The sequence below is a fragment of the Acipenser ruthenus genome, chromosome 4 (genome assembly GCF_902713425.1).
Source record: "Acipenser ruthenus chromosome 4, fAciRut3.2 maternal haplotype, whole genome shotgun sequence".
NCBI classification, from domain to species: Eukaryota; Metazoa; Chordata; class Actinopteri; order Acipenseriformes; family Acipenseridae; genus Acipenser; species Acipenser ruthenus.
In genome coordinates, this window is record NC_081192.1 from 36,905,050 (window position 1) to 36,977,138 (window position 72,089).

Sequence of the window (72,089 nt, forward strand, 5' to 3'; positions counted from 1 at the left end):
GAATGACAAAGTTATAGCAGTGTTATCACTGTGTCCCTGTGGCACTATTTCTGGGTCACTATATCCCAAACACAACATTGCTGAAAATGATCCTGTGGTAGCACTCTGAGTGGTATAAACATTTTCTGTGGTCTATGCAAACAGAATCCAAAACTTGGAGATTGAAAAGGCAAAATCTGTAACATACAAATTCAGATTCGGACTCAATCCTGCCACCCAATTCACCATAAGAACAAAATATAAATGACATATATTAGAAATCCTACCACATTTGAGAAATACTAGAATTATTTAATCCCTGTGTTGGGTTGCTTCAGCACAACACTATGCAGTTAATATCATTTTCAGATTCTGGAGCTTGGTCAAGCCAGAACGTCAAATAACTTGGTATTTTGATGCCAGAATATTCAGTATTGCTAGGTCTGGTGCTATGGTGTTGGTTTCATATACAGCCAGTTTATGACTGTATATGTCAGCACTGATAGATGGAAAAAATATATTCTCATATGCAGGGCTGGATTAAAGGACGTGGGGGCTCTATGCTAACCCATATTTTGGGGGCCCTATGCATATTATGGCAAATGGTGTTATTGGCATATTGGGGACAGAGCGTGTGAGCGGAGCGAGCCAATTGTATATGGAGCGGGGGAACGGAGCGGGGTAGTTGCTGGAGTGGAGCGCAGAGCGGACATTTCTAGCCCGCTGTTTTGCAGCACTGAGAAGAACTGAGCACAGTTTTATTTTTCTTAAATACATGTTCAGCCATGGAGTTTGTATAAAAAATTAAAAAGAATAAGGTGACAAATACATATGCAGTCACTGTACAGTATTTTCTATCATGCGTGTGCATGGTAACCATTAATTTTCCAGTTTCAAACCAAAATTAGGCACTTTTATGTTTTGCAGACTTGAGAATTGCATTTAAAAAAAAAAGCTTTTATATTCAATGTGATTGGAGTTGCAATTTATAATTCATTATGGAGGAAAAGATATATATTCTCTGGATTGTGGAGCTGCCATATAAAAATGTGAGAAACGTCATCAGTGTGTCCATCTGTCTGCGGTTATTACATAGCCTATATTGTTTTTATACAGTTCTATGGTTGTGCACTAATACAGCGCTGTGAACACAGTTTATATTTTCTGCACTCTTAAGGACAGTTCATACACCACAGGGTGATCCATCAGCCCTGTTGAGACTCTCTCATATGTGTTCGTGGGTTGCTTTGAGTTCCCTATGAGATATTTGGATACAAATAAGCCCAGCACAGTTAATTTTATACGAATCACATGCAAAGTTTGATATATGTGAGTGCATCGTACACGACATCGTAGGAACCTGTTAATTGCAAGATGATATTTCCTAACTTTTACTTTATTTTCAATTTATGCATTTTTTCAATCAATATTTATGAGGAAGCGTCTTTGAATTGAATTAGATAACTTATCTGAACACTTTATGTAGGCTTTTATCTTTGCTGATCATAGCTGGGCATGAGGCTTGTTAAACTGTATGTCTTTATTGCCTTGTAGCATACGACAGAAATCACATGCGTGTGATACTAAATAAATCTCACTGTTGTTAATGATCATTTTAATTAACATTCAAACATCTCTGGGAAAACAGAACACAAAATGATGCAATGTGGATCACAGAAAAAAAGCTTAAATCCCAGGCATATTGGAATTTTGGCAAATACTGCACTGTGATTGGTTGACTTCTGATACCGGTATGTGATCTATAATGGAAAGTAATTAATGCCTGGTTAACACAAAGCATTACCTTTCATAGTGATGGGATATAGAAATTATTCATGTTTTACTTTTTACAGCCCTAATGGGAGTCTACAACATAAACAATAGAATGTTTGAGAAAATATAGAAAAGTACCATTTCCCACCATTATAAAAATACTTTATTTAAACTAAAGTAATATTGAAAAAACTTTATATCTGAAAACAAATCACACAGAGAGAGTTGTGAAACCAATATCCTTTGCTAATCTGCAAATTTGCATTATATGTTTGTAAAGTTAATTTGGGGGACTAGAACTGTACTTGTGAAGCAGTTTTCTTCAGATAGGGAAGTGTCCCCTCTGCTGGACAATCTGTAAATTAAATGTTCCATTGGGTATGGATGGAACACAAGTGTAAATTAAATATATATTAAGACTATTTCAGAATATATTTAACCAATTTAATGTGGGAATTTTGAAAATGGCAACTTATTTTATATTTATTAAATATAATTTTAAATGTATTTTTTTTTCATTAGAATTACAGTACAATTAAGAGCAAGATACAAAATACAATGACTCCAGTCCTAATAAGAGCAAATACAAAACACAGTATGATTTGATATCGGTGCAGTTCAAGAGCAGATAACAGTGTTGATAGTTACATCAGGGTTAGATACGAGTGCAAGTGAAATACAAAATACTACAGATTGGGTTAAGTGCAGGATTAAATACTGTAAAATAGGGAGCAGATAAGTGCAAGATAGATTCCAGAGGAATGGAGATAGAGAGATCAGAGGAGGGGGAAGATGAGGAGGGGAAGAAAAGGAGGTCAGATTTAGAGAGGTTGAGTTTGAGGTGATGTGAGTGCATCCAGGAGGAGATAGCAGACAGACAGGTAGAATACGGGAGGGGATGGTGGGGTCAGAGGGGGGAAGGAGAGGAAGATCTGAGCATCCTCATTATAGAAATGGTATGAGAAACCATAGGATGCAATGAGGGGGCCCAGGGAGCAGGTGTAGAGAGAGAACAGGAGAGGACCCAAGACTGATCCTTGGGGGACTCCTGTTGAGAGAGGGTGAGGTGTGGAGGTTGAGCCGCGCCAGGTTACCTGGTAGGTGCGATCGGAGAGATAGGAGGAGAACCAGGAGAGCAGTGCCAGAAATTCCCAGGTCAGCGAGAGAGGATAGGAGAATAGAGTGATCGACAGTGTCAAAGACAGCAGAGAGATCGAGGAGAATTAGGACAGAGGAAAGAGAGGTAGCACGGGCAGAGTTTAGCGAGTTAGTGACAGACAGGAGAGCAGTTTCAGTGGAGTGAGCAGAGTGGAAACCAGATTGGAGAGGGTCAAGCAAAGAGTGGTTAGACAAGAAAGCAGAGACCTGGCGGTGTACTGCCCGCTCAATGGTTTTAGAGAGGAAGGGTAAGAGGGAGACAGGACGGTAGTTCTGGAGGGAGGTGGGGTCGAGGGTTTTTTGAGGAGGGGGGTGATAGAGGCTTGTTTGAAGGCAGAGTGAAAGAGGCCAGAGAGGAGAGAGGTGTTGAGAAGAGAGGAGATGAAGGGAAGTAGAGCAGGAACAGCAGCTTGAAAGAGGTAAGTGGGGAGGGAGTCCAGGGCGCACGTGATGGGTTTTTTTGCGCTGGAAGAGGGAGGAGAGGTTAGAGTCTGAGAGGGGAGACAGAGTGTTGGGGTTGGAGTGGGAGGGAGTGGGGGGGAAGGAGAGGTGTTAAAGAGTTTGCGGATAGCAGAGATTTTATAGGAGAAGAAAGTGGCAAAGTCGTCAGAGGAGGTAGAGGAGGGAGGAGGAGGGGGAGGGTTGAGGAGGGAGGAGAAGGTAGAGAATAGTTTCCGGGGGTTGTTAGTGGAGGATTGGATAATAGATTGGAAATTGGAGCGTTTAGCAGAGGAGAGAGTAGAGGAGAAGGAGGAGAGGAAGGAGCAGTAGAGGTCTAGGGCAGCAGGGAGTTCGGTTCTCTTCCATTTCTTTTTAGCAGAGCGCAGTTTGGTTCTTGCTGAGCAGAGCACAGAGGAGAGTCAGGATTGGGGATGGGAGGGGAGGGGACAGAGGGAGTCAAGGGAGGAGGTGAGGGAGGAGAAGAGGGTGGAGGTAGAAGAGTCTACAGAGAGCTGGGAGAAGGAGTCGATAGGAGGGAGGTGAGAGAGAGCGGTGGAGGCAAGGACGGAGGGGAACAGAGAGCGGCGGTTATGGCGGAAGATGACAGTGGGGGTAGATGGAGTAGGGAGAGAGGGTAGAGAGAGAAAAAGAGATGAAATAGTGATCAGAGAGGTCCAGAGGAGTGACAGAGGGTGGAGGAGCAACAGGCCCTGGAGAAGGTGAGGTCCAGTTGACGGCCAGCTTTGTGGGTACAAGGGGATGGAGAGAGAGAGAAGTTGAAGGAGTGAAGAAGAAGGAATCCGGCAGAGTGGGTGAGGTTGGAGAGATGGATATTGAAATCACCTAACAGGACAGTTGGGGTAGACAGAGAGAGGCGGGAGGAGAGGAGATAGTCGAGTTCATCGAGAAAGTGAGTAAGTTCCAGGGGGACGGTACAGTACAGTTAGCAGGAGTTGTTATCTCTACTGGACCTAGCAGCCATCAATTCCTTTGTTTTGTACAAGAAATGCACCGGGGAAAATATCAGTAGGAGAGATTTCTTTTTGAAGCTAGCCACAGTGCTTCAGCAGAAACATTTCGATCAGAAAACTGCAAAGCTGCAGACTGCAGCAGCTCAACCTGGATTATGTGCTGCGAGTGACACACACACACACACACACACACACACACACACACACACACACACACACACACACACACACACACACCAGAAATCATGTTACTTTCGTTTTAGATTAAAACTGCTTTTGTTTTTACAGTTTTGTATGTACAAAAACCTGTTTACACACTAGTTTCTTTTGAAATGTTTATTTTATTATACTATTTGACACATTTATTCCATTTGTCCATAGTAATGTGGGTCAATCGTATCTATTTTTCTTCTTTCTACAGTCTACAGTTGTCGATAGATATTTGAAAGTAATGAACCTCACAGATGACCAGCTGAATAAACTGCACTTTAGCTCCACCTAGTTGTGGCATTGAGTATTGTGTCAAGCAATAACTAGTGCTCTGATAGTCTGAATCACTTCAGCTAATTATGCTTATTGATACAAATTGTATCAATAAGCATATTGAGCTCAAGTGATTGTATCTTTGCTTACATTTTGAGTATTGTATCTTATAATACTCAAAGTCTGAACTCTATGAGGACAAATAAATAGTTGTTGGAACAATTACTAGGTTGAGTAGTAATAAAAGGTTAATCATTGTTAATGGTGTTATATACCTGTGATTATATTGCTGCAAATTGCTTGCAACCTGCTCTATATACAGATATACACTACTTTTCAAAAAGAAAATGATCCTGTCATACATAGGTTTTCATTAAAACTTCCAAAGGTATAATGCACAGCTTTTCACATTTATTTGAATGGATCTACTTTTCTCACACATTGTTATTCTTCTCAGAGGGCACTGGCTTATCTTTGTTGTGTTGGATATGGTCGATGAAAGATACTAAGATAATATATTTAATCCAAGAGCCACACACACACCTCCAAATTAAAATTAAGCCCCTTTCACACTGGTACTCTTACCTGGGTTCGGACCTGGGTCCTGGCTACCCAGATCACAATCCTGCGTAGTGTGAAACCACATACCTGGGCCATACCAAAATGCTTGATGGCCGACGCAATAAAATCAGTGTGAAATCGTGTACCCGACCCGCATGACCCCGGGTCCGGCCTGGGTAGGTTCTGACCCGGGTAGATCATGCCAGTGAAAGGGACTTCAGTTTCTATGGCAACTTTTTAGCAGCTGCAAGATATCAAAACGTAAGGCCCAGGTGTATACATGTCAACTGGAATCTCCTTTTGCAATGGGATTTAAGCTCAACCAAGGCACAAAGATGAATTAAAACAGGATTTTAAAAAAAAGATAAAGCCACAGATTATTTGACACAGTTTAACTACCATCTTAACAGTCTATCATTCAAAAAAACTGAGTAAAATTTTATAAACAAAGCCTCCTCAGATATAAAAGATCTGACAACCACTGTCTCCTTTGTATAAAATATGTGTAATAAGTGATTCATTTTGGTGTCAGGTACTGTAGATAGCTATCCCCCACACACACACATACACACAATTTTCCCTTCTCCTGGTTAGCGTTGGATCATGCACAGGTAGGGATCGGGTTCTATTGTACTCACTACTTATGAAAGAACCTCTAAAAACATCACATCAACCAGTGAAAGAAGAGAGTGTGGGACCCGCATTGCAGGTCAATCCCTCCTCAGTCACCCCAGGGACAGTGCATTGAGAACAAGTTAACTAAAGACAAACGAGACAGGCGATTCAGAGATTAATGGAGACGATGGCAAAGGATAGGAACTATTGTTGGGCTGCTGTATCAAGAGTGACATGGGAAAATAGAGTATGTGTGGTGAAAGACCTTTCTTTCTTTTCTCTCATCGGGCTACAAGAGCTGATACTCAGTCTTCATGTGTTGGCATCCCCCTCAGGAGAATAAGAGTTCACATACAGTCCAATTTGTTTTTCCATCACTACTAGGCAGGATTATATGTCTAGCAGCATTTCATGCATTATGTTTAACTCCCTCCTGAATTTGACTAAATTCACATCATTTAACATTGCTATTGAAATCACCAGCATCTTTAAACTTGTTATTTATGAGCTATTAGTTGTGTGTAGGGTTTATCTTTATTGTATAAGAGATAAATTTTGGGTGAGCGGACCGCAAAGCTGGCTACTCAAAATGTGCAAGATTATGTCCGTTTCAATAACAGACACCCTACACATTCATTTATTATAAATCACAAAAATTAAGATTTACTCTGGAACTAAAATTACACATAAAAAAGTTTTTTGTTTTTTTTTAACTTTAGAATAGTTGCTGTGTGTAAATTTTTTTTACAAATTCTTAACGGTGATTGGTTGATTTCTCATACATGATTTACAATAACGGGTTCCAGTAATTCAGAAAACCCTTACAGAATAGTTTGATCAGTATCATCTGGATATCCTTATAATACCAGTATAATAAAATGAAAAAAACCTTCAAAGAACCATTAGGAGGCCACAGCATTAAGACCACATTGGCATCACAAATATTGCACTGTGGTCCTAATACAGAAGCACACTAGTATTGAAATGGTTTCATGGTACTGCTATGGACAACCAGTGTGTTTTGGACCATATTATTATTATTATTATTATTATTATTATTATTTTTATTATTATTATTATTATTATGATTATTATTATTATTATTATATGCACAGGGACAAGTTTTTACTCTGTTGAAAAGTGCTTTACTTTTTTCTACACCATCATAAATGCTTACCAAGGTAATTTTGCAGTTTGCGGTTCACTATTCTTTTACAACGATGATACATTTCTTTATATTAGCTGTGAGGAAAAGCACAGGTGTGTGCTGGTGGTTTTTCTGGTTTTCAGCTGGTATTGCCGGTTTAGGAGATTTGGTACTTGGATTAGGAGTTGGTTTATCTGGTCCAAGAAAAAAAGTAAATTAAAAAAAAAAATCACTACAAAACTCACTACAAAAGTATGTCACCATTTCGACCTTGAGGAAGGAGTAAGACTAATGGCATGCACCAGCCTTGTTTAAACACAGACAACAATAACCAGTTTGAGTTGGAATAACTGACTGTGATTTTAACATCATGACAATGCACTTTATCATGAGGATATAATGGCGTGGTACACAGGCCTCTTAGTGTACCACCATATACCATGGCAACGACCCGACCTGGATGTGATTGCCACAGTGACCTTTGTGTGTGATGTACATGTAGCCAGATCAAAGGAACCATGTGGTCTCTGGAGTGGTGGGAAAATAGACTGCTTTTAACTGTCAAGGAGGCCTTCAAGGCAAACTACAGGGCTCCTATAAAATTAAAGCAGGGGTTCAATATAAACTATACATGTAATTGTCTGACAAGGTTACAATGAGAACTGTGAAAGATCTGGACATTTTGATTCAGCAGTAGAATTTATCCAGTTTGAGAAGAGCAACAAAAGCACTATTCATAAGAATGAATGAACTCTGGGAACAAAGCTAGGGTTCACCCATGATCTGGCACCTCTAATATGTGTCATTTTGAAGAAGGTATTATCATTTATTGCGTGCAATTGTATTAATCTAAATAAATAATGTTACAAAAGCTGTTAAGGAGAAAGACAACACTGTAGCATGGGACTACACAGAATGAGGAAGCTTTTCATGTTTCAAAACTAGAAATAAAAAGCTTGTGGTGATTTTTTTTTTTTTTACCTACAGTGCAGCAAATTTTTCACTAGAGCAAAAGCTTAGTAAATCTAGCCCAAAGTGTCATAGGCAGTTGCTACTGGTATTATTTGCAACTGTATTAATTCATTTTGATGGTTTTTTACTTACTTTTTTTAGTTTTGTTAGAAACAAACCATATTTCTGGTTGTTACTCATTGTATTATTTACAACAGTTTGATTACTAACCTCCGCAGTCGATGAAATCCCTGGTGATTTGGTGATTTGGCATGAAGTTTTAACATCTACTCTCGTGTAATGGAAACCGTAAGTGCATATATCACACTTTACAAGCACTTCTCCAACTGTGACATTACTGAACATACAATATTGATAGTATTACATTCTCTGGATATACAGTGCCTTGCATAAGTATTCACCCCCCTTGGACTTTTCCACATTTTGTAGTGTTACAACCTGGAATTAAAACGGATTTAATTGGGATTTTTACCATTTGATTTACACAACATACTTAACACTTTGAAGGTGCAAAATATTTTTTATTGTGACACAAAAGTTAATTAAACAAAAAAAAAGACATTTGTTGGTTGCATAAGTATACACCCCCCTGAGTCAATACTTAGTAGAAGCACCTTTGGCAGCAATTACAGCTGTGAGTCTTTTTGGTTAAGTCTCTACCAGCTTTGCACATCTGGATCCTGCAATTTTTGCCCATTCTTCTTGGCAAAATTGCTCAAGCTCTGTCAAGTTGGATGGGGACCATTTGTGATCAGCAATTTTCAAGTCTTGCCACAGATTCTCAATCGGATTGAGGTCTGGGCTTTGACTGGGCCATTCTAACACATTCATGTTCTTGTTTTTAAACCACTCCAGTGTAGCTTTGGCTGTGTGTTTAGGGTCATTGCCCTGCTGGAAGGTGAACCTCCGCCCCAGTCCCAGATCTTTTGCAGACTGAAACAGGTTTTCTTCCAGAATTTCCCTGTATTTGGCTCCATCCATCTTGCCCTCATTCCTGACCAGTTTCCCAGTCCCTGCCGATGAAAAGCATCCCCATAACATGATGTTACCACCACCATGCTTCACCGTGGGGATGGTGTTCTCAGGGTGATGAGCAGTTTTGGCTTTGCGCCACACATAGCGTTTTGCGTTAAGTCCAAAAAGTTCAATTTTGGTCTCATCAGACCAGAGAACCTTTTTCCAGGACTGAGCCTTGGGGGACACCTGTCGAAAGACAGCAAGAGGCAGTGGGTGAGCCACACCAGGACACCCGGTACGTGCGATTGGAGAGGGAGGAGGAGAACCAGGCAAGAGCAGTTCTAGAGAGTCCGAGGGAGGACAGGAGAATAGAGTGATCGACTGTCAAAGGCAGAAGAGAGGTCGAGGAGAATTAGGACAGAGGAGAGGGAGGCAGCACAGGCAGAGAGTAGAGAGTTAGTGAAGGAGAGAAGAGCAGTTTCAGTGGAGAGTGCCAGGAAAAAACCAGACTCGAGGAGGTCGAGAAGAGAATGTGTTGACAGGAAAGCAGAGAGCTGACGATGTACCGCTCGCTCAAGGGTTTTAGAGAGGAACGGGAGAAGGGAGACAGGACGGTAGTTCTGGAGGGATGAGGGATCCAGTGAGGGTTTTTTCTTAAAAATAAATAAAAACCTAGCTGTTATAGAGTGGAAGTTCCCTTTCTTAGAGTATATTTAGATATATTTAAGGCGATACAGTTTTAAAAATACCATTTTAACTATACTGTAATAATACCACCGTATTAACCTGAACAAACATTAAAAGTACCATTAGAAGACAACAGCATTACCAGCAATGGCCACACAATGGTTTTGATACAGTAGCACTGTTAATGATTTGGGTTATTCGTGCAGATTGGTTCATACTATTTGTATGTCAAATATGAAAACTGTACCCCTATGTACCATACTACCAATACTGTAGTTCATTCTATTATATGTGCCCTTGTATTTACTACTTAACCTTAATATATGGTAGAACTATTACATTTCAGTCTGTGTTCAGAACTGCTCAATAGTCTTTGAAAAGGACTTAAAGTTAAATAACAATGGGTGCTAAACATCACCAGTCTCAAGCCTTTGTTCAGCATCGACTTATTAATTGAATAACTAGTGAGAACCAACAGAGATACAGGGGGCAAAAAATATAAAAAGCAAGCATAACATTGTTCATAGGGTGTAGGGCCACCATAGGCATGATCTGTTGGAAATCCAAATATAAATATGTTTTCCTGATGCAGCCTTTTTATAACACCAAATGTTTCCACAAAAGTATGCCTTACATACTGCGTGTTTCTCATATTTGTCCATTCCCTGGACTTCGAGCAGTAATATGCAAAAACAGTTAAACTTCCATTAGAACTGTGCCACAACGCAGACCACAATTAGGGTTTTAACATTTTACCTACAGCTTGAATTTGAAATAATATTGTAACAAGCTTGTGAAAGAAGGAGCGTAGAAGCAGGTAATACTTCCAAAGCAGCGGGTTAAACAGCACACACAAGCAGGTCGTTTATATAGCCCCAGACCCTTCAACATTGCAACATTAATGTAGATGTCGCTGTCTCGGCTGGCCAATCATTTACCTGATCATGTTCAACTGCAATTGAACTCCAATGGTCTAGCTATGACTGACCATGTGACCTACAGCACAGGTACCAAGATCCAGTTTTACTTAAAATATCTGCATATCCTGAAGTTGTTGAAACTAAGACTAAGACTCCATTTCTATGCTGATGATGCTCAGATTTTCCTCTCCTTCCCCACCTCTGACTCCACCATCTCCTCCCGTATCTCTACCTGTCTGTCTGCTATTTCCTCCTGGATGCACTCGCATCACCTCAAACTCAACCTCTCTAAATCTGACCTCCTTTTCTTTCCCTCCTCCTCTGATCTCTCCATCTCTGTTCCTCTGGAATCTACCACACTCTCTCCCTCTTCCTCAGCTAAGAACCTTGGAGTCACCCTGGACCCCTGCCTCTCTTATTCCCAGCACATCTCCACTCTGGCACGCACTTGCCGATTCTTCCTGAGCAACATCCGAAGAATCCGACCCTTCCTCACCAACTATGCTACCCAGCTCCTGGTCCAGGCCCTGGTACTCTCCCGCCTAGACTACTGCAACTCCCTCCTGGCTGGCCTCCCTGCGTCCGCCACCCGTCCGCTCCAGCTCATCCAGAACTCTGCTGCCCGCCTGGTGTTCTCTCTGCCTCGCTTCGCCCACGCTACTCCACTACTCCGCTCGCTCCACTGGCTCCCGATCACCGCTCGCATCCAGTTCAAGACTCTTGTACTAGCCTACAGATGCCTTGACCAGTCTGCACCCAGCTACCTCCAGACCCTCATCTCTCCCTACACCCCCACTCGACCTCTCCGCTCCGCCTGCACTAGAAGACTAGCTCTACCACCGCTACGCTCCCCTGCCTCCAAAGCCCGCTCCTTCTCCACCCTTGCTCCGCAGTGGTGGAATGACCTTCCTACAGATGTCAGGACTGCCCAGTCCCTGACCACATTCCTGCGCCTCCTCAAGACTCACCTCTTCAAAGAGCACCTGTAGAACTCCTCTGTTTGTATCCTGGGACACTATCACCCTTCATGTAAATGTTCTTTATTTTGCTCTTATCAGCCCCTATTTTACTGCATTTAATCCTGTACTTCAGAATACTGTAATCTGCCAAGTTTTTAACCTGTAGTACTTTGTATTTAATCACATCCTGATGTAACTATCACTATTTAATCATATCCTGATGTAACTATCACTATTACCTGCTGTATTATTGAATTGTGGTTTGTCAAACTTGTACTTTACTTGAACAAAAGTTATTGTATTTCTTGCTCTTATTGTATTACTTGTATTGTAACGCTTGAAATGTTTTTGCCTACGATTGTAAGTCGCCCTGGATAAGGGCGTCTGCTAAGAAATAAATAATAATAATAATAATAATAAGACCAAACTAACTTTTTTTTTTTTTTTCAAAAAGGGCCTAATTTCATAAATTTGTTTGTGTGATTCCTGCCTTGCCATTCTGACCCCATCACAAAACCCAATATAGGCAGCTCAATTCATTTTATAGCGTTTGACTAGAATGTGTATTGTTTGGCTAGAATTTTACAGTGAGAACAAGTCCTGAAGCAGCATAGTAGTTTGCAATCTCAACAATAAACTGAAACCCTGTAGTTCGTGTTTAGCTCAGCAGGTGGCACTGTTTCTTCCAGAAAGCTTTAAAGGAGTGATTTAACAATTTAGCCTTTTGTTAACTTAGTAAAACATTTAAACAACAGACAATTTAGCCCCATCATATTTTCTTTCATTTTACTTTGTAGCTTTTTTTTGTGGCTATCACATCTTTTTATGGCTGATACGTTTTAAATGTGCTTGTTGTTTTATGTAAAAAGGAAAATGGTCAGATATATAACCTCTGTGTCTTAGACCACTAGGCAACCTCTTTAAACAACACATGAATTCAAGTGCTCTAGTCAATATAGATTATTTTGTGTTTGTTCTGTGACTTTGTTTTTCCTGGCGCAATAAGCTTTTGTTGTTGTTGTTGTTGTTGTTGTTGTTGTTGTTGTTGTTGCTTTGCTTTTGTTACTATATTTTGTTTAACTGAGCCCCCTGCTGGTAGCAAAGGTGGTGCACAATAACTCCAGCAACATGAAGAAGAAAGAGTGTTTTTTGTTTGAAACATTATTGTTTTAAAGTTTGTTGTTCATTTCTCGGATCTCATTTTTTTTTTTTTTTGTTTAAACAAAAACTGACAAAAAAAGGCAATAAAGTTGTTTATCTTATTGATTTATTTATCTATTGATTTATTTTATTCCGACTAATGTATTATTAAAATTCAACCATAGACAGTGTTGGTTTAAATTATGAATCATACAGTACAACTGTGTACCAAGTGTGAGTAAGAGTTAGTAAACCAGAAAAAGGTACATGACCACAATATGGCAGCAATCTTAAGTCACATGCCAAAGGAGTTTCTATAACATCAAAAATATTAAGTCAGCATCTAGAACTTGAAATAGCAAGTACAGATCCCTCAAAGGGAGGCTTAAAAATAACTATTTCCCTGTTTTACAGTACCAGCATGCCTAGTTGTAAGTTAAAAAATCACTTAAAAACAGCTTGAACACAGTGTCCCTGAATATTAAAGCTTTTCCTACAGTCTTGGAGGGCTTTTGTGGCAGTGTTTTAACTTTCACATAGTTTTTCGTGTTTCGTGCAAAAATAAAAAATGGCCAGGAAGGATGAGAACAGTTGCAAAACCCCAATTCCCACAGTATGAGGAATGTTATACAAATTAAGTGCAAAAATCAAAAAGGGTTGATGTGGTCGGATTGAGTATTTTCTGTCCAAAATGGTTCCTCCTGTTTCAAAGAGACCTAATGGAGGTGGGAACCTATTTCAAACAGGCTCCGTGCTAAAATAAATAATGCATAATGCATCTGCTCTTCTTTCTCCATGTCTCCTGAAACACACGCCTGCCTTTCAATCCCACCTGTACATTGAATCCTGAAATGACATATTAACATATAGGTTTCTCATTTAAATACTGAATAGTTATTCTGCCACCTTCAAGTAAATTCCACCCATTCCACCTGTCAGAAAACAGCCAAAAAGTTTTTTTTATTTTATGATGGAAACAACATTTGAGATAAGTCTGGTTAAAACAGATGAATACAGCAAGTTTCTGACTGTCGGAAGGCACTTTTGATATTCAGGGTCATTGGGTCAATTGCAATGCACCAAATTTAGTCCACATGATGCGCCCAGCAGGTTGATTAAGTGAGTTTGATCCACTTGCTTGGACTAATGTTAGCACCGTTGCTAATCCCTATTGCAGCATACAAATAGTTGATTAGACCGTTGGGATCATCCGTTAAAAGTTCAGTACTGACTGCAGCGTACTAAACCAGACCCCTGTGGTCACAAAAGATCCACATTAAGTGGATTAAATTAGTCCTATGAAGTTAGAGACTATGCTAGTCTGCTTACTTCGATTTGTCCCTTTTCTCTTTAATATGGATTTTACACATGGAAACTTTATTCTTTATAATACTGTGCATTTACAGTGTTTATTATTATTATTATTATTATTGTTGTTCTACTTACTCTGCTTGCCATACCTCCTTGTACATTGTGCTTTGCAATGCTTTCACATATTACACTGTGCGGTGTTATATAGGCATTTTTGTTTTTTAAACTAGAACTTTTATTTTTCATCCACGTGTTTCTCCTAGCCCAGTGTTTCCCAACCCTGTTCCTGGCGGCACACTGTGTCTGCTGGTTCTCGTTCCAACGCAGCGCTCAATTGCTTAATTGAACCGTATCAACAAACGAAGAGCTTGAAAATAACGGGAAAATGCCCAGTTAATCACTTAATTAGTTCAATGAAGGGTTCAATTAAACAATTGAGCGCTGCGTTGGAACAAACACCAGCAGACACAGTATGCTGCCATGAACAGAGTTGGGAAACACTGTCCTAGTAGACCGTGAGGGCAGTTTAACTTAAAGAATATGAATATTGTTTCAGCTTTGCACCTTTTAATACAGTTAATCTGTAACAATTAACCATGCTGAGATAGTGAATTTTCATTCAAATGTATCTTTGATTTCTTAGTATGGGTTTGTTCCCATGATCAGCCTAACTTGGTCCACTTGATCAGATCAGCTAACTCTGATGAGTTTGCTGCAATTGCGACAAATTGTGTTCAGTTCCTGGAGATTTTCTAGTCCTGCGATTAGTCCGCTTGAAGTGGACTAAACCACTGATAAGCTGCAATTGACCTAATTGGTTTATCATATTTCTTTTTGTTTTTTAAAGCTTCCAGGAGGGCCTTGATCAGTGGTTTTCTGGTACTCTGGGACCCCTGTGTCTTCTGGTTTTCATTCCAACCGAGCTCTCAATTACTTAAGTAAGCCCCTAATTGAACCCCTAATTAGCTTCATTAGACCTTTTTAATTGTTCTAGTTAATAAACTAATCAAACTGTTCATAGGATGAGAAAAATCGCTATTTAAAGCTGCAGTGCCCACAATCAAATTCAGTTTTATAGTGAAGTATACATTCTGGGTGTCAGTTTATAATAGTGTTCCATAGTCCTACTTAATGGGCAACTTGTTTCTCTTTTTACCTTTTAATGATGTTTGAAGCATTTCATTTTGAAGGGTTCTGGGTTCTGTTTCTCCACTTTGCTCTATAGTTGTTTTTACCTCGCTTAGTGTTTGCTTTGAGCTTGCCAGGCAATGACTTCCCTATTCTATTCACAATTCTTATATTTTAAATATGAATTTAAAAGGTAACCACCTTCTTAAATGTGTTAACACTATTTTTAAAACCAAGGCACTCCACCTTTAACTCTCCATATGCACATTGTTACATGATATGTGTTGGTATTTCTTGAATCCTGTTAACATGTATTTTGACCATTTGTGGGTGTATTAGGCCTATTCTGCTTCACTGTGTGCTAACACCTGGCATTTGAATTACAATTCCTGTAACAACTACAGCCTGTTTGGTTGCAGCCATTTTCAGCTATGCTATTTGCTATTTCTTGTTTTATTTCTTCTCGCAATAAGTAATCTTTCTTTGTACCACTTGAATACGTATTTAAGTCATTAGCATTGCTTTAATTTACTGTAGTGAATTTTATAAAAAAAAAATAAAAAATACATAGGGCCTCATTTACGAAAGGACACTAAATGTAGCTCTAACGTGCACATCAAGTAGTGAGTCTAAAGTGCACCATAAATCAGAATGTACTGCCCCATTTACTAACACTCTTTGGCTAATTGACATACCATAACATGCACACTACATGTATTGTGAGCGATAATTTAATGTGCACGATAATGTCTGAGACTTACCCGTGACCAGCATCTTTTGGTGTATCTTTTGGTCAGTGGCTTATTGTGAAAGGTGGAGTTGGCTTACATCGACCGAAAATGAGCGATTAACTGATACAGCCCTCCACAGAGGACAGGCAGAGGCAACGCAAACTAAAACTGCACGCTGAGGAGTTAGAAATTCTAGTGGAGGAGGCTGTTTTAAATTCTAATACCTTGTTTGGTCCAGCCTCTTCCAAAACTCTTGCTTCCAGAAAGCAAGCAATATGGGCAGCCATACAACACAATGCTCTGGGTCACAGCCAATAGACATGCTAAAAAAAAAAAAATGTGAGTGAGCTGAAAAGCAAAACTAAAGAGAAGATTGCTTAGAACTGGTCTGCGGCAACACACATAGGAGGAGGACCAACTAGTCAGGTGGAACTGACCACCCTGGAAAAGAAAATGGAGAACATCTTCTCATCAGAACAACTAGAAGGTGTGCAGGGCGTCATTGACACCACAAGACTTAAAGATGATTCTCAACCAGGTAAGCTACAAACGACACAAACCACTTCATTGCTCTTATAAGCGCATTTCATAATTATGCAACATAAAATACAATACAATTGTTTTTTATATAGCACCTTTCACAGCAGAGTTATCAGAGTATAATCAAGAATTAGCCTAATCAAAAAGGAACGTTTTTAACCTATGCGGTGTGTATTTTGTGTTTTATGTGGTGTGTTATTGTTTATATGTATGTGTGTAGTGGTGCATGGAGTGTGGGTTATGTAGCACAGGTGATTTAAAATGTATATTTGTATTTAGACATGGGCAATTACTTCATGTGCAGACTGTGCCGGGATTGAAGTGAATGATTACTTAGGAAACGAGCCCTGGCACAGCTGTAGATAAAAGGAGCACAAAATCACTCACTTAGGGTTAGTGTGTTCAGAGGCAGAACGAGAGTCGTTAGGTAAAGCAAAAGAAACCAGAAATACAACAATTGCTACTCTGGTTTCCAAACATACTTGTTTTGTTCCATTTCTGTTTGTTTTGGCCACTGTGCCTTTTTGTTTTGTATAAGTGTTTTGTTTGGCTTGTTTAAATCTTTTATTTTGTTCTGTCTTGTCCCTGGTCTGACATCATCCACAAGCCATCTTGACACACCTACTTTTAAAGATCAGAAGACAACATCTTAAGGTAAATCTGATTTAAGAATTAAGTGTTTTATTTAACCACTCTATTATTTGTACCAATGTAATGAACTATAAAATACAATCTAAGAAATAACAACATTCATTCATATTTATTTACGCTTAATACAACCTGCTGTTTACAGGTAATTTTCACTGCTCTATATGAAAACTTTCATGCATGTAAACGTTCTGCATGTTCGATGTGGAACAGGAACATGTTTTAGCCATTTTGCGAAATTATTTTGTTAGTTTTTCAAAAACAAAATTTCAAGTTGTAACGACAAAATCTTCAGTTTCAAATTCAGATACATCTGTATTGAAGTAATGCCTTGTGGCAATGTGAAAGGTGTGTGTGGGTTTGGCAGTGTGCCCCGCCCCTGTGTGTATTTTATGTTTATGTGTTGCGTGTGGTGTGTTAGTGTATAGGTATTGGTGCACAGGATATAATGGGGCTATGTGGAGCACGAGTGATTTAAAATGTATATTGGTATTTAGACACGAAGATGGCACAATCACTTCACATGCAGATTAAAGTGTGTATAGTATGGAAGCACGGGGAGCACACTTTGTTCACGTGCAGATGTACAGAGATTCCAATTGAATGATTGATTAGCAAGCGAATCTCGGTACGCTGCATAAGAGGCAGTGTTTCACTCACTTGGGGTTGTGTGTTCAGGGCGAAAGAACGGGAGAGAGTGAGGAGATAATAATAATAATAATAATAATAATAATAATAATAATAATAATAATAATAATAATAATAATAATAATAATAATAATAATAATGTGATAACTTGTAATGTGATATTTTACAATGCGATACTTTGTACTGTGATACTATGTAACAACTGGAAGTCGCCCTGGATAAGTTCGTCTTTTTTTTTTTTTTTTTTTTTTGTTTTTTGATTTGCATTTGTGTTTTTATATTTGTAATCACAGGTTTTCAATGCTTTGTTTCCGTTTTTTTTATTTGTATCGTTTTTTTTTTATTGTATTTTATTTGTATTGCTTTTTGATTTCTGTTTTTCAGTTTGTATTTGTGTTGTGCACTTGAGGGCCACCCTAATTACGACCTCGTCTGAGCCTCACAATCTTTTTGGTGCAGGAAGGAAAATGGGCTCACCCAAGTAAAGTGAAAATAAAGCAAAAAAAAAAAAATATTTAAAATACATACATTGGTTTAATTACTTGACCTAGACACACCCTCTTATGACGCAAAGGCAAATTATATTATTATAGTTTATAATATTAACTTGTAGAAGAATATAGTGCTGTGGTACTAAGTGGTGAAAAAAACAAAAAAAAACGTATTTTGTTCAAGATTTTTGGCTGCTTACTGTATCTTACACACTCAAATGTTTTTACATTGGGGGGTGGGGGGGGGGGGGGGGATGTCTGTATAATTACAACTGGGGTTGTCATGGCAATGTGCTCCACGCTATTGTATGTATGCACCTGCCTCTTGTGCCACTGCCGTGTATGCAGACATAAAAGCCGCATCTTTGTGAGGGCCATTTGGTTTGCCTGCAGTCTACACACTCTCCCTTTACGATGTCCTCCCCTTTAACTGGCGTGTAGTTGTGCTAACAGAATAGTAGGGGGTTTGTGTTTGCCTGCCGCGGCACCCTCATGATGGCTTCCAGTCCGCAGTTGCTTCATCGGAGACAGCGAAAGAGCAGACTACCGGTCTCATCCTCACCAACAGAGCGACTGGCACACAAAAAAATACACCTGAGGTAGAAGCCGCGGCGAAAGCACCATCGGCCTCCTCAATGTCTTCATCAAGGCCGTATAGCCTGTACAGCAACTTGACAAAGAGTGGAAACCCGGGCAGCAGTGGCAGAAATATGAAGGATTACTCCGTCAACCTTTCGGTGCAGCAAGTCCTCAGCCTCTGGGTGCACGGGACCGTCCTCCAGCACTTCACAGGTAAGCTACAGGCAGCATCAATTTGTCAGCACCCACATTTTGGTTTATTAAATTGTCCGCAGGCCACCCTTTATTAGCAGGTTTGTGTGAGCTACTTTGTTGTGTGACATAAATGGGCGACATGCGCGTCCATTTTTAAAGGGATAGTAAGCAGACCGTAGAAGCACCTGCTAAGTCTCATTTGAATTAAAAGTGTGGTGTGATGGACTCTTCTCAATCTAAATTCTGTTTGATTTCTTTTGACGTTGTGATAGGAATTGTGGGAGAAAACAAACCAGTCAGTTGGACTTTTATTTATTTATTTCATTAACGTTTTTGCTAGTTTGCTAAAATTAAACAGGTTTATTTTATTCTAGTTAGACTGTGGTATTCAAGCTATCCACTAGGAGTGCCGTTTTTAATAATGTTTTGCTCTGTATTGAAACAGAAAGATGGAGTATTGCTCATTAAGTACTGTATTTGTGAAAGAAGAATCATCTTCAAAATTAAAACATGATTTAATTGCAATGCATTGAATAAGTCTTTGAAATTAACATTGGAAAATGTGGTTCGTGCCTTGTGCTGTGCTGGTTTATGCTTTCATCAGCAATTTGATTGCCTTGACTCAGCCGGATTGATTGTTTCTATACACTGAGTGTAATTTTAAAGATAGAATAATTGGAAGTCAGCCTTAGAAATATGCATTTTTATTAAATTATTTTGGTTTATGTCAGTTAAGTTGCACCTGCAATTTGAATATTTTTTTAGGACATTGTGCAGCATATTTGCTTTCTAAATCCAAAGTCTTAAATGCAGTGTTACACAAATTTTCCACTGAAGAATAATTCCTTGTTGCCTGTTTAACTATTTGAGTACTATGTAAAACAGTAAGTTTTCAAATAAAAATGATTCTGAGTAGTTATTGCAATAACTCAGGTCAGCAGTGTTGAGGGCTCTGGACTCTTGACCAGAGGGTCGTGGGTTCAGTCCCAGGTGGGGGACAATGCTGCTATGCCCTTGAGCAAGGTACTTTTACCTAGATTGCTCCAGTAAAAACCCAACTGTATAAATGGGTAATTGTATGTAATTAATTAATTTATTTCTTAGCAGATGCCCTTATCCAGAGTAATTCTGTAAACCTGTTTTTTTTTTTTTTCAATCTTTTCCTAAATTGCATTGCCTTTTACGTTTTGGTGATTAATGGGGAATTTTTACATACTGCTACAATACAGACCGGATTTAAAAGTGTGTACTATATTACAGTTAACGTGCCGTCTCTTTTGGCAAGTGATATTTTCAGAATCATATCATTCTGAATTAAAATACTACTTCTGTTGAAAATATAGTACTGTACCAACAAAATCAACTACAGTACATCTAAATGGAAGCCTACTTTTTTTAAAACAAAGTCCTTTCAGCTATCTATTTTTCATATCTTTTTTGTGTGCCATTAAGAAACGGACAGTGGCTTATTTCGCTTCAGAATTTCAAATTAAAAACTAGTTAATCCGTGTGAATTAAATAATTTTGTTCTGAAAAGATAGGAGGGTGCGCAAACTTACTTAAGACTAGACTGACATATATAGACTAAAGAACATGTAAAAACCATACAAAAATATAAAAATAGCAGGGCTTGAATTTCATTCTTGTGAGCTGGGGGGATTTCCCCCCTATGCTGCAGCCAATGGGGGGGGGGGGGGTTCCAAAATTTTAGGGGGGAATGGCAAAAGGAAAAGACACTTTTGCATATAAAAAAACTATATGTATTTTACTGCATCATCATTCACACTGGTGTTGCTTTAAAATAAGCTGCTTTCAGGCGACCTAACAGCTGTTCATCACTGTGAGACAGAGCACTCTCCATTGCTTTTGCCATTTCCTGATGTGAAGTTTTTGCAGCAGAAGAAAAAGGTGCTTTTCTTTTAAACCAGCGCTCCATTTTTTTGTTTTTGTTTTTGTTTAAGTCTTTACACTCTTTCTAACTGTTTTTCCCTGTTTTCATTTATGTATGTTTAACTAGTAGTTAGTTTGTACTGCATGCATGTAACTTATCAAATGAAAGGCCACAAAAGTTCCTTTCATATTATGTAAGTTGCAATAGGATCAGGTATACTATATGTGGTAGAGATGAGAATATACTGTATGTATTTAAAAAAAAAAAAAAAAAAAAAAAAAAAAAAACACTGCACCATTGAACCTCAATATGAAATAAACATGGGGGTGGGGGGCAGCTGAGCTTCTGAGCTTTCCAACGATACCACCCCTTTCTTTTATAGCTGCTAAGGAGCAATAGGCTCAAAATGAAACCTAAGCTGTGAACTCTGTCACATGATGAGAGAGAGAGACTTAACTTCAGGTGATCGTAGTTCCGGCTAGGAGTACCGCATACACACACTGAATATGTCTTTGGAAAGCCCAGAGTCTGTACTTTTTAAACAAGCCATGAGGTGGCTTTTACGGTGCCTGAGTAATATGTATGTAACCTTCTGTGCCCTGGCGCCCAAAAATAAATGGGGCTGTTTTAAGAGTTAAAGCGAAAGTCACCTCTTGCAAAACAACTAGATAGACTTTTAATATCATCATTATTTATTATTATTTTTTAAACTGTTTAGTTACTGCAGTGTACTGAGTTTCTATAATCCTTAAAGATAGAGGCCGAGAATCACGCACGAGAGAATAAAGTCTTGCGGCACTTAAAATATGCAGCACTGCTTTTATTTATTTATTTTAACCAGAACTACTCAGAATGCAGCTCATAGTGCTTTCGTCACTGATAGCCACTTCCTTATAGATTGTTGTAGCATTTCAGGCGTTCTAAATTGGGTGAAAAATACAGTAGCTTAGTGTCTTAAAATCTCTGCGGGATTTTCCCGCACTGAAAGTTGCAGATACGCGGGAGCAACTTGGAAAATGCGCGATTCCCACGATCCCGCACTGAAATTCAAGCCCTGAAAGACTGCACTTGCTTTATGCTTTCATTTTAATGAACACATGAGGCACAGTCAATCACAATCATAGATGAAAACAAAATAAATAAATCCTCCCCTCCAAGAGGAGCAAAGGGAGGGGCCGTGGATTGAATCAGCCTATCCGTGACTTGCTTTGTTAGCAAAGCAAGTCACCAAATCACTCACTCATTCGATTGCCTGTGCCTTTTAAAGGGCGTTGTCTAGAGCCGTGTTTCCCGAACTTTTTGATTGGCGACCCAAATGAACACAGGAATAATGAACCCATGACCCAAAATGATTCACTATTCGGTATTTTAACTGAAATACTTCTTAACCAATGAAAAAGCAACGTTTCATTTATTTGTAACCTCACTACACTATATAAGCATTCAGGCTTTGATAGTTTTACAGGATGCTAAAATATTTGCTTTGATCAAATTCATTATTGTTAAAAAAAAAAAAAAAAAAAAAAAAAAAGTATTAAACTAATATATGTAACGACGAGGCAGACAAACCTGCGTGGGGTGCCACTTCTACGGACATTCTACGAAGGGTCCCCTTCGCGTGGACAACGGGACTGCAGCTGATCGCAAACATGAATCTGCAGGAGAGACCCCATGGGGATTGATGGACTGTGTGGGTGTATTCAGATAGTGGTGGGACGGGAATGCATGACTGTGTTGGGGGAGCGCGCACGACGGAGCGAAATGTAAGCCTGGCAGAGTGAGGGGCTGGGTGAAGACTGTGAGTTTTGGAGCTGTGGGAGAGAACCTGGTGTTTTTTTAAATTGCAGAGTCAGACACGCAGAGAGTGTTAGCTTTGTGTGTGTTACCTGACTGTTTATTAAACCCTTTTATTTATTCTGTGTTCGTTCGGCTCGTGACCTTTTTTTGACAGGTGAGGCACAAATTACAAAATAGTTATTGCCACCCCCACTCAATGGCTAACTTACTAAAAGTAAATTTACTTTGTTCAGCTGATTGCATATATGCCTCCGATGAGAGCATTTTAATGCATTCAAATAATGTAAGAAAAACTGAAGTTAATATAAGATGGTAATTGCAAGTTTTTTTTGTTTGTTTGTTTGAGCTGCAATAGGATTAGGCATTTTTCCGTTTTGCATCTGTTTTACAACTGTTTTCAAAATCCCAAGTAACCGCACATAAAATATGACCTTATACTTAATTTTCTTGGTTCATATTTAAAGCAGATGCATTGTTTACATAATTACTGCTAATGATTTCTATGCACATTATATTTATTTTGAATATAAGCATAAGAAGTTGTATAGTGAAACTAAATCTTAAATGTGCCCTAAACGTCATATATTTATAGATTGTTTGGTGACCCATCAGAAACCTTGCTGCGACCTATATTTGGGTCATGACCCCCTGTGACAGGATGCGAGTGACATGGTGCAATAAATACAATGTCCAAACCAGATTCTCCCAATATGTCCGTGATCTATTTAATAAAGTTTAAGAAAGAAAATAACAAAAGAAAAACACTCCTAATCCACAATCCTCCTGCACGAAAACTGTGCTGTTATTCCAGGGATTGTGGTGAGTGGTTGGTGCCGTGCTGTGAGGGAAGTGCTCAGGGGATTGTGCTGGCTCAGTGGCTGCAGCCCCTCGCTCCTACTCCTCCACTGTAAAGACAAACACAGACAGCACGTAACACAAAACAAAACGAGAACAGCTCCGGCTGGTGGCTCATTTCTCTCAGCGCCAAAGCCCAGGTACTGACGTAGCTGCTTCCCTTTTGTACCCAGCAAACTCCTCCCTGCAGTCAACGCGTCGCCATGGTTTCTCCAATAGAGGGCTGCCCCGCAGCTGACTGCAATTGAATCGTCCGGAGTACTTGCAGCTACGCACCCCTCCTAATATGGTCACCTTCCGGTTTCCACCTACCACCGAGGTGGCAAATCTAGGAGGCAGCATACTCTCACCTTTACACAGCACTCTTTCTAGTTGGGAGGGAGATTTACAGCATTGATCCTTTCTCTCTTTCACACCCCCACTTTGGGAAACTTTGGTCTAGAGGCACACTCATTCGATCTTGTTGGTGACAGTCAATGTTTCTAGCTGACCGTCGCAGACCTTTTTGCTACCAGTCAAACTGACGGACAGCTTCAGTCTCTGTCCATCAACTAGATTTTGAAACCATTTTTGATGGGTATTTACCAGTTGAAGGAAATGCTGATGCTCATTATGAATTTTGCTTTCAAGATTAAGCATGAATGCCAAATTTGTAATAAAAAAGTACAAGATCACTTAAAATGGGTTAGCTACAGGTCCCAAATTCTAGCAGCAAAGCATCTATTGCCTTTCTTTTATCCTGCATGGGGTGCGTTTCCTTGGAGATAATTATATAGTGGAGGCTCCCATCCAAATGTACCTGTGTCACACTTATCCAGTTGTGATGAAACTTGATTAGTACATTAAGGCCATATTTAGAGGTTATCAGAATCTAGGCATATATGGCGAGTTTCATTAATTCATAAATACATACATAGTCAGATAATCAGACAGACCGCCAACTTGTGCTAAATATATGCAGACGTTTCCACGTCTTCAGCATAAGACTAAAGTCAAAACGTTTGTTTTTTGGAGTTTTTACTGGTTCAAGCACTTAACTTTTCTTGAGTGTTTTAAGTTACCAGTACTGGAAACATTTAAAAAAATCTGCGTATCTGATTGTGACAAAGACAGAATCATTCTTGGTGATAAATCTCCCTCCAGACCTGTGAGGGGGCTGTGTAAAGGGAATAGAGTGCCCTGGACTGGATGGCCAGACAATTCATTCCCAGGGTTAGATGGAAGTCAGTCATCTAGAAAGGAGGCGGAGCTACGGTACACTAAATCATTGAGCCGGAAGGAGCAGTTGCACTAACCAAGGAGTCATGATTGACGATACAAAAGGGGACATAGCGAAGTGATCTGTTCCTTTTGTGTGGTCAAAATCTTGAGATTAAATTTTTTTTAGACAAATCTAAAATGTAATACTAATCCGGTTATGTTAATTCCAAAATATTCCAAATGTGCAGAAAAATTTAAAAGGGGTAATCAACAGACATTGGCATATTTTAAAATCTGATCACTCTATTTCTAAATTTATTCTTGGATTCTCCTTGACTAACTTTTAGACGAGGACAAAATCTAAGAGATACCTTAGTGAGGGCTGATTTGCCCCCTACTGCAATACAATCACTGCTGACCCCGAAACCAGATGGTAATTATAGATGCGACTCGTGCACTCAATGCAACAGTACTCAGTCTTTCAAACATCCACTTACGGGTGAGGTTATTCCTATTAAGGGTGTCATTAGTTGTAAAACTGTGGGTGTGATTTATATGATCTCCTGCCCTTGTAGTAAGGTTTACATTGGTAAAACTGTTCCTTGAAATTTAGAATAGCTGAACATTGATGCTCAATTCGATGCAGAAATACTATTTATCCTGTTGCCGCACATTTCATTGAAGCTCAACACCCTATTTCCTCTTTACGTTATTGGGGAATTGCAAAAGTTAATTTACGTAGCAGGGGTGGTGATTTGGATAATGTGTTGCGTAGAGCTGTCTTTTGGATGCATTCTTTGAAATCTAATTGGTAGGTAATTTATCACTGGTATTCAATTATCTTCCTGTCATTTTTATTTAAACACCTGCGTGTGTTTGTTTCTTTACCCTGATGAAGGTACTTTGTACCGAAACATTGGTCAATAAAACTAAATGATTTTGCTTTTTGAGTTTGCGGTTTATTTTCCTTTAAGTTTAGTGTTGGCACTGCCTTGTAAACCGGCACCTCATTACTTTATTGGTGCGCGTACCTCCTTTGTAATATTATCCGGACTACACTGCACCATTGTTCACGATGAACTGTATTTGCACCACAAGCACTAAATCGCTCACTGTGGACTTGTGTTTGTGTTTTGTGTTACGTGTTAAGATCTGGACTGTTATTACGGGACCAACCCGTGGATTAAACAGAGCAATACACGCCGCTGTATTGCCTGTTCTCATTATTATTATTTACTGCCTTTTGTCATCGGACTTTGGATTGTAAAAATAAAACATAATTGCACCTGGATTATCGTTGCCTGTCTTATTGATCACTGCTGCATTCCTGCACCTGTTAACCACTTTGCCACACTGATAAATTATACAGCATCAAGTCTATAATGTTGAGGTAAATTGAACACATTTATACGTTTTGCATATATATTTTAAACAGAAAACTGCTTTTGCTTGTTTGCAGACACCGTAATGTGTACAGTAAACAAACAAACACTAATAATTATTATTATAGCTGATGGTATAAGGATTATTACCCACATTGCCAAACAGGTAACACAGCATTAACGACCCATGATGTCACATGGAACACAAAGCCAGAACACTTGTAGTTTTTGATTTTTCTAATCGCTCTTCCGGTGGTGATCAGAGGCACACCTCTGATCTCAAACCCGAGTGTTTTAGGTATCTTGAAAATACCTTTGAAAGAAACTTTCAACTTTATAGGTGTAAAAAGTTGTCAGGATGTTAACAATGAAAAGAAAAATGACCGGTATGTCATTTAAACAGTTGTAGCAACACGTGGGGACACATAACGCTATATTTTTCGGAACCCCGCTACTTACTTTTTAAGTTCAGTTGAGTTGTTTTAACAGGTTTGTAACATTGGGTAACGAATACTTAAGGGACGAATAAACCAAACAACATTACCATGCTTTTGTAAAACCCGAACCTAATTCACAGGGTGGTCCGATGGGAAAGGGGATGGGGAGACTAGGCTGTATGTGTACTAGATGCAGTTCTAAGATTCAAGTCACATTGTGTGCAAATTGCAATCCTCATTTTCAGTTGGAGAGTAGCAAGACAGCAGCAGTTTGTGAAATTTGTATATTTTTTAGCAATCGAAGTGTGTATCCAGTTTTTCTCCCTGAATGCTTTTAAATCCAGTGCTGAGATTGAGGAATAAGCTTACCTTTTTTATGTCAATGGTAGCCTATATTTCCATTCGTGCAATGTTGTCGGGCTAATCAGACACGCTGTCAGCTCGATGGCCTCTTTTTATTAATGCAGTGCTCCTGGAGAGGGGGGTTGGGCCTGTGCTAAAGGCTTAAGCTTTATGTCTGGATGGAACCATGTGTTATTTATTTTATTTTATACTGATGACATTTTATACGGATGTAACAGATTATTTACATTTGCTTTTTTTTTTTCAATGCAAAGGGGATATGCTGTATATTACATAGAGATATAAACAACAAATGTTTGCTTACATGTGTTGCACAAGTACTGTACCAGTACAGCATGATTATCCAGAAAATTACCAAGTGGTACATTTACTGTAGTTATTTTTATTTTGCCTTGCACTGTTTATAATTGGTTCCCTTTTTAATTGATTATGATTTTTATGTACAGTACATGTCTTTGTACAAAATGAAGAGATTGTGTGGCAAATTTTGGTTTTACTCTCGTCTCTATTTAACAATTTCAATGAAATGAAAAAAAAAAAAAACATTGCTAATTTTACAAACCTAAAACCAGGCAACAAAGTGATATAAATGTAGGTCAAGCATACAAGTTGATTGTTTATCCTTTTGCAGCATTTTTTTTTCTTAATGTTTTTCGATGCGGTCACTATAATTACAAAATGTCAGTTGGCAACCCCTGACTGAACCGACTGTTGAATGACCATGGTGTTGTACTGATGTGCTGCTGTTTGTTGTCCTTGCAGAGATGTGGTACTGGGTGTTCCTGTGGGCTCTCTTCTCTTCACTGTTTGTCCATGGGGCAGTTGGGCTCCTCATGTTCGTCATGCTGCAGAGACACAAGCAAGGGAGGCTCATCAGCTTCATTCTGGTCAGTGTTGGATTCCTGGCCTCTGTCACCGGGGGAATGATAACCAGTAAGTGACCCTAGAAACAAACTGTGGTGTGGGTGTTTTTTGAGAGTACCAGCTCTTCCTCTTTTAAAAGTTCATTTAAAGTTGTATTTGGAGGATGGACAGCTCCCAATACACAACACTTCTTTTGCAAGCCACCCCCCCATATCATTCCTTTTTTTTATTATTTTATTTATTTCTTAGCAGACGCCCTTATCCAGGGCGACTTACAATTGTCACAAGATATTACATTATTTTTACATACAATTACCCATTTATACAGTTTTTTTTTTTTTACTGGAGCAATCTAGGTAAAGTACCTTACTCAGCAATGTCCCCCACCTGGGATTGAACCCATGACCCACTGGTCAAGAGTCCAGAGCCCTAACCACTGCTCCACACTGCTGCCCTTCCCTCTCCTTGTTCTATCACACTTTCCAAAACAAAAAAAGTGGGGGGGGTCTCAATTGCCTTTCATAGCCAAGCAATAACCCCTTAGACTAGCAGATTTGAGGCCAAGTTTAAATGTGACACGCACAATCAATTCAACACATTAATTTCTTATTCATTCAAGTTCACAAACAAGCTTTTTTCACAGTATTTTTAGCATTACTGGGAAACTTCACAGCCAAAATAACTTGGTGTAAGCTAGTAGACCACAGCAAAGTGTTTTTTATCTACAATTGCTACATAGTCATATTTATCATCAGTCGCTGAAGAAGAGATGACTGTTTGTGATGATTTCACCCAATTAACGATTGTTGTCAAGGGAGGTTATAGGTTAAAAATGAAACATTTTGAATGCTAGTAATTTCAGTTTAATCTGTGGATTGTATTTGTTATATTAAGCATGTTTCTGATATAATCCAGAAACAACTGTAGTTGGTTTTTGGGGTATTGCCAGAATATGTGGTAACTGCATTTCAGTCAAGGCACTTTAGTTGGTCAATCTGTATTGATCTCTGCTGATCTTGTTTGTCTTCAGTCACGCATGTCTGCCCTAGACCTCTGTGGTGCTAAATGAGTTGGCAATCCACAGCTCTTTTCAGAGTGTGACTTCATGACCCATTTCTCACGGCTCTACCTCAGCTTGTACATGTGTGTCAACATAACACCAACTGTTAAGTAATTTGATGATGTTACTGAACCTGTCGGCAAGAAGAAAAAAATGGTTTTGGCTAGAGAACCATTAAAATGCCTAAATTGAAGGGTCATTGGGTACTGTCTATGAATACAGGGTTTCTGCTCTAAACTTTGACTGAATAAATAGAGGACTTCAGTGTCTAGTTCATAAAAAATAAAAAAAATAAAATACATACATTATTGGATTTATCAGTAGAAAGAAAAGGTGGTCACAGAGGCCCATAAGAATCGTTTGAACATTCTTTCACTTTTTTGTTTTGGTTTATTCATCCCTTAAGTATTCATTATTTATTTGGCCTCCATTGTATCTGAACGAAAAAGCTGATGAATGCAGGGGGACAATGCAGCTGCGGTATAGTGAAACTAGCCACTTGAATTAATCCAGGGACCTGCTAACCTGCTGTACGTTGGTGAGGAAATAAATTAAGCCTGTCTGCCAAGTGATGGGGAGCCATCTGTTTTCTTTAGTGGCAAGACACTAAAAATGTTTAACACACCCCTGTCTACAATTACAGTATCCCTTGCATCTTGAAAATGAGGTGTCACAGTAGACATTAACATATCTGATGTGGAGTAGTGGTTAGGACTCTGGACTCTTGACCGGAGGGCCGTGGGTTCAATCCCCAGTCTGGGACACTGCTGTTGTACCCTTGAGCAAGGTACTTTACCTAGGTTGCTCCAATAAAAACCCAACTGTATAAATAGGTAATTGTATGTAAAAATAATGTGATATCTTGTAACAATTGTAAGTTGCCCTGGATAAGGGCGTCTGCTAAGAAATAAATAATAATAATATCACATACTACACAATACAGAGGAGGTTTTTTAATTATTATGTCTTTCACAAAATCGGTGCAAGACACAGAATATTAGCACAGTAACACCACAGATTCCAGAGATGGAAACCACATACTGTAGGACCAGGGGGTGGGTGGGTTACAGATTTGGGACAGCTAAACTCATGCACAGGAAGCTTCTGTTTCCAAAGATACATAAATCAGATAAGCCAATGAAAATACAAACGGTTTATTTTGATCTTCACAGGAACAACCCATATATAAACATTCTTTCTGTTTTGTGGATACTAAATCCAAACAAAGTTACCTGAACTGGAGCTACAAATAAAGCACTGAGTGGTGAAGCATTAAGTTGCTATTGAATGGGGATCTGTTTAGCTGTTTGGCAGTGTTCCTGCATCTGTGTTTACAGTATGTGGATAGTGGTTCTTTATGTTTGTCTGGTATGGAAATGTGTGTATTGGTGTTTGCTTGTGTATGCTTACTTATTGTTAGGACTTCCTTGAAAAGCAGATGTTGTTGGGCTCAGGATGAAGGAAGTTGAAGGAATATCTATAATTATATGCCAAATGGACCAATGGTCCCCCACCTCACTGTCTCAGATTCTTTTATCAATCACATATGGATACACCTGGAAGTGTGTACAAAAAGTGTGCCATTTTTCAGGATAAAGTGTTCCATATTTACTGCAAGTAGAAGGATACATTTTACAATTCTGCTGTTTTATGCCAGGCATACTCTGTCTCATAGTCAACAGAGCCCGAGGCCTGCGGCTGGTCGTCCCTCTGCAGGTAGGTGGATAGGTCCTATATGCTTGTATCATAGGTAGTTTTTGCTGTCCCTATGCTTTTCATCAGGGGTGCAAATTTGGCGATATGGCAAGTGAAATAACTTGCATTAAATAAACTGTGGGTCTACAACCCAAATACCCAAAGGATTCCCAACATATGGTGGTATGTTGTCCTGATTAGTTTCTAAATAGCTGCACAATACCCATATATGAAACCGGGCAAAAATGTGCATCTCCTCGGGGGTGTGTTCACTGAAATGAAATAATGAAACCTGTAAAATATTCCCCTCTTATAGCTCTATTATTCCTGCTTTTATTATTTGGCTGCCAGGTTTTTTCTTCCCTTGGCATCAAATGCAATCTTTCAAATTGAGCAAAAAACGCAAAGAAGCGATAGCTGAGAGATATTGATGAAAATCTATTTAGCCATTATCTTTCATTCTTATTTTTTCATGAATTTATGTTTAGGGTGTGCCGTAGCTGTACATAATCATTTTATAATTTTTTTTTTTTTTTTGCATTGTCTAAACTGAGCATTGTTTTTGTAGTGTCCCATATATGGAATACATAAAGTTTTTTTTCTGTGGTAATATAACAGAGTGAAGATGTATGTAATATGTTGCAGTCTCACAATTGATGAAACATGATAGATTCGAAGAGATCCTCAGATATTTGCACCTTGCTGATAACGGCAGACTACTTGTTGGAGACAAGCTTGGCAAGATAAGGCCATTCTATGAAATGATGAATGAGAGACTCCTCAAGGCCTTCCAGATTGAACAAAATCTGTGTATAGATGAAGTCATGATTCCCTATTATGGGAAGCACTCGGCTAAACAGTTCATGAAGAGCAAACCAATCAAGTTAGGTTATAAGCTGTGGTGTCTGAATACTTACCAATTCTACCAATCGTGTGATAGTAACAAGATGGAATAACAGCATGGTCACGATGGCATCTAATTGTCAACCAGTAATGCCTATCGGAAAGGCAAAGCGCTACTCTTGGGGCTGAGAAGAAGGTGATTTGAAGTTGATGAGCCACAGGTAATTCGATACTACAACAAGTACATGGGTGGAGTTGATAGAATGGACCAAAACATTAGCTACTACAGAATTTCCATCCGCTCAAAGAAGTGGTGGGTGCCCTTTATGCTGATGCCTGATGTGGCCATACAGAATGCATGGCTTCTGTATAGGAACTCTGCAGGGCACAAGAATAGATCCCTGGGCCTGCTGGCTTTTCAAAGAGAGGTGATAAAATTTGTACAGGCTAAAGTTTTCAGCTGAAGCGAGGAATGCTCCTGGCATTGGTCGGCCACTAACTGCAGGACGCCAAAGAAAGGAGAAAGTGCTCAAAGCTGTGCGATGGGATGAACAAGGTCACTACCCAAAAACAAATCAGACGCAGAGATGTGCTTATTGCGGCAAGAAGGCTAAAGTTGCATGTTGCAAATGTCATGTTGGACTCTACATTGACTGTTTCAAGCCATTCCACCAACAGTAATTGGCAAAGTGGTGTCAGAGGTCCCCAGTTCGTTTTCAATATCTGTTGACAGAATATCAGGTTGAAGTAAAAATATCAAATGACCTATATTATAACATGCTGTAAAGTAGGTTTTGCTATGAGTTATGTCTTTTCACCACATATTGTTGATACAATTAAGTTGTTTACTTTGAGTTAATTGATTTACAATAAATGAGAGTTCTTGTTATACAATAAGAGTTATTGATATAAAGTATAATAAATTGAAGTTATTGATATATAATAAATAAGTTATTGTTATATAAAAAGTTATTGTTCTATAATATTGTGCTTTTACTTTATTTAGTATTCATGAATATTATTATTGGTAAGGTATATAGCATATTAAAACATGTACCCACCTGTGCCTGGCGTCCCATATTTGGGACGCAGAAAAAAAGATGATTTCTTTGAAAATTGCAAAGGCTAATTTAAAAAAAAAAAAAAAAAAACACTAGAAATGTTCATAAGTCACATCTGCCCATAAGTATAGCAAAGGAAACTTAATTCATAAAATTTAGGCAAGAATGGGTTAAGGAAATACTCAGTACACAGAAAATAAGCATAGGTGGCGCGTATGAGGCAAAATAAATTGCCCAAACCCTCACAAGAAATTGTTCTGACCAACACAAAAATTTGTGAGAAGAAGAGTGACTTTTTTCCTGCAAGCCCGCAAAGCAGGTCTAAAACATATTTCTCGTTTTCCTACTGCGCAACCGTTGGGGCAGCTGGGATATCAATATCAACACTGTAGTACAGATACAGGATTTGGTTGCATTTCAATGTCATTCGAGGAGACAATGCTTGGCTGGTTTATCGTCAATTCTTCCTGCCGATCTGAGCCCCCCATACTGCTGCAGGAGGCAGCCGACGAAAACTTTGAATACTTTTCGCTCATTCCCTTGCCTGGAACATCCTCTTCACAATTTCTACATTTATTCGTATTGCTGTTATCTATACAAACAGCTTGATCCAAATCTGATTTTACACAACTTGTGGCAAAATATCATAGCATACTGTGTTTTCACGCACCGCCGTTTTGTGAGAATTTGATAACTGACGCTACAGTCAGAACATACTTCCTTAGACTGTTTGAACAAATGCCACCTTTCACTGCAGAATACTGTTTGTGGTGCTAGATTATGAATATTTCTGAAGTTTATCTTTAGATTTTTCCAGTCATTCTCTCCATTTTTTGTGAAAGCAGGGTCTTTTGAACTTCTGAAAAAGAGTCTGCAAGGAAAGCAGAAAACCGCATCTGCCTACTTACTGTACTCTAAATATGAAAACATATTTTAATATTCTGATGAAAATTAATGGTTTGTTTACCAAAGACAGTTTTTGGATACACAGATAAACAAGGCTGTGACGGTCCAATTGCAGTATCACCAAGGTCCAAAATACAGGATTTAGTTGCATTTCAATGTCATTTGAGGAGGCAATTCTTGGCAGGTTTAACGTCCATTCTTCCAGCCGATCTGAGCCTCATATTATTTTATTATTATTTCTTAGCAGATGCCCTTATCCAGGGCAACTTACAATTATTACAATATATCACATTATTTTTACATACAATTACATTATTTTTTGCACATTATTTTTACAAACAATTACCCATTTATACAGTTGGGTTTTTACTGGAGCAATCTTGGTAAAGTACCTTGCTCAAGGGTACAGCAGCTGTGTCCCCCACCTGGTATTGAACCCATGACCCCACCGGTCAAGAGTCCAGAGCCCTAACCGCTACTCCACACTGCTGCCATATATAGATATTTGAAAGTTTACAGTAAGAGTGCAGTTATTTGTTTTGCAAATCTACCTTATGAAATACGCTGAATGCTCCTTGATTAGAAGTATGATAGTAAGTGCGTGTTTAGAAGCTTAATAATCAGTATTAATAATTGATTTAAATTGGTGTGAAGTGATGGAAATGGTGTTTGAAATTGGTGTAGGTACTGTACGACTGCAGAACAGGTTAACGGATTTAAAGGTTTTAAAAAACAGTGCAGCTTGTTATCCTTACTGTTTTTCTAATTTGCTTAAATAGGCAGAACATGTTTTAAAGTACAAGCTAGTGCAATGGTAAACTTCATTTATTTGGCCACCTTATGTTGGGGGGGGGGGGGGGGGGCGAACCAATGTCAAATATATAGCATCCCTGAGCAGGCCCATCAAGAGGGTGGGGAGGACAGGCCAATTTCACTGGGGCCCAAGGCCCCGAAGGGGGCCCTGGTGAAGGGGGATTTTTTAATTTTTTTAATATATAAAATGTTTTAAAGCAAGTAGCCCTGCACAAGACCTTTTGCGTTCCCACCGTCACAGAAAAATAAACTCCAGTACTGTACACCGACCCGATGTGCTTCTGTTTAATTGTGTATGTGGCGCTAGTGCAGGTGCTGTCTAAACACTTCCTTTCACGCAATGATTTTAACTTTCACATTTCATATTTTACTACTATCATTTTTACGCAGATGACACTCAAATCTATATTAATTCTAAACCTGATATCAATGTTGCTGCCTCTGCCCTAACTGCCTGTATCTCTGATATAAAAAATTGGATGTCGCAAAATTTTTTACATCTTAATTGTGATAAGACTGAGGTAATGCTGTTAGGTACTCTCTGCCAGCTAGGTCTTTTTTTTGTTTGTTTCAAATCTTAGTTTACTCTTCATGGTATGTGATCAATTACTTTGTTTTGGTGGATTAACCTGTTGTGATTTAGTAGATTTGTATTCTGTGTATGTATCAGAATTACCCGGGTTGCTAGTCACATTGCAAGACCCGTAGTCTTTTTTTTTGTCTTTATTCTTACAGACCCCTCATGCATAAATATTTAAACGCATTTCTTTGGACTATTAGCCAATGTTTTTAGCCAACTAGATTGTTGCTCCACTTAATATATAATAAAATAGCCACATATTCCACTCCTATCAATATAATGCATCTAAAATGTCACATGGATAGAATCAGTAAACTATAAAGTACAGCATCTACTTTGTTAAATATTACTAACATTTAAATTGTACAGTTTATTTAACTATTTTACTGACACGTCTGTATTTCACACTATACGTTGTAAACATGAAAACTATTGATTTTGCACCAATCCACACCAAATATACAATAATATACACTGAGCCTTTTAATATACACTCTGAGCCTTCTATACAATTCACAAAACATTTCAGTGTAACCTTGCTCTTTTTATGGGATTATGAGAACCCTCTATGTGCCTGCACTGGTTTTAAATACCTTGATTTTTTTGTTCAGATAAATGGCAAATTAATTTGTGAAAGTGTTAATATGTTCCAACACCCTGTAAAAATGTGTCTTGCTTGTGTTCAGTCAAGGGCAGAATGCAAGTAAAATACATTCTTAACAGGGAATTGCTGCTACCTGACCTTTTTCAAAAGCCTGAGCCTCCCTGCATTTAGCTTTGTTATGATTAATTTTAGTTGGCTTGTGCTAGTCCATTTCAAAACCTGTAAACTGCAATGACAGATGGCTGCCTTCTGTGATTTACAGTCATTTTCACTTCAGATCTAGTTAAAAGGACGTCAAGATTTACTTTCTGAACCTCAAGATAAAAATGAAGGTTCTGGTTGAAGGGAACAGAATAAATCACAAATAAAGGATGCGCACATAGTATATGTGGCTTGTCAGGAGGTTTTCAGAAAATGACTGAAGTGGAGGTTGTCAACTGGTACATACCAGCAGTCTAGTTTGAAATGACTAGACTGCTGGTATAGCCGGCTAACTGACCCATGTCCATATAAAAAACATGTAAATTAAAATATTATTGAAAAGTTAGTTTACCCATTACTTTGACTACAATGGCTTGGAGTCCATTCAAAGAGTGTTTTAACTAGGGGCCACTAAGACACAGTTAACAGTAAGATTAAAGGTCACATGGTGTACATTATTGGATGAACTTGAATTCAAAGATAAACTCAAAGTCTTGCATTTGGTTTAGTTAACTTGTGTCCATTTTTTTAAATGTGTATTACAAGTTAAAGCAAGAGAAGATTAATGGGAACACTATCAGTCAAGCCTCACGCATGTTAGTAAGGTTAAATGACTTGGCCAAAATGTCTGTGCGTATCTTGGTTTGAAATGCTATACCCCTCTCACAACTATAGAGTGTGTGAGAAGCATAGCACATGGGAGTGGGATACTGGTGAAATACTTTTACCTGTAAGGCAAGGGAGCCTGAAAGTGTGTGAAAAGATTAGATTATCTGTAATGTGGTCCTTTCTTTACCTGTTTCAAAGCTAAAATAACTTAAAAAAAAGGATCTTCTACAATTGACTAGTGATACAATTTTAAGAGTTTTAAATGGGTTATCTCTCGTTTTCAAAATGTTTTTTTTTTTTTTCTTTTCATTAAATGATGAAGACTTTAGGTTTTATGTCATCGGGACACTGGCCGTTGCGGCAACTTTAACACGTTTCTGGAAATTGAACAACCATGTGGTTGGCCTACATTATCAAACCCAAAGAACTCCACGCACAATGTTCAGTCTTGGTCCTATCTTCTGTCTGGTTCATAGTTTTACACTTGAACGTCAACCAATTGCATTTGCCACACTTGGGAGTATGTTGCACTTTGAGATACAAAAACATTGACAATAGACTAAGATATTGCATCATTCTAACACCAGGGATACATGAATGTGTTCAAGATCAGTGATAACTTGCACACCATTGAATGTTATACATCTCTGGTCTATTGGTGATCTTGAACATATTAATGTAGGCTATGCACGTAGACTCACCTGAAAGTATTAAACTTAATGTGCATCTGTCATGTGATGCACATTAAGTAACATTCATTTCTTTGGCAGTGATGAATGTTACTGTTTAGGAAGCATTGTGTCGTACAAATTGGTTCTAGAAAAAAAAAAATTACATATTCCTTCCATGTAAACAAAGGGTTCCTGATTGATCATATCATACCATACCAATTTCATTCATATACTGTCCTTCAAATAAAAAATAAACAGCAAGCCAAAAAGAGCCAGTGAAAGGCCAAATCAAAGAGGTGTGTTTTGAGCTTAGGTTTAAATACCGACAGACTTGGCATTCCGGACAAAATGAATTAGAAAGTGAAGGAGCACGAAAACTAAAAGCCCTTGAACCATAGGTTTTAATCAAGTGCTTCACTGGAAGGCAGTGTAGTAAGGTGCTGCTGTGCACCAAAAAGTAAACCCTCAGTTTTGCTTGAATTTAATTTAAGATCATTCTGAGACATCCAGGGACAGCACATAGAGAGCTACATCCATGTCAGGTGGGAGTAGAAGATAAATCTGAGTGTCATCTGCAGGAAATGCAGATTATTGATGAAAAATAGAGCCCAGCGGCAGCATATATAAGAACATGGGGCCCAAAGTGGAGCCCCACGGCTTACCACAGCGCACCTCCATACAACTGGAGGAGAAAGTTGGAGGTTCCACCACAAGTTAAGCAAGAAATATCTTGTGCTATACATAGAGGGCAAACTGTATATGTGTTTAGCAAACTGTTGCTTGTTGCTGCTAACAAGGCATTTTCTGATGTGTAGACAGAAACATTGCATTGTATGCTGTTTGATCACAATTTTTATCTCTGGGGTCAATATTCAAATTGATCAAGTTTTCATATAAACCAAAATATTAACTATTTTGAAGTTCTGAGCTTTTATAGTGTACATTATTTACAGTGGTGCTAGATCTAGCTACCAGAACTTTGGAAGAAACTAAATATTAATGCAAAATTTGCTTGAAGCCATTGCTTAATACAGCAGACCCTTGCCTAAGGATATTATCTTCAAGTATTGCTCATCCTTGTTAGACAGCTTTTTGTGTCTTCCAGTCCTGGGTTTGTCAATTACAGATGGTGTTTCTCTGTACTTGTTAATTATGCTTTGGATACCATACCTTGAAAATCGAGTGATACGAGCTATTTCACTCAATGTTTCTCCTTCTTTATGCAAGTCAAGGTTGTTATAGTAGAAAACACTAGTGGAGGCTTTGAGTAAATTCTTGATGCTCATAATGCATCAGAGTAGAAAAATGCAACATGTCTAAGACTTTTGTATAGCAGTGTGTGTGTGTATAGATATTAATAATAATAAAATACTTGGCAGTGTAACCGGTCAAAATTGTCAGTCTTCATTCACCTAATGAGGATAACATTAAGGGACATGCATAAAAAATGTGTGGATCTATCCTTTTAATAAATATCTTAAATATCTTATATTCCAATCAGATACTAATTCAGTCTTTTTTTGTTCAAAATATAAGCAATGTAGTAATTGGTGTTCATTGGATGTTTGGATTGATACAAAATGCTGTTCTTTGCATTGAAAATATTTATATTTACTATGTCTTTTTGGGTTTGAGCAAGCAAGCAGTGACACCAGTGATTTCACTCCAGTGGTGTGGGGAGTAGTTTGACTGTGTAGTGATGCAGCAGAATGGGCTCTTGCCAAAAGTGAGGTGCGATGTAGCAAGTGACAGTCACCAAATAAAAGTTAATTGAATTCTGTGGAGTGTGAAATATAAGCCAGATAATACTGTATCCCCATCACAGTTTTATGCACGAAAAATAGTCTGTAAAATTGCCTTCAATTCAGCTACATCCAATGTAAAGAAGCCAGTAACTGTCAGTGATGGGCTTGAGGGTGGTATTGTAATACAAACATGGCTGCTTTTTTAATTGCTCAGCAGAGACATGTAAAAATAAATTATCATGATAATCAAAGAAGGGAAGATTACAGCTCTTAACACACGTTTTACTTTGGTGCATAATGTTTTTTCACTGTTGAAAAAGAAAACGTTTTTGAGATTCTTTTGAGAGAGTTGAAATATGCAAATCAAACTTCCGCAATGGCTCCAACCAGATCCCAAGATACCTATAACTGTAATGAAAGATACAATTCATTGTAATTATCCAGTCATGTGCCACACAATCCTTGAATAAACAGCAGCCTACCTGCACTGCAGCAGTAGACAGCTGCTGAATCAACAGTAAGTCTTGGAGGTAGAAACTTAATGCTGCTGGAAGCAAGCCGGATTTGTAATCTGAAGGGCAAAGGACGAGAGACCTGTAAACAATCTTGTACTGCAACTGTTCAGAGCTTGCCAACTGGATACTTGTTCTTCACACTTTCTCTACAGTGTTTCACACTGGAGTCTAATCTTCTACAAACACAACATGCTGAATGCTTGTGACCTTGACATTGACCCAATATGTCTGCATGATTTAAGTTTATGTGACTGTTTTGGTTTCTGCATGATAGAGACTGTATACTTTGACATGTGTTCACATTTGGTAGTATGATTCTCTGTTTAGTTCCATTGTTGGTGTTGTGTAGGAAAATGAACAGTTTCACTGCCGCACTGGTTTTAACTCGTTTCAAAGATGCAGATCACACAGTTTGCCACATCCATTTTCTACATGAGATGCCATCCCCTTACATTATGCCCACAGGGATGTTTACTAATGCATTCCTATAATGTCAGGAATGTTTTTCTCTGCTTCAAAAATGTGTGCTTTTTTAAGTACTTGTTCAAAATAATTGTATACAACAATATTTAGCCAATTTTACAATGCATGCTGTTCTGGGGTATTTGCTGTTTTTGAGAACATATAAGTTGACAGTGCTTTTAGGAGTCCAACTAACAAGATCGGGTAAGTAAATGTGAAGAGTCCTGACAGCTTTCTTCGTGTAATCACATTTTGCAAAGAAAAAATGGAGAAGACCAGAAAAACTGCTGGACTAATACTGTAGCAGTTAATCAGGCTTTATCATCCAGATACATTACACCTGTATAATTACAATAATTGCTTATTGGACTGAGCAATGACACTAAACCTTGCAGTATTTATATCATGTGGAGGTTGATTTATATAATTGACTACAACTAGTCATGGATAGAAAGTTCATCAATTGCATTACATAGCCTACATTTTGGCAAATTTTAAAGTTTTTGTAACATGCTAAACTATTAGTATATTTTTTGGGTATATGTTATTTTGCTTTCCCACAATGGAACAATTTGAACTTCACTTCATACCTGGTATTTATAATACCAGAAAAGGAACATGTTGCCAACCTTTTTGAACTCCCAAAACTACCAAACTGCCAATCCATATAGCACCATTCAGAAGACATGCTGTAGGTTAAACATTCATGTAATTGATGTGTTTGTTTATTCACATCTGTTCTAGGTTATGTTGTTTTTTATGCTGTTTAGCTCACTGTTGGAGCTCCTCTCCCCTACTGGAAGTCCAGGACAATGTAGACCTGTCTGCCCTGTCTGTTTGGGAAATGTTTCTTCAGGTCATTGAGCAGGACTGACACACCAGTGTAAAGTAAGCACAGGGATTTAGGGCAGTGGATGAAAAGTAGGTCAGGAGGATTGTCTGGACAGGGCGCATTGATTGTGCTGGCACCTCATCAATGCACTGTGAATTGTGACAGAATAGGATAGATTAGTTGGCCAATTGTATGCACTGAGTAACTTTACACTGCATTATCATGGACATGACAGAAGCCCTGGTATAGATGAGCTGCTAAATTTGCGATATTGATTATGCACAGTTTTTTTCTAGGAATAGGCACATTTATTGTTTGGGGGGGGGGGGGGTAGTAACTGGTTATGAAGATGCAGGTTCTGAAATCCCTGAGTTTATAATAGCTTTCCTGTATCACCAGCAAAACGGGACAGTGTGCTGAATGCTATATCTTGGAAATCCTTGTACGATTTTGAAGAAACTATTCACTATTCTCAGTACTGCCACTGGGCTGAGCTATTGAAGGCTATTTTTTGAAAAACTGTCTGGCTTCTGATTAAATCACTAGTTTGATTTTTGATGTTTGATGCTATTCTGCATGCTGTGCTTGTGTAACCATTGTCCCACTGTCACTGATAATGTTGCTTTCCTTCTAGGTGCAGCTGTGGCGGGGGTATACCGGGTTGCAGGCAAGAACATGGCCCCCTTGGAAGCCTTGGTGTTTGGGGTGGGACAGACGGTGCTCGCTATCATCATCTCAGTCTCAAGAATTCTCGCCACACTTTGAATATTACAGTGTGTGGAAGAAGTAGTCAATGCAAGCGTCCCTGAGAGGTCTTCTTTTTTTAAAATAAATAACAAGAACAAAATAAAGGCCTTTGATTTGGAACCTGCAAGAGACAGAAGGGGCCAATAATCTGCACTGAGTGGCTGCCTGGTCCAGGTCAATGTTAATTCAGTGCCACCTGGTGTTCAAGCTGTTGCACTACTGCGCCTTATGTGCCTCCGTCACAGGCAAGGTGCACAAGAAACACTGTTACAGCATTGTGAAGCCTTCTGATAAAGCACCTTGTACATCTAACAATCAGGTTGATCTTTACTGACAGATGGGGACATTGCCTGCTGTAGGCGAAAGATCTGTATACACAGAATTCAGGAACTGTTCTCTGAATCTGTATTAAACGTGCCAAACATGACTTTTTAACCTGTACATTTAAAGGAGCTATCTTATAAGAAAGCTAAAATGAAGAGTTCTATGAAATGCACATGTTGATTTTAATTCAATATTTTCCCTACTTATTTGCTTAAAGAGTGTATAACTGGATTTGAGTGTGTGATGGGTATGCTTATTTAATTATTTTTTTTAACATTGAAACTGTTTACTGTGCTGTGGTTTTGTGAGTATTACCTTTTCCATGGCATATACATTAACAGTTAAAACAAAGATCTCTAGTTGCCATTTATAGATGATGAAGTAATGTGAAGCAAATTTTGTTACACTTCCCCATGTTAAAGTAGTTACCAAGTTATGCAAACGTAATTATAATGTATTTTAATTACATTGTTGCTAAATAATTCCATCATAATTTGTGATTTGTGTAATATGGCCCTCTAACTGAAAACATTATTATTCAGTAATAATCAAAGCATTAGTTTAAAAAGCTAAAGCTTGTTTTTTGTTACCGTTTATACAGATCAAGTTGAAGCCACTGGGGACTTTAAATAAAGGTTCTATTAGTATTTAGATTGGGCTCGATCACACTTCTACTTACATTGGTCCCCATTAGTGGCAGTAAACAGTTGACTCTTGTTGATGTGCTTTTCTTTGTCTCCTCATCTGTTATGTAACTCCATATACTATAGGTGATAACACAAAACCCACAGCATTGCTGATTTTAGGTTTCCAAGCTATTTGTAGGGTATACTGTAGTGTGTTTTTAAAAATCTGTAAACAGAAATAAAGTTGGACAATTTAAAACAAAAAAAATAATAAATGGAGTAATTTTTACCTACTGCTTTTGAACTGTGTAGTGATCTTGCTGAAAATTCAGAATATTGATTTTATTTTTTCAGTCGACATTTTGAACTTTTCTTTGTTCGCTTATTTATCTGTGTATGATGTTTAAGATATATGATTGAGACTAAAAACACTGAAATCAAAGTTTATAAACTGGAAATTCCCAAAGGGAAAATCATTTTTTCAAATCAATAATTGTTGGAGCATAACATGTGTTCAGCAACAATGAAACTATGTTATTGTCAATTGCTTTTAATGGACATAAATCAAACCAAGGCATGTTCTGCTTGAATAGAATTGACAAAGGGCATTTCTTTAATCTGTTCTGGTACCAAATTAATATGAGTCTTTATGCAATTTAACGTCTAGCCAGAACCACAACACAAAACCATAATACTACAAAAAGTGTTTTAGAAATGTGGTTGTGGCCAAAAGTACTGGGATATATTGCTTACTTACATTTCAAAAGGGTAAGCAAAATCAGCAAAGCGGAATAATACTATAAGCTTGAAACTGCCAGCATGGAAAAATATTACCATTGAAGTGCAAGCAAATGAGAAACATTCAAACCTTACAACAAGCTGTGAAAAGGAGGACAGGACAAATTCTGAGTGGGAGACCCATGTAATCCAGCTGTTACTGACGGTGGCAAAGGCAAAGCCCAACATGTATTGGAATCAGTGACTCCTTTCCTTGATTCATGTATGTACCTAAAGCTCCAATCATAGCTTTAAAGAGAATTTAGTTTGGCAGATCTTTTGACCTCCGTAAACAGAGGATAATAGAAAAATGAAAGACTGAATACAGAGAGGCATAGAAATAATGTGTATCTCTAAAGAAAAATGATAAATTACTAACTGTTGTGAAAGAGTAGTAATTTAATGGTATATTTTGCTCCTTTATTTTTCCAAATCAAGAAAACACAAAATCAGCTAGCAAATAAGTTATCAATAAACAAAAGTTGACAGGAGTATTAAATAGAAATACAATTGACAGCTTTTTATAAGGGAATGAAGTTAAGAACTTTCCTTCTAAATTATGTAATTTATAAGGTACTGTGCTGAGAAGGCTGAACTATGGAATAATGTTCTAGAATTCAACATGATTGTGTGCCACTTTTATGCTTTTTTTTTTTTAACCTTGACTATGAACTACAGTATAGGGATACTCTGCTCAAATATAGTTTTGTAATCCTATATTTTGTGCTAACTCTAATGCTATTCTAGGTATAATTTGCCGGAAGAGACAGTAATAGCTGCTGGTTTAGTTTATGCATTTTTCTGATTTACTGCTGAGGGAAACAAACTGCACCAGAAAGGTTTAAAATAAGTCCTTAAAGACAGATTTAAAAATGTGACCCCAGTGTTGCACTGACCAGCTGTTAATTTGGAGTCTAAAGGTATTTGTAGAGAAATGTATTGCATGCAAAAATTAGAGTTTTTTTTTTTTTTGTGATATGCGGGGAAAGCACGGAATTGATAGCATTCCTTAGTTATGTGCTTTGCATTTCCAAATCTGGACTTCAGTGTGCAGTTACTTAGTATTTTTTTTTCAACAGCACCTGTAAAGCATCATAACTTGCATAAACTGTTTTGATGTTAATGTGTTTTCTATTTAATTCAAAGAGGAACATTCTAAACCTGCTTTTGGGCCAAATGAGTAACTGTGGTATCAACTTTGTTATATGTTTTCAAAGTTTAACTGCTTGGTTGGTTAGTTCTTCTCTGATTAAATTATTTGTCCACTGGGTGGCAGCATATTGCAATAAATGAACAAATGTCATGCGTCATGATTAATGGGACAAAATTAGCAAGAAGTAGCTTACAATCCTGAAAGTAGTTCAATTGTACGAAGTTGCTAGTTCAGTAGTTACAATTATTGTATTTCTCTGAATGTGCCTTTGCCCCTGCACTTCAAAACATGACTCCAACGGTTTAGAGAGCTGGTTTGAAAGATAAATTACAAATGAGACATTCCAGTGATGTAACACTGCAAGGCTAAACTTGCCAGAAAGCAGTTATATTCTTTCTAAAATCTGGCTTAATAGGAGCTTGTATCTTTTGGATTTGCTGCTGATGTCTGTGGTTTGTTTTTATTTTTTTTTATTTATTTTTTTTAGATCAGGTATACTGCAGCATGGGCATTTTTTTCGACAGTGTTTTGTTGTACATATTATGGGTTTTTTGGAGTGCAAAGGTGCTAGGTCGAAAATACTTCAGTATTATTTTTTAAAGGATGGGCTTCAATGCAGACATTTCTCATTCTCATAATTTAGTTCAGTAACTGTACTATTTAATAAACCGAAAAACCATTATGGCCCAACCCTAATAAACAACCAATTTATTTGGTTTTATTGTTATTTTAAAGTACTAAGCTTTTGTTCCTCACTGTTCATTCAAGGACTGATTGGGTTTAAAGTAAGGGAGTGAACTTCATTTAAACACATTGGATACAATCGTGACAACGGAAGAAAACCAAAGACTTGTAAAGTTGTAGATTGTGAATGTGACAGATCCAGTAACGGTACTGAATGAAGCTTCATCGTATCTGGCAAAAGCTTTCTTTATGTGTTTGAGTGTTGTATGTGGAGGATGTTATATAAGTGTTCCTTTTTGCACATGGATATTTGTTTTTATTATAGTGAATAAATGCTGTTCCTAACAGTTTTTGTTCAATTGTTGTTGGCATGCAAACTACGAGTGCAATATTTAGATCTTGCTTTAATGTTGTATTTGTTTAATGCAACCATATTGTTGTACATGTGATTCATGTCCAAGGGTTAAGCCATTCTTTGTTGTCCTCATGATGAGTGAAGTAGAAAAGTGGAATGGTAAAATCCTCAGAATGATCCAACTAAATCAACATTCCCTAACAACTTGGTGCTAAGACTTTGTCAGTGTTTCATTTCTAAATATTATGAATTACCTTTTGAGATGGATTTCTCTTCATAAAAGAGAAAAATAAGAGCCCCGCTGCATATCTAGCAGTCAGATGCACAGCAATGTATCTATAAATAAACTACATAATGTATTCCTTCAAATTTAAGACGCAGCCGAAATTTACCACCCTCAATTTGAGGAAAAAATAAAACATCAATTAAATATGCATTTGCAAAGATACAACCTCAGTTATGCTGTTGTATCGTACAAAACTGACATGAAACAGTGTAGTTGTAGATTAACCACTGAGCTTGTTTATTGTGCTGCGCACTTTATAATACTTAAGATGGCGTTTCTGTCGTACACACACACACCACCACTCACGACATCACGCATCCTGGCAACAGCAAGCATGACACAACACTCCATGGCATCAGACAACATGTAACCCAGCAACCACAACAGCATTGAACATTGCTTGCTATGTTGAAAAATACGGGGGTCTGCTCAGAATTTCCGATCTGTCCAAGCTGGTACGGTTTGTTAGAAATGCTGAAACTGTAAAGGTTTCTCTTGGAATTCCTCAGGAAGCTTGATTGTTTTTTCTCAGCAGTGTCACGTTACTTGTATATTCAGGCAGACGCCTTTGTCTTTTCTTGACAGGCAATGACGTTGCTGTTTTGTGTACTTGGGTAGCCACGTCTTTTGTTGGCGATTTTTAATACACGCACTATACTGTACTCTAATTTAAGACGCAGGCTATTTTTGAGAAGCAAAAAATGGTTAAAGCGCGTCTTAAATTCGAAGGAATACGGTACTTCAGAACTCTGTTTTGCTCTTTTTCACCAACAGGTGTCGCCAGATTCGTAGTATTTTCCAGTACAGTATACACACCACCCACTTGATATATCGCGGGTCTCAGGGTCCAATATAAATCTGCAATATATTGAGGGCCACGATATAGCGAGAGACCCATAGAAAAACAAATAGGCTAACAAATACTGTACAACCACTCCCTGATTTTATCGGGGGCGTCACGGTCCAATATAAGTCCTCTCTACACAACCCGCTTTTTTTCATTTTTTGTATAAAAAGCAGCACACCGTTTTAATTCGTACTGCGGAGGGTAATTGCTTCTCATCAACCTCATTCTCCAATTCATGAGTCTTCCTCTCCTTTCTCAAATGCACAAACCCGCTGCATTGAAAGAATCCATTCCCAACATAGGAGGCTTGTTGCTAGGGAGCTGACGTCACTACCTTGTGACTTTTGCTAGTGCATTGCTGCCACACGTGAACACGTCGTTAGCTAAAATAAAAACTGCTTCAGCAAGTAGATATTTAATTTGCTTTGTGTTATTGTGCAATACGTGTGTATGATACCAGTACGATATTAATGCTTTGTTTTTAATTGTATATTTTTGTTCGTGATGTGCAGTGTGAAATAAATTGAACAGTAATTCTAAGTGCCTATGTATATTGCAGCTAAAGCATACGCAGTTAGACAGTAATAATGGGGAGCCAACTCCAGGACCGTGATATATCCAAATCCACAGTATAGCGAGGGGTGATATAACGAGGGTTGGGTGTACTCTGAAAATGTTGTAAGAGTATGGTAGATAAAGAAGAGCTGATTAGGTCAATCCCATGGTACTTGGTAAACACAATTACCTTTATTTATAGTCCATTTCCCTTGGTACAAAGTGTATTCCTGTTTTTGTTTTTTGTTAACATTATAAAACTAAAACAAAAAGAATGGTACTTATTTCTTGCTAGTTTATCAGTCATGTTTTGTTTTTTGAATGGAGCACATTTTGCAATGGTGCAAATATAATGATCATTCTTCAAATTGTCTTTAGGAGGTCAATCCAAGTTAATCTGACATTATAAATGATATTTTTTATTTTATTTGAACATTAAAATAAAGTGTTGTCTGTGTTTTCTCTTTTTGGTACTGGTAGATGTTACAACCACATTTTATAATAGTTTTGCATACAGCCCTGTAAATATTTCCTGGGAACACATTTGTGCTATTTAATATATCTATCCAGATCTCATGATTTGTATTGGGTGAACCATTTTCATCATGACACTGAACCTTAAATCAGTTACTGGAAACCAATAGCCAAAAAAAATAATTTAAATTTAGAATTTCCTGTATTTGTTGATCACTGTTTAGCAGATTTGAGATCAACAGAAAGATGCAAAGGCTGCATATCTCTAAACAGTGACCCTTCGATCAGGAAAATAAGCTGCTGTTCATGCCAACACCTAGTATTTTTGTATGTGTTTTAGCTGTTTACTTCTCTTGACACAAGAATTGTGGCTTTTAAAACTTGATGTGCAGGCCTATATGTATTGCATGTTTACACAATACACACCCCTGCTTCAGCTGTGTGAGCTGACTTACTGTACCTTACACCTCTACCTAACTGTGATAAATACTGGCTGTATATATTGTATACTATGGTTTTTAATTTTGTACAAGCAACTGTTGTTTATAATTTCCCTATTTATGTACAAATCCCATTCTGTACATACTGTAACTTGAAATAAAATTTTACAATCAAAAATGCTAATACTGTCTTTCTGCCTGTTTTATGTTAAATTATTTTACATATCTCAAAGGTGGATGTAGATGATGTATTCCATCAGGTTAAATGCTGAAGTACATTATTGTTATGACTATCTTAATAACTTCATGAACACTCCATAGCATGAAGCAAACGAGCTGTAAATAACATTAAATGGCACACATGAAGTTCATTCAGTTTCAGTATCAAATTACTCTTAAGGTGTTCAGAAGCAGCTTATGTTGGCGTAAAATCCACTCACGATAAAATGACTAGCTTTGTTTATCTCGTTTAAGATTGTGTTGAAGTGTGGTGCACACATCTTGCCAGTAGAACAAAGTGACACCTATTTCAAGATACATTTTAACCAAAACATGATTCCCTGTTCACAGAAGTGCTATTGGGATAGGAAATGTTCACTGTTAAATAATTGATTTTCCTTTCAAATGGTGTAAATTGTACTAAATCAGGGTAAAAAATTCACTTTAATTCTGGCTCCTAGTATCTTGGACATAACAGATGCAGTTTAAACAATGTAAAATGTATTTATTTTCTAAAGGCATAAAGAAATCTTAGTCTATACAGCAGCTGTATACAAACACCCATTCTCTTTCTAGGAATTTACTGTGCAAAGAAGATTTTGACCTTTTACAAAGATGTTTTACAATTTCTGAACATATCATATGTCACGTTTATCAAGTTTCTGGGTTCATATCAAGTTATTCATCCTACAGTAAACATCTATGGATCACTGATCAGTGGGCATTTCTGCATTGTAATCCAATAGAATCTTTCTGTGGTCTGCATAAGCCCAGAGAGACTTGCCTGGAATGTTCTAGGAACCAAATGACGGAAGCAGTACTGGCAAGCAGCTAACAACTGCACCTGTGCGGCACTGGCAATACCAATCTGAATATTGGCTGATCTGTGTCCAGCTGGTATGGTGTGGCTTGACTGCACTATCTGAAACAAAGTACGACCTGCGTCATAACGATTGGCTGCAGTCCTTCAATTGGTATACAGTGATGATATTGTATCTGCAGAGACTTCAGCCGGTCATAGCCTGATGTATGTCACACATTGTTAAGGTGCAGAAATAAATACAATAATGAGCCAGACCCTGAGGACATTCAGTAATTACTAGCTATTGCATTACAGTGAGTGATGACAACATTCAGGTAATTGGAGAAATGGTGCCTTAGCCTACTCTTTAACCAACTTCATACTTGGATGTTATTGAGATCTTATAAAACATTAAGTTGGTTAGAACTTCTGGATTTTTATTACATGAGAGTAGATCATTTGGATACAAATGTATAATTTTGATAAAGTATCACTTTAGGAGGAATAGCACATCTTTGAAGTGTGTTTATATTTTTAAATTGCAGCAGTTTTGAGCAGACACACAAATATAAGTTATGTTAGGGGTGATACAATTCTGCAGAAATCATTTTTATTTTTTACCTTAGGCTAAAACAAGGCCCCTCCTTCATCGCTGAATTTAATGAAGACATTCAATTCTGCAAACCACTGTGTGACAAAACTCGTAGGGCAGCAGTGTAGAGTAGTGGTTAGGGCTCTGGACTCTTGACAGGAGGGTCATGGGTTCAATCCCCAGTGGAGGACACTGCTGCTGTACCCTTGAGCAAGGTACTTTACCTAGATTGCTCCAGTAAAAACCCAAATGTATAAATGGGTAATTGTATGTAAAAAATAATGTGATATCTTGTAACAATTGTAAGTCGCCCTGGATAAGGGCGTCTGCTAAGAAATAAAATAATAATAATTACATACAAAGCATTTTACAATGGTTATTGTCTTAGAGTGGCCTATAGATGGCACTGTTGTCTAACATTTGAATTCAACATTTTGGCTATTTCTTTTATTGTCCATACCAACGTAAGACTTCAGGTGTTTACTTTTGTTCTGTTTTCATTATGCATCGACTCCGTATTTGTTTTCATCATCTTGAATTTGGAAGGAAGCATCAACAATGGTTTTCAGAGACTATTTATATGCACTGAGCAAATATTTACAGTCTTTGTTTTATCTTCTACAACAAAAAAAAGTCAATATATTGGGCATCCTCTAAAAGAAGCATTTTTATGTTTATTTTTAGAGTAAGTGTAGTTTTGTATGATAGAGTATTTATATTAATCTTTATTAACAGTTTCTTTTTTGCATTACTTGGGTTGTCACCTAGCAACCTGTTATCTTTTTTCAAGGGTGTAAGTAAACCTTAGCACCCAAAACTTGCCTAGATAATTTAGTGAATATTCAATTGCTCTGCAAAATGAAATATTAAAACAACCTGTACTACTATAGGACAGACCATGTACTAGTACTCCCATTAAATATAAATCAAGAAAATTAAACCACTCGACGTTTTTGTGACTACTTTCTGTTACTTCCTCGAAATGAATTTGCCTCACTCCCACAAACACATCTACACCCATAGGCGGCGCATATAAGAGGCTTGGGGAGGCTAAGAATTTGATAATTGTGACGCTACAGTCATAACATACTTCCTTCGACTGTCTGAACAAATGCCACCTTACAGAACACTGTTTGTGGTGCCAGATTATGAATATTTCTGAAGTTTTTTCTTAAGATTTTTCCTCCTTCACTCCATTTTCAGTGAAAGCGGGGTCTTTTGAACTTCTGAAAAAGTGTCTGCAAGGAAAGCCAAAAAAGGCATCTGCTTGCTTACTGTACTCTAAATCAGGGGTGCTGGGGGTGCAGTAGCACCTCCTGGCTTTGCATGGATTCCATCATATACAGGGGTTACAGTTTTGTTCAATGGCTTTCAGCACCCCCACTTTAAAAATTGTTCTAGCGTCACTGCTCTAAATATTAAAACATATTTTAATATTCTGATGAAAATGAATGGTTTTACAAACCAAAGACATTTTTGGAGACGCAGGTAAACAAGGCTATGACGGTCCTGTTGCAGTATCACCAACAGGACCGTCATAGCCTTGAATTTGGAGGATTGTCCACAGCAGTGTGGAGTTGAGGTTAGGGCTCTGGACTCTTGACCGGAGGGTTGTGGGTTCAATCCCCAGTGGGGGACACTGCTGCTGTACCCTTGAGCAAGGTACTTTACCTAGATGGCTCCAGTAAAAACCCAACTGTATAAATGGGTCATTGTATGTAAAAAAAAAGAAATGTAATTGTATGTAAAAATAATGTGATATCTTGAAACAATTGTAAGTCGCCCTGGATAAGGGCGTCTGCTAAGAAATAAATAAATAAAAATAATACAACGGTAAGAGTGCAGTTTATTTTATTTATTTTGCAAATATACCTTATGAAATACGCTGAATGCCGTTTGATTATAAGTACGATAGTAAGTGCGTGTTTAGAAGCTTAATAGATTGCTTTCGATGACTTCATAAATCACCTAGAAACCGTTCTTAACAGAGATGGCGGCCATGTTGGTGGGCTCATGCGTGAATTCTACCGATACACCCTCGAAGATTTGAGATGCTACATGACTGGAATTATACAACCAGTTTATCTGTGGATGGAGAGGTGCATCATAAACAACCTTTGTGTCATTAAAACTCGGGTGAGTAACTTTTACTTTTTTTTTTTTTTTTTCTTTAAATCTTACTTATGATACCATGTTACATTTACACAAAAATTAAAAAGACCCAAACATTATAAAGCAAATAGCAAGTTTACAAATATTTCTTTTCCCTTTTGACTTTTTGCTAAGACATGAAACCAATAAAATATATTTTTTTAAATACAGGAATTATTTATTTTCTTGCGATAAACACTGCATTCTGTGTGTTACAAAATCAAACATTAATATATTGAGGTACTGGTATTTATAAAAAAAAATAAAAAAAACACTATATTGAGGCATTTCATTATTAAAAAATATATGTTGCTCAATTTATATTATCTTACTGTAACTTATTTATATTTCTGGAACTATTTACTATTCAGTAATGCGGTAAAAGTCACAACTAAAATGAAATGTCGTGAACACACTCTTGAGGACAAGTAGCTACACTCCTTCAAGTTTGCCCTTGATTATAAGCTAGCCACGTGCTTAATCTTCGTTGCGTTAGGTCTTTTATTTTTTCTCCCTGCGATTGTATAACCCTCGGCAACCTATAAAATGAAACGTTGTCTCGTCCGTGCCTACTGCAACAGCCAATAACTACACAAATGTTCACCATTTTTTCATAAAAGCAAACTAAACTTTATTTAAGGTCCGAAACCGCTTTAAGTGAATCAGCGATACGGCTTGCCTGCCCACCAGCTCGAGACACACGATAAGGATCACGTGACTTGAAACGTCATTTGAAAACTCTTATTAATAATTGATTTAAATTGGTGTAAAGTGATGGAAATGGTGTAGGTACTGTAGGACTGCAGAACAGGTTAGCGGATTTAAAGGTTTTAAAAAACAGTGCAGCTTGTTATCCTTACTGTTTTCTAATTTGCTTAAATAGGCAGAACATGTTTTAAAGTACAAGCTAGTGCAATGTTAAACTTCATTTATTTGGCCACCTTATGTTGGAAAAACAACAATGTCAAATATATATATGTAGCATCCCTGAGTGGTTTTGTGGTCCATTTGTGCTATAAATTATTATACAGTACAAGTTCTCAAAAAGACGCAGGAGAATGAATCCATTTTACAGCTTTTTTTGTTTGTGTCCGTCAGTCCGACTATTTTTCAAACTCAACACAATGAGTGAAACTTAGTATTCAGACTCACTAACAGAATAATAATAAAAAATAATGCGAGTCTTAATTATATATATATATATATATATATATATATATATATATATATATATATATATATATATATATATATATATATATATATATATATTGTAAGGCAGCGGGATGTGTGAGACAGCAAGGGAGGGGGTTAAAACCTCCCTGAAGAGTAAAACGGAAAAAAATGCGCCTTTTGTTTAATTGTTTTGCTTTGCTGTTATTCAGTTTTGTTAACTGTTTTATTGTTTAATTTAATTTGCTAATTGTTTTGTTAATTATTTGCGGGGGGATATTTAAGAGAGGCAGCGAATATAGTCGTGTATAGTAGAAGGAGGCGAAAGATAGGTGCGCTGCTTCCGAGCAGTCTTTAAAAATAGTAAGTGCTGTGATAAGCGCGCGTGTGTGTGTGTTGGGTAAAGGTGCAGGTAAACGGCTTAGCCGTCCTGCGTGTTAGTAAGGGAAAGAACCTGTTTAGTTAGCGCTCTTTTGTTTTGTGTTTTGTTTATTTGTGTGTTTATTAAAAAAATAGCGCAACTGCGCTTTAAAAAAAATCAATTTCTGTTGTGCTGGGTCGTAATTTTAAAGGGGCACGAACCCGTGTGTGGCGTGATCTTTTACTAATATATATATATATATATATATATATATATATATATATATATATATATATATATATGTGTGTGTGTGTGTGTGTATCCTACTGTACATTGTTGGGTTTAATAAATGCAGGGGGAAAGTGTGGAATAGCCTCCCCAAAGGAAAGACTCGCACACCACAGTATATATAACATCAAATATGTACATTTGTGTGCAGATAAAGTCCCTCTTTTTATTTTATTTTTTACACAGAAGGGCTTTTTAATATGACATTTTATAAGAAGATTAAATTCATACATTCTCCTCAGTGGTGTGGGATGAAATGATTTTTGTAGATAATTATTTTTTTTAACTTTACGATAATCACATGAAAAAGGTCAGTGTATACACTACAGAGGTGCTCTGCATGTAAGCCTGTTGTAAAGATGTTTGAAAGGACCGTACAAGAACAGATGTTAGCCAGCCACTGAGAGATGCTGAATGTTGTATTGAGTCTAGACTAGAGTGATGCACTCTTAGTTGCATTCGTTAGAGTGGCACTCAACAACTACCCTGCCTCTCAGTTTCCACACACCCTACTCTTGTTGGCTGCTTCTGTTCTGTTAAGCCCTGAGACGTGAGGTTATTATTCATGCAGATTGATAAATGCTTTAGGCCTTATTTTTTTAAGAAAAGCATTTTAAAAAGAGATACTGTACATTTGCCCCATAGCTATTTAGCTACCAGTCAATCCTATTGAGACTAAGTAACTGTTTTGTTTCTATGGCATGTTGAAAGCAGCTGTTCGGTCCCCACCCACAGCTGGTCCCATTGCTTAAACAATCCATCTTTTAATCTTCACAGTTTACGCCTATTTTTCTGTATGAGTGTTTATATACACTACCGGTCAAAAGTTTTAGAACACCTCCATTTTTCCAGTTTTTATTGAAATTTATGCAGTTTAATGTCTCAATGTACTCTGAAATTAAAGTATAGAACAAATAAACAATTGGAGATAAAAAAGAAATCATGGAATCGTTTTGTTTAACAGAATTTAATCTAAATTTTTGACTCATCAAAGTAGCCACCTTTTGCAGATATAACAGCAGAACACACTCGTGGCATTCTTTCTACAATGGAAATCAAATATTGTTCGGAAAGTTCTTCTCCACACTGTTGCAGAAGTTCCCACAAATGTGTTGCACTTGTAGGTTGCTTTGCTTTCACCCTTCTGTCCAGTTCATCCCAAACCAGCTCGATGGGGTTTAAGTCTGGAGACTGTGCTGGCCATTCCATGATTTGAAGCCTACCGTCTTGTTCTTTTCTTCTAAGGTAGTTCTGACATAGCCTGGAGGTATGTTTTGGGTCATTATCTTGCTGTAGGATGAACCCCTGACCAACTAGGCGTATACCAGAGGGTATTGCAAAATGCTGTGGTAGCAGTTTTGGTTCAGGGTGCCACTAGCTCTGTGCAAGTCGCCGACTCTGGATCCAGCAAAAGAGCCCCAGACCATCACGCTTCCTCCTCCATGTTTGACAGTTGGTGTCACACACCGAGGAACCATCCTTTCGCCTACTCGACGACGTACAAAAACCCTGCGTGATGAACCGAAGATTTCAAATTTTGATTCATCGGTCCATAAGAGCTTCTTCCAGTCTTCAGTAGTCCACTGGCGGTGCTTCATGGCCCAGGCAAGCCTCTTTTTCTTATTTTGCCGTCTTAGCAATGGCTTTCTTACTGCCACTCGACCTGTCAAACCTGCAGCTCGAAGTCTTCTCTTCACAGTTGAAACTGAGACTTGCTTACTTCGATCAGTGTTAAGCTGTGCTTGAAGCTGTTGTCCTGTGAGCCGCCCATCACGCAAGCTGTTGACTCTCAGAAACTTGTCTTCAGATTCTGTTGTGACTTTGGGTCTGCCAGACCTCTTCCTGTCAGAGTTTCCTCCAGTTTCCAAGTGCCTTTTGATGGTGTAGGAAACTGTACTCACTGACACCTTGGCTTTCTTTGCAATTTCTCTAAAGGAAAGACACTTTTAAGGGTTATAATGGTCTGTCTGTCTTCCTTTGTTAATTGCCTTTTTCTCGCCATTATGAGAGCAATATACTACTTCCTGCAGTACAATACTGTCCAAATAATGCTTAAGAGGGTGTAGTAACACAGTCTGTTCCAACACTGCTTTTATACAGACAGAGGGTTTGTAAGTAATCAACAAAAGTTGGGACACCTGTAGGAATTGTTAGCATCAACTTTCAAGGCTTAATTTACTTCCATTGCTGCAGAACAGCTGTAAGTTGTTAACCCATTATTTGTTCCCTGAAAAAGGCCTTTCTGTATAACTCTGAAATGTACATTATTTTTCAGTTTTTGGTAACCTAAACTTTTTTTGTAACCTCTGGCAGTTTACCGCTTACCTTTGTACCATTTCAGGTTATTCACTGGACTTGAACTGCTTAAATTTCAATAAAAACTGGAAAAATGGAGGTGTTCTAAAACTTTTGACCGGTAGTGTGTGTGTGTGTGTGTGTGTATATATATATATATATATATATATATATATATATAAATATATTTAGTCATAGACTTTAACAGCACAACAAAACAAAACAAAAACGTCTACTAATCTATGCTGGATACATTCAAGGCATTCATAGAGTTCATATTGTTCTACAAAGCATTCCTGGTTTAGGAAAGAAAGTAAATCTGTTTTGGCAGAAATTAAAGTTGTGATGCTAACGTCGCCCTTAGCAACTAAATTAAATGTGAAGGCCAGTCCAGACCAAAAGCACATCTTTAGTAGCAGGCAGTAGAATCTATTGTGTACCAATACAGCAACTTACTATTCTTTACGATAATGTGTAGGTTGATGTGATATTTTACATATAGAAAGCAGACATATGCATTAAATCTGATTATGTTAATAGCACATTTAAAGAAAAAGAAGCCCAGATTGTGCAAGACATTTTAAATGCCAGGTACCATGAAAAAACAGCAGGTAAAAAATCAAATAAATACATCTACATAAACCCCAATTAAAGTAAACCACATTAAATCAGTTCAGCTTTTATATAGCTTTTAAATAAACAACTAAGATACAGTAAATAAACCATCTGTTTATTTCAAAACTAAGTCACAGAAAGTGAAGGTACAACTGCCTGGTGCATAATATTTTAATTTGGCCTCAGACAGGTTAGTCATGTCACGTTTTCACAGATTTTTGGTAACCTAATCCTTTGTAAAAGACACCTACAGACCAACAGCTGGCCTATGCATTCCTTGTGTCTGATTTGGTGTGACTCAACTTAAAGAGACCTCTTCTCTGTTAAATAGAAAAAAAAAGTATTTTTCAGTGTAATTGTGCTGTGGCAAAATGTGCTTACATATTGGTAAACCTAATACTTATCTGATAACAATCAGCTATGACTGTGTGGTGATTAATCTCTGCTTCCAAGAACTTTAAGAAACCGGGTTCCATTACTCATGGCTTACTGTAGGTGGAAAGTGATATTTGCAGGGTTTATCATCTTAAATGTATCCTTGCTAATCATGTTTGTTCTTTGCCTTTTTTCTCATCATAATACTAAAAAGTGTACAGTTCAGATGTTTTCCAGTTCAATAACAGTGAATTGAAACCTATCAAATTCAATAAATGTTTTCCTATAAGGTATTTATTTGTATTGAAAGAACAGACCAATCATGATGTGCTAATTTAAAGAAATAATCAACGCTTGGAGTAAGTTAACACAATTCGCCCTGTATGAATATTGTCAAGGTTTCTGTTACAATCATCAATAATGTTATTCCTTTTCTGAACCCAGAAAAAGGGTCCAGTCGTATGGCAATGCCACTTTTTGAGGTCAAATGAAAAGCAAACTGTAGTAACTAGGTAAGATACTTGAAACGCATTACTGCCCATTCCTATAGGTGTGTCACATCAAGAGCTCATGTAATTCCACTGACAAGTGTCACCATCAAAGATCCTACAGCGATCCCACTGGGGATTTAGGTCTCTTTCATCAGCTCTTACCCCCTGCAGAGTGACATGAAGCAGCTGGCTGTGCCCCTAGTATGGGGTCTCTGCAACGGTAGCTGTAAGTGTCCTGTTCAGCAACAAGCTTACTAATTGTTACCCAGGTTAAAGCAATTGACCCTGTCCTGACAGTTACAGAAAAGGAGCTCAGAGTAGGAATGCCCTGTTCCGGGATCAATTACTAAAAAAAAGGTTTTAATGGAAATAAGGTCCTTACACTCAGTTTAAACTGGAGAAAGCTATCTGTGGACTGTCAACAAACACAGGCCACACACCACGTCTGGAAGGAAAACTGCTCAGCTGACAATGTATCAGTAGCTGGGGTTCCAATGTTACCTAAAATAAAAAATTAAAAATGGTTTGAAAAACTGTCATGATGCAAGTCGCATAGCCAGGTTGTTTGAGAAAAAAACACTGTTCATGCTGAGGTATATTTAAAAGGGCAATTTTAAATCACTGTTTTGAAATAGTTTTCTTTGTTTCCTTTACACTTACCTTGCTGTAATATTGAAGGAAAAATATAATGGATGACTAAACAATACACATTCTTTCTTTGGCATCTTGCCTATTTGTTAAGCAAAAGGAAAAGCATGCTTACAGATGTAGCGTTTGTCACTGATGGTAAATGGAATTTTTGTGCCTGGTTCCTGGCATTGTCAAACAATGCATGTCTTTAGCAAACAAAGGGTGTTTGCACTAGAGGCTGGCCTATCAAGTAGGCCAGACTTGTAAATAATTTCCCCAGAGGTGCTATTGCATTCTGTTGCTAACTTAAAAGACGTGCCTTGGCTAGTCAGACCCCTGCCTGCACTCGCAGTATCCTGTCTAACAGACTGACCTTCCATTCTCTTCTGCACTCCAGGTCTCTTTCTAAAAAAGGCCTACCACACAGGAAAGCCTTCAGTGGCGCCTGGCTAGAGAAAACAGCTTTGGGTCTAGGAAGCTTTAGAGCTACAAACATAAATCTTTATTTTCCTGTCGTTTAAATTGTTACATTTTTGTATACAGAAATAAGTTAGAAAGGGGAATCTGGTGGTAAAACTGCAGGTGCAAAATGTGCAACTGTACTTATGTATTAGAAGACAATTGACAAACGGTTGACACAATTTATATGGATTCATAAGGTACTGTGCTACTATACAATATTTTGATGAAATGTGAGGACATAGTAGACCATTAGTAGGAAAGGCTCAGTTTAATCTGTATTAATTATTGTAGACTACTTAGAATCTTCCAGCCAATCAGAGTGCCAGTTTTGGCCCAGTTGATGCCACCTGCTTTAAAAAAAACACACACACTTGATGAGGCATCTCTTAGAATTCCCTTCAACAGCAAAGTCAATTAAAAATAGTGACATCACAATCAGCAATGTATCTCAGTAACATAGTCCGATTTTCTTAATCAATCAATGAAAAGGACACTGGTCTTAATAAAAGTGTCTACTTGGCCCAATACAACAATGTTTTTCATCCCACTGTATAACCCTATATTAGTATCAGTGGCTATGTTTACAATTATTTTTGGCACCCATAATGGAACGTTATTTTTCTAGAAATTTGGTGTCATCATACCATCATCATACTTTTCTAGATTTGGGAAATGCACGTTCCAAGCGTGGAGTGCCTGGAGGGAGTAGGTTAGTGCCAGTTTGATTTAATTAACATTATTCAAAATGCATCACATTTAAGGGACACATTGAAGAATCATTATCTTACTGACACAGAAATAAACTTACTTATCTCCTGTAAGAAATGCTTAGCACACTTTGGAACAAATAATGAAAGGCACAATGTAACTTGGTACCAGAAAAAAATAAAATAAAATATGCCGACCAGGGAAAGGAAACAGAGCTACATCATCAGTGCTTCCCCACAACTGTCAAAAGTACATGGTTAGGAATTTCACAACAGACTTCTTTGAATAATCTCAAAACTGATTAATCATTTTTTATGAATATAAATTACAAATACAGGATAAAATTGAGCTCTACACAGCTTAGAACTGTTGCTGATAAAATCACTGAAATATCAGCAGCAAGTTGAAATGCATAGATTATTGAATAAAGCCTTAGCTTGTGGTCCTTTAGATCACAGCATCAAATCCCACTGTAGGAAAGTATTTTAACACAAAAGTACTTCTCTTATAATAATTACAGTCATCATATCATTTTTTAATCGTTGTATGCATTTGGTTTGGAGCTAAGAATCTTAGATATTTTTACCAGACATTAATTTGAAATTGATGCTATTGATGTTATTGATGCTGATCTGATGAGGGCTAACCACATTAAAACACATAGTAAGAGTATGTAGTTCAAATCATAAACTTCAAATTAATTAGCATTAGCATATTGGCACAACTGTTGCTCAAAGGGAATCTTACAAGAAACATTTAACACATAATTACAATAATTACATTTAACCACCTACAGAGATAGAGAAAAGCAAAAACGACAAGTAGAACGGTCCAGCTACACCAGTTATAAACCCAGTGGCCACAATTAGAAGTAAAATTGGAACATTTCTGTAATATCATTCCAAAATGCAATGCATGTTTAATTCATAAACCAGTTCTTATGATGCGTGACATCCCAAATATTAACATGGTGGCACTCAGAAAGCTGTAAACCCATGTCAAAATAAAAAAAGGACAGGGTCAAGTGAATTGTTTTAGAAATAGCATTACTATCATAGCATGCTACCCTTTTTGTTGTAAACAAAAAAATAGGTAGGTGTCTTAAGGCTAATTTGTGGGGGTTTATCAACTAGGTCGACAGCTATGCCTTTCATAACTCATTTTTGCGTTACCAGCTTTGAACCATCACACGTTATAAGCAATTCCCCCACATTTGCATATGTTTATTATAGACTGCTTGACTTTATACCATTATCTGTGGTGATGCAGATGAACTTGACCTAATTATTTAAAAGTGTCCTCACCAAGTCTTACAATAGCTAAGGAACTGTCTTGTTACTTGAAGCTTTGGAATCAGATTATGTCAACTGTGGATACTGCCTGGAATTGTGTGTTCTATCAGTTTTATGCCAAGATGGAGAATGACCTAATACGCACCTGTTTTAAAACATTATCCTCTAGTAAAAGCAAATGATAACACTTAGTGTGATCGATCACTTATAATCTGTGTTTATATATACTGTGCTTCTGTGCTTATATATGCAATACTTCTAACATTTGTAACAGTGTGTGTGTAAAATTCTGAAAATGACCATGTGTGACATTAACTCATAGAACACAAGATTCCAGGCAGTAACCCATTGTTTATATTGTTTATTACTCTACTAATTTCCTTTGTGTGGTTCCATAAAGATTTTTTAAACCTGACTAACTAGGTAACCAGATACAAGATCATGCAACAGTCCCTTGAGACAGGGGTTGTACTGACAGACTAGAGAATTACAAACCTGACTTCTATTTTATGTAAGCTTATGGAAACTATAATAAGATCCAAAATGGAAAATTACCTATATGGTAACAGTATCCTGGGAGACAGTCAGCATGGTTTTAGGAAAGGGTGATCGTGTCTAACTAACCTGCATTTTATTTTATTTTTTTGAAGATGCAACATTGACAATGGATAATTGCAAATCATATGACATGGTTTATTTAGATTTCCAGAAAGCTTTTGACAAAGTCCCATAGAAAAGATTAATTCTTAAACTGAACGCAGTAGGGATTCAAGGTAATACATGCACATGTATTAGGGAGTGGTTAACATGTACAAAACAGAAAGTACTGATTGGAGGAGAAACCTCAAAATGGAGTGAGGTTACCAGTGGAGTACCACAGGGATCAGTATTAGGTCCTCTGCTATTCCTAATCTACGTTACTGACTTAGATTCTGGTATAGTAAGCACACTTGTTAAATTTGCAGATGATACAAGGAGGAGTGGCAAACACCGTTGCAGCAGCAAAGGTCATTAAAAATGATCTAGACAGCATTCAGAACTGGGCAGACACATGGCAAATGACATTTAATAGAGAAAAGTGTAAGGAACTGCACGCAGGCAATATAAATTATAAAGTGCATTATAAATACCATATGGGAGACACTGAAATTGAAGAAGGACTCTATGAAAAATATCTAGGAGTTTATGTTGACTCAGAAATGTCTTCATCTAGACAGTGTGAGGAAGCTATAAAAAAAGGCCAACAAAATGCTCGGATTTATAGTAAAATGTGTTGAATTTAAATCAAGGGAAGTAATGTCAAAACTTTACAATGCATTAAAGTTCTGGTCACCTTGCTACAAAAAGGATATTGCTGCTCTAGAAGTGTGTTTAAAAGGCATGACATATGCAGATAGGCTTAAAGAAATGAATCTATTCAGTCTTGAACAAAGAAGACTACGCGGTGATCTGAATCAAGCATTCAAAATTCTAAAAGGTATTGACAATGTCGACCCAGGGGACTTTTTCGACCTGAAAAAAGAAACAAGGACAAGGGGTCACAAATGGAGATTTGATAAAGGGGCATTCAGAACAGAAAATAGGAGGCACTTTTTTTTACACAGAGAATTGTGGGAGTCTGGAACCAGCTCCCCAATAGTGTTGTTGAAGCTGACACCCTGGGATCCTTCAAAAAGCTTCTGGGATCAATAAGCTACTAACAACCAAATGAGCAAGATGGGCCGAATGGCCTCCTCATTTGTAACCTTTCTTATGTTCTAAAGAGCACGATGTCACAGTATTACAAGCCTTGCATACAAAGAATGCACTAGACAGCAATCTTAAAATACTGAGAGGTAGTCCTAAGACACCTACCTATTAAATATATTTTATAATTTTCTGTAAAACAAATGTCTTGCAAAAACGATATATTTTCAAAAAATCTAAATCAGCTAAAGCCATAGCAACAGCTGTCTGGATCTCTTATCTCAAAGATGGCACACACTATAAATCTGTCATCATGTACAACATATATATACCTTCATTGTTAATGCGAGAACTGAAATGCTATCACACTGTGGTCCTGCAAACAAACATAAGCACACCCACCCGTATCCAGGGAGAGGCTAGATTTAGTATTTTGGAAATTCGTTTGCACGACACGTCTGTCAGTGAGTAAGGTGAGGTGGGGTGTCTTTTAATGAAAATCTAGAATAGATAAGTTTCCATCACATCTGTCAGAGACCTCTCCTTTGTGTGGTTCCATAAAGATTTTTTAAACCTGACTAACTAGGTAATCATGCAACAGTCTCGAGACGGGTTGTACCGACAGACTGGAGAATTGCAAACATAATGCCGACCCACAAAAAGGGATTACCTTGTTAAATAGAAATTGTAGGCGCAAATAAATGACTAATGGCTTTGGAATGTAACAGCAATCAGTTAATGTAGAAGAAACAGTGTTAGTGAGGTCCATTGTAGAATAACATCCTGATTATTCAGCTAGTTTCTGGTGTACTAGCAGGATAGCTGTTTAATGATCAGCACAAGCTGAATGGCATATTTGAGATAAGGAAAAAAAAACAGCATCTTTTTTTTTCAGTTCAAAAGACAGGAAAAGTTTCTTAAAAATACTTTTTTTTAAATGAACATATAGTGCAAGGGGGGCAAAACTATTTTGCAGTTCATCATTTTAAGAATGAAATTTAACCCAAAAATAGGAAATAATTTATATAGCTTTCCTGTTTTTAAACCATACATCATGTTGTAGTCCATAAATAAGCAGTTTCAAGTAAAACATATTCCATCACAGTAAAGCTCTGAACATCCCACTACATGGTATGTGTTTTTATGCTTTATTTCAAACTACACTACCAATATAAACCCTTTGAATACTAGAACAGTACCTAAGTTTGTGAGGAGTAACACCACTGGTTAAAACATAGATGGGTACATGGAAGAATGGAAAATGGTTAGCTAATTGTTCAGGTTAAAACAAATGGATCGAAGCTTCGCTCGTTACAGTATTCCAGACTTGTAGGACTCGAGTCACATTTTTCGGGACTCGGACAGGCAGATATATTAGACTGATATAACGAAGGACTGATTGATAGCAAAAAAAAGAATGACAGAATAACTTAATAAAATTAACAAAACGCTGTGCAGCATCAACCTAGAAATGTGTCTGTGTGAACTTTATATTTTCATTCCATTATAAACCTACACAAAGGGGAAATATAATGTTTTTGTGTAAAAGAGAAAAGATAAATACATGATCTGAAATCAAATGAACTGAAGCACAATCTCGTAAATGCGTCATTGTATTACAGACTTAATAAAAGTGCAAATGCAATGAAAGTGAAACATAACATTTCTGTTTTGCAAAACAAATAATACAAATAATACTAAATTTACTATATAAGAACACAGTATATATACAGTTCCAGCAATGTCTAAATCAGATTGGCAGATTTTACCCAAATTGAAGTCAAAGTAGATGCTATAGTCAGAGGTGAAAGTAACTTTAATTTCTTACCTATATAGTGTTATTTTCAGGTACGGGTTAAAAAGTGGTACTCAGCGCACTGTGCTTGCTCAAGCATGCCTCAACAACTACCGCTAAGAAAGCAGGGAAGCGGCCATTCATATCTGGTACATTATGCTGTTTTCTTTTACATCATTTTTTTAAAAATTGAATTTATCATATTTTCCAGTCATTTACGTCATTTTTAATGTAATTTATCATATTTTTCCACCATTTAGAAAATAGTATACAAATATTTATCATATGCAATACATTGGGTCTTGTACATTTTTTTTTTACTTGTGCAACTTTGTGGTGGACTTCTCGTGAATTGTTTTTTTTTCTTTTTAGAGAAATTAATTGTCTGTTTCCAGTTTAAGTTTGCAAAAAAAATAATGTATAATTAATGGTAACTGTACCTCTTTTGACAATAGGAAACACGCATCAGATTGCAAGTGATTGCACCTGTACCAAAATCTGACAGCACACCACTTTCTGACATTACACAAGTCAAGTTTTGGTATGCATGCCACATTCTGACGATGTACCACTTTCTAACACTACACCGGCTCTATGGTCCAGATCACGGCTTCTAGTGAAAAACAACATCCACAAACTTGAACTTAAAGCTTATCTATAAACTTCAGGTACATTCAAACAATATTCCAATTCCAGTTCCAATTCCAAAGGAAAAGATAGTGACAGACAAGTTGAAAAGACATGCAAATAGAATAATCTAGCTAGAAAAATAAATCAAAAATCTTTTTTTTTTTTTGTAATTTTATTTTTTATTATGTGTGCATTTTTGCTGAGGGATCAGACAACGTCCATTAGGTAAACTGTTCCCCCACTACTACCACTAGTTGAATTAAAATTGATTATTTGAGTTTGCTTCAAGGACTTGGACTCAGACTCGAGACTCGGAATCGAATGATAGTGACTCGGACTTGGACACGGACTCTGATGACTTGGACTCGGACCCTGATGACTCGGACACGGACCCTGATGACTCGGACACGGACCCTGATGACTTGGACTCGGACCCTGATGACTCGGACACGGACCCTGATGACTCGGACACGGACCCTGATGACACAGACCCTGATGACTCGGACACGGTCCCTCATGACTCGGGCACGGACCCTGATGACTCGGACACGGACCCTGATGACTCAGACACGGACCCTGATGACACAGACCCTGATGACTCGGACTCGGACCCTGATGACTCGGACACAAACCCTGATGACTCGGACCCGGACCCTGATGACTCGGGCACGGTCCCTCATGACTCGGGCACGGACCCTGATGACTCGGGCACGGACCCGGATGACTCGGGCACGGACCCTGATGACTCGGACATGGACCCTGATGACTCGGACACGGAACCTGATGACTCGGACTCGGACCCTGATGACTCGGGCACGGACCCTGATGACTCGGACACGGACCCTGATGACTTGGACACGGACTCAGGCTCGAGGTTTGAGGACTCGGCTACAAGTCTGGAGCACCCTAGACCCAGTTTTTTTTTACATAAGACATCAAATGAATAAGCTGTTACATTAATCAGGATTTTGCATCATTTTATTGGTTTGTGTCTTATTAACAAGCAAACTGAAGAGGTACTGTTATTAATGTGCAGCCAGTGTCTAATGTAGATGTCATTTAACTTTTTGCTGCTAAATAAAATAGAAAAATAAAGGCTACAGAGTTTATTTAAGGTTGTTTAAATCACTGTCATTTTGGTACATTGGGAGAAATTGTAGTGCTAGATTTCAAATAGAGTTGATACTGTTTATCAGATTAACTGAGGTATACAAGCCTTCTAAAAGATGTAAAATATCTCTTCAGGCTTAATAAATAGGTATTAACATTTGCATATAAAAAAATAAAAAAACGTGGACTATGTATTTTAATGATATACAATGGCAATGGCTCTTGAAAATGCAATGGAGTTTATTCACTGCTTCAAACACTGAAGGTCCTGTTAAACTGCAATCTTGTTCTCCCATATTCTGCTAACCTCAAGGGGACTACATAATTCAACAAGGCTTTTACACTGTAGGTCATTCAATGTCAATCAGGAAGATGGGGTCAAAATGGGTTATCATGAATAAACTCCATATGATCCAGGGCTGAAAGAAATAAAGAAAAATACCATTCCAGTGGAACATCTAACTGCTTAAAACAATGACATTATTTTGAGACATAGTAATGAACAATGCCACTGTCTAGCCTGTCAGCCTGGAATGTGGCTGAAGTTACTTGCGTTTCCGAGAGAAAGACGACCTTATCTTGTTTTGACTTTCTTTTATGAGTGGAAGGAATTTTATAAGCCTGATAAGAAAACCAGGGAAGAGAATGGGTTAAACTTTTCTTGTGACTGTCTTTTTATTGTTATAATGGGATACACCTATTATTATTATTATTATTATTATTATTATTATTATTATTATTATTTATTTCTTAGCAGACGCCCTTATCCAGGGCGACTTACAATCGCAAGCAAATACAAATACATTCAAGTGTTACAATACAAGTAATACAATAAGAGCAAGAAATACAATAATTTTTTGTTCAAGTGTAACACCCCAATTCAATAATACAGCAGATAATAGTGATAGTTACATCAGGATATGATTAAGTACAAAATACTACAGGTTAAACACTTGGCAGATTACAATATTCTGAAGTACAGGATTAAATGCAGTAAAATAGGGGGCAGATAAGAGCAAAATAAAGCACATTTAAATGAAGGGTGATAGTGTCTCAGGATACAAACAGAGTTCTACAGGTGCTGTTTGAAGAGGTGAGTCTTAAGGAGGCGCCGGAATGTGGTCAGGGACTGGACAGTCCTGACATCTGTAGGAAGGTCGTTCCACCACTGCGGAGCAAGGGTGGAGAAGGAGCGGCCTCGGGAGGCAGGGGAGCGTAGCGGAGGTAGAGCCAGTCTTCTAGTGCAGGTGGAGCGAAGAGGTCGAGTGGGGGTGTAGGGAGAGATGAGGGTCTGCCTAGGTGACACATAACAATAATTGCAATACATACTGTATATACTGTACATATGAACCCACTATAAGAAGAATCTTTATGGTTTGGATTACAGGAATTTAGCCTTGGTGTATCTCTGTTCACCGCTAATAATGTCAACATATCTAGTGCCCAATTTACATAAAATGTAGATAAAAATAGGTTTTAGTAAAATATAGTAAATAAGATAACTATTTTATTGGATTCATCATTGATTACACCGTGTAACAAATTTTTGGTTCCTGGGTAGTAAGTGTTATTTCCTAATTGCTTATGCCTCAAAAGTATAGAAAATGGCTATTATTCCCCACAAACTTTGCTTTTGTGACCAGGACAGTGATATTTTGAAATTTACCTATTTTCCAGAACATTCCAGATAGATTCAGTGCTGAGTAAACTTCTAGAACTTTCTAGAACTTTCCAGTAATATAAATAGTAGTATAAATACAGGGGCCTTAAGCCCACCAGTTCAGTTTAGTTCCAGCTGCCTAAGTGGATACATATCTGCATTTTTCTGAGATGGCATCAAGGTCATAGGAGACTTCAAAATGGTGGCATTCCTGATGGGTCTCCAAGGGGGTTTTACCAAGTTTCCCTGCTATCTTTGCCTTTGGGACAGCAGGGACACCAAGGTGCACTACCACAGTCGGGACTGGCCACAGCGGACCGAATTCTCTGTGGGGAGGAACAACGTCAAGTGGGAGCCACTGGTGGACCCCCGGAAGGTGCTGATGCCACCACTGCACATCAAATTGGGCCTTATGAAACAATTTGTCAGAGCTCTAGATAAGGAGTCGGCAGCCTTCAAGTACCTTCAAGACTTCTTCCCTAAGCTGTCTGAGGCAAAGGTCAAAGCCGGTGTCTTCGTCGGACCACAGATAAAGAAGATCCTGGAGTGCAATGAATTCCCCAAGAAGCTCACTAGTAAGGAGAAAGCGACTTGGAACAGCTTTGTCGCAGTGGTTCGGGGCTTCCTGGGCAATAACAGGGCTGAAAACTAGGTGGAGCTGGTTGAGACTCTGGTGAAGAACTATGGCACAATGGGCTGTAGGATGTCCCTCAAAGTCCATATCCTTGATGCTCATCTTGATAAATTCAAGGAGAACATGGGAGAGTACTCGGAGGAGCAAGGCGAGCGCTTCCACCAGGATATACTGGACTTTGAACGCCGCTACCAAGGACAGTATAACGAGAACATGATGGGAGACTACATTTGGGGGCTGATTTGTGAAAGTGATTTACAGTATAATCGTAAATCTCGAAAAACTACTCACTTCTAAATCTTTTGTAGTCATTTTTGTATTACTTTAGTATAAATACATGTTAATTTGGATTCATATGTTGTTTTTTTCTGACATTATGTGAACGAAAAGACACAAATTCGCCCGTTTTCTCATTGGAAATAGGTAAATTTCAAAATATCACTGTCCTGGTCACAAAAGCAAAGTTTGTGGGGAATAATAGCCATTTTCTATACTTTTGAGGCATAATCAATTAGGAAATAACACTTACTACCCAGGAACAAAAATTGTGTTACATAGTGATTTGTCAGTAAAATGAAAATAGACTTTGATTCAAAGATTATGGCATAAATGTATTTTTACCTAAATACTTCTCCCAATTTAAAGTCAATGGAATTGGGATCCTTAATCTGCCAGGTACCAGTTTAAAGAAAAATGTACCACAGACTGCAAACCCATACAGCGTTTGGTTTATAAGTAATACACATGTTTGAAGGGTTCAGCATCTGGTTAAAATATTATTATTTATTTATTTTATTATTAATTTGAGCTTTATTGTTTCGTTTAAACGGCATACATTGCTGTGTAAATCATGAATAATCTTCTTTGATAAATGGATCTGAAGGTTTTTTTTTTCTGATTGACTAAAGTCCATCTTCTGTATGTCCACTTTTCAAAGAATCTTAACTAGGTCTGCCACAGACGGCTGTGTGAAGCAGGATTATAATAAATAGAAGCTGGACCACAACGAGAGTGTGTGCAGTATTTTGCCATTTTTTTATGTAACTTTTTCAGACAGTAGGTTTTTAAACCATTTTCCTATAATGCTCTAATGATTAATTATAAACTCACAACAAATACATTAATCTTGAAAAACAGGTTGCGAAATTCACATTAAATGTAAAATGTATTCATTTGTGATTTAGAGTTGAAAAAATGTTACCCGTCTCAAAGTGTCCAGGATTATAGGGCATGTAATTATGGTTAATATTGGGATCTATGTAGTTTAAAATTAATTAATTTAAAAAGATTATAAAAGAGAATTTAACCTTTACCTCTCTATGTCTAGTTGTTTAATCTTCACCCACAGTATTCAGTAGTTCATTTCACAAAACCACCGTACATACGATCCTTCCCAATAACGGCTGTATAGTTGATTATTCTTGTGTGGTCCCATCTGGTAGAAGCACAGCCTTGTGGCGTGCAGGGTGAGTCATACAGGGCAGGTTTGTGTCCTGGCTGTGCAAAGTGGTCGGTCTTTGCGGAGGATTCTGAAGGGACATCGCATTGGCTCTGGCGCTCCTGTGGGTTAGGGGAGGCAAAACCAGTGACTGTTTATCATCATCATGATACCGCAAACCTGCTGGCCAGTGCCCAGTGAGCTCAAAAACAGACACCTGCAGGGCTGGCCTGTGTCCTCCAATGGTCGGTAGCTCGCTCTCGAGTTCCTGGGTCTAGAGCAAGCAGGCTGCCTCGGGAGAAGCAGCAAGAACGGTGCCGGCATTGAAGTGGATGGCAGCATGTGGCTCCAGGATGATAGGATCTGCTGGAGCCCCGACCCATTCCAGACCCGGTGGGATGGCGGACTAGAGGACCTCTTCAGTGGCCTCAAGGACCATGGTTGGTGCCTTGCCTACAGGGAGTTCGGATATAAGGTGATATGCTGCCTCTTCCACCAGAGTGCCCAGCCCTACCACAACTGCTGGAGTGCCCTGTGCTGCTGCCAGCATCACAACTGCTGGAGTACCCGCTGCTCCCGTCTCCACCGCAAGAGGGAGAGGAGCAGGAGCTCCCCCTGCCTCCACCGCCTGAGAGAGGGAGGCAGGAGCTGCCCCCGCCTCCACTGCCAGAGAGAGAGGAGCAGGAGCTGCCCCCGCCTCCACCGCCAGAGGGAGAGGAGCAGGATCTGCATCTGCCTCCACTGCCAGAGGGTGGGGTGTGTCCGTGTGTGTGTTCATTACTCCTGTGCTTGCTACAATTTGTTAACGTGACATTATTCAGCAGGTTTCATTCAACTTTATGAAACAAAATTAGTTAATTCTAAAGAGTGATGCACAATGTTTGGCCATAGCTGTAGTACAAGATGATTTCTAGTATCTTCCCTATGATTAATGTCTACTGCATTATCTTATTTTTAAACAACATGATAATAAATCATGTAGCTACATTGTTAATGTTGTCCCAGAGGCGGCTCTCATTCTCTGATAGAAAACATTCTTTGTGCACGTTTTCAAGCTGTATCGCGTGCCTCTTTTTTGTAACATCAAGTACTCTAATGGCCTGCCGGGTTACACCCATGGTGTCTTGCCAAAGCGTCTAAAAAGATAACATTGTTTGTCCTATATTAAATAATAGCTAAATTCACTTTGGTGTTTCCTCTCAGTATAAAAAGTTGACAGTACTTTTTATAGTAGTGACCAAGTATTATTTAAAGAGCAACTTTGTGTATGAATAGATCAGAGTTTTCTTAACTAATGTATTCTTCATGTTGTTGTTTAGTACCCCCATGCCCTCGACATAGCTGGTGTTTCACAGACATACCCAGTTGCCACCAGAAGTTTAACTGAGGAATATTTTTTTCCATGGTGATACTGTAGGTTGACTACACTGGAGACTTCTTCATTGACAAGATCCACAGAGCAGATTTCAAGGCCCAGTTTTTTATTTTATGGATGCTACTGGTAGTCATTGGCATAGTCTCTTTGTCACATACAGCTAAATATCTAATGTAAGCAACTGCATTGGTACAACTCAGATCCATTGCAAATAAGGTAAGAGAAGGAAACAAAAAATAAACAAACAAAAATGGTCATTTTAGGCTATTTACTCTTTAAGCATTCTAGCAAGTAGCCCAAATAAGTGCTGTTAATAGTTCTCATTACAAGTAGGAGCACTGTAATGTTTTGGACTTTGCATTTCTCTGACAATGTGTCAAGGCACTGATTTTTTGAGACACCGGTAGGGTCTGAGCAAAAGGGGGCCAGGTCAGAGGTAATGCCGGCAATCAGCAGCAGTGTTGCCAGATCAGAGGTTTTCCCTCCAGATCTAAAGGTTAGAAATGGGCAGAGTTTTTTTTAAAAGGTACATTTGAAATTTTTGAGGATTTTCTAGAGGGTTTTGTTTCTGTAAGAAATCTTTTTTTTTCCGCCAAATAGATACAAATGCCTTATCTTTGGCATATCAAGCGCTGTAAAAAAAATAAATAAATGAAAATGTAATCTGAGAGATACTAAGTGGATTAAAAGGAGCCATAAATATCAGTGATGATATTTTTGTGTACGGAACATCTGCTGACGACCACAATGCAAACCTAAAAGCAATATTCACAAGAACACACTTGAATTCTTTGGAATGTATTCACAGATAGAGGGATGACCCTAAAAATGTTCAAGCAATCCAGGCACTAGATTCACCAGCAAGTCTGAATTTCGGAGTGTACTTGGCATGATTATGACATACTTGACATGAGGGGCAGCAGTGTGGAGTAGTGGTTAGGGCTCTGGACTCTTCACTGGAGGGTCATGGGTTCAATCCCAGGTGGGGGACACTGCTGCTGTACCCTTGAGCAAGGTACTTTACCTAGATTGCTCCAGTAAAAACCCAACTGTATAAATGGGTAATTGTATGTAAAAATAATGTTTAAAAAATAATGTAATTGTATGTAAAATAATGTGATATCTTGTAACAATTGTAAGTTGCCCTGGATAAGGGTGTCTACTAAGAAATAAATAAATAATAATGATTAATTTCTGCTCAAGATTTATCCCTAATTACACAACACTCAACTGCTGTACTGCATAGGAATGAACAGCAAAACAAGACAAAGCCCTCTACAAACTACGAGAAGCACTGGCCAATCGTGGAATCTTTTAATCTGAAAAGGGAGACAGAACTCCAGGTGGATGCAAACCCTGTAGGTCTAGCAACAATCCTATCACAAAGGGATCAGAGTAAGCAAGTGAGACATGTGGTGGCATTTGGAAGCCAAGCCTGGACACTGGTGGAACAAAGGTACTTGCAAACTGAAATAGAAACTCTAGCTGTTGTCTGGGCATGTGAACATTTTCACATTTACGTGTATGGACGACCACCATATACACCGACCATACGTTCACCATATACACCGACCACAAACCTCTGATTACCATCTACAGTGATCCAAAGTCTAAACCAC

At 38.0% G+C, this 72,089-nt stretch overlaps 1 protein-coding gene and 1 long non-coding RNA gene across 2 annotated transcripts; both read left to right on the forward strand.

Annotated features, from left to right (window-relative positions):
• The first annotated feature begins 16,886 nt into the window (after window positions 1-16,886).
• LOC131736860 (uncharacterized) lies at window positions 16,887-18,281 on the forward strand. The gene is made up of 2 exons (XR_009328457.1): window positions 16,887-17,127; window positions 18,154-18,281. It is a non-coding gene; the product is annotated as an uncharacterized LOC131736860 (long non-coding RNA).
• A 264-nt stretch (window positions 18,282-18,545) lies between these two features.
• On the forward strand, window positions 18,546-42,410 carry LOC117400714 (transmembrane protein 170B-like). The gene is made up of 3 exons (XM_034000994.3): window positions 18,546-19,052; window positions 27,722-27,892; window positions 41,055-42,410. The coding sequence occupies exons 1-3, from the start codon at window positions 18,896-18,898 to the stop codon at window positions 41,183-41,185; spliced, it is 459 nt and encodes a 152-aa protein (XP_033856885.1). The 5' UTR covers window positions 18,546-18,895; the 3' UTR covers window positions 41,186-42,410.
• Window positions 42,411-72,089: the final 29,679 nt, after the last annotated feature.

Bases quoted from the DNA above. Each gene is read 5' to 3' on its own strand.
- LOC117400714 (XM_034000994.3), top strand. From the start codon at position 18,896: ATGTCTTCATCAAGGCCGTATAGCCTGTACAGCAACTTGACAAAGAGT. The intron at 19,053-27,721 runs GTAAGCTACAGG...TTGTCCTTGCAG, and splicing joins CGTCCTCCAGCACTTCACAG to AGATGTGGTACTGGGTGTTC. The intron at 27,893-41,054 runs GTAAGTGACCCT...CTTTCCTTCTAG, and splicing joins CACCGGGGGAATGATAACCA to GTGCAGCTGTGGCGGGGGTA.